At 39.5% G+C, this 67,655-nt stretch overlaps 2 protein-coding genes across 2 annotated transcripts; both read left to right on the forward strand.

The window, feature by feature from the left end:
• The first annotated feature begins 8,709 nt into the window (after positions 1–8,709).
• Positions 8,710–57,800, forward strand: vps53 (VPS53 subunit of GARP complex). The gene is made up of 22 exons (XM_084718152.1): positions 8,710–8,844; positions 9,996–10,076; positions 13,210–13,259; positions 13,356–13,422; positions 23,407–23,493; positions 23,889–24,004; positions 25,399–25,518; positions 29,990–30,068; positions 30,235–30,378; positions 30,486–30,628; positions 31,567–31,708; positions 33,037–33,135; positions 36,012–36,106; positions 37,141–37,383; positions 42,583–42,730; positions 43,043–43,125; positions 43,228–43,306; positions 45,184–45,332; positions 45,433–45,502; positions 45,670–45,807; positions 54,904–55,008; positions 56,437–57,800. The coding sequence occupies exons 1-22, from the start codon at positions 8,758–8,760 to the stop codon at positions 56,605–56,607; spliced, it is 2,496 nt and encodes an 831-aa protein (XP_084574278.1). The 5' UTR covers positions 8,710–8,757; the 3' UTR covers positions 56,608–57,800.
• A 2,144-nt stretch (positions 57,801–59,944) lies between these two features.
• On the forward strand, positions 59,945–63,740 carry rflnb (refilin B). The gene is made up of 3 exons (XM_084718154.1): positions 59,945–60,534; positions 61,580–61,674; positions 63,078–63,740. The coding sequence occupies exons 1-3, from the start codon at positions 60,334–60,336 to the stop codon at positions 63,394–63,396; spliced, it is 615 nt and encodes a 204-aa protein (XP_084574280.1). The 5' UTR covers positions 59,945–60,333; the 3' UTR covers positions 63,397–63,740.
• The last annotated feature ends 3,915 nt before the right edge of the window (positions 63,741–67,655 follow it).

Below are 67,655 nucleotides of genomic sequence, written 5' to 3' on the forward strand. Positions count from 1 at the left end.
ATCTTCATATTGCAGTATGAATGTGATCCTGGTAATAATCGACAAATAAATTAGGATTTTTAAAATAACAGGTTCTTATTTGTGGGAACACCACAGTAAAATTTAGCCTGTGCACTCATTATGTTGGTGATCACAGTCACGTATCTACCTGTATTATAATTAAAAAATGCAGTGCTTCAGGCAATACTTTGGCCAGATTTGTTATGATGAAGATGATGCCTGCACCTGTTGCCACGGTTACATGCTGTTTTGGATAAAGACACTGGGGGAGGACTGGCGGAAAAGGACAGTTGCCAAGGGAGCTATTTGGTAAGAGAGAAGTTTTAATTGATCTACAGTTTTGCCTGTTTTAATGCATCTCCAACACACCTGTTGATTTATGGCAGAGACGGCAGAATAATTTGCCAAAAACGACAAAAAGAAAGAAATAACCAGAGGTGGCAAAAGTACACACAATCTTTATTTGGGTAGAAGTACAGAGACAGAAAAAAAACTTTGGTACAAGTAGAAAGTACTTTTTATTGAAGTAAAAATGAAAAAATACAGGCTCTGAAATACGCTCAAAGAAAAAAGTCACTCTCTGAGGGACATTTCTACTGGCTGTTTCTGTGCAAAGCTAACTGAGGCTTACCTTTTCCCCATGGTCGAGTCTCCCTTTCATGTCCATTTCGTCTCGTTATGACTATTACTTTGCTTTTGTCTTGCTACATTTGTCATGTGTGACATGCACTGATGGATACACCAAGGGATTTTTTATGTGTTATTGTCCCATTCATTCTGTCTTGATGTTGGGAAAGCAGCTGCAATGATAACAATTATTCAAATTAGACTCAGATGCATTAAAATGAAAGTAACAAGCCTGTCTGTTGAAAGTGTAAGGAGAAGAAAGTACAGGTATTTGTGTTAAACTGTAGGGTGTAAAAATAAATAGTTATCAGAAAAATACATACCCAAGTAAATCAGATACTTGGAAACTCTGCTTAAAGGTACTACCATAAACTCAACATATTATGTTGATTTTGGAGGCCCCTCTGGACAAAAGTGGTAGTGTTTCCAACTCAATAACCTCAAAATACATTATTATGTCAAAAATAAAGTTATCTAAAGAAAACTCTCTTTCTTCTTTTTAACTGACAAATATACAACTTACTGTAACTTTGGCTGGGAAAATGTAAACAGGCTCATCTCATCTGATTTCAAGGAGACTCCCAAGTGCCAGGCAGTAAGAATAACTACATCTTCTCACGTAGGGTCTTGTTAATTTAGGCATAGAAGCATCAATATTAACTTGAAACTTTAAACGATACCCCATTTTTACATCTATATTATCAGTGCAGATTGTTAGTTTTAGAAATACGGAAAATCCTGTGTATGTTCTCAAGGGTTGAGATGTGTGATTGCACATGAATCGCACATGTAGTCAATATGCTTTTACTGTACTTTTCAATGAAAACATTCAGCACACAAGACAGTGATGTTTGGCTGTTGCAACAGTCTTTGGAAATCTCGTCAAGCAGAACATCTTGGAACTGGATGTTGAGGGAAATTTTGTTCTGCTTACACTGTTCCTGTGTGTACACTTTTCATCCAGGAGTAGTTAAACCCCTGGATCACACTCGAAGCCACCAACTGCTGTGTCCACTGTGTCCAAATCTTCAGTGCTTTCCCAGTTGCAAATTATCCTGAAAGAGGCTGATTTTGGGAGGAATGCTTTCAACGCAGCCTTTGAAGCAATGTTGGAATGCCGACACGTGTGGCTGTTCTCAGGTCCCATGCAGATCTTATACAGCTCTTTGATATTTTGACCAGATGAACGCCCACGGTGAAAACATGCATTCATAATCAGAAAATAAGACCTCTAGCTTAAAGTTGACATGCAGGTAAATATTAAGGGTCTCCTTCTCAGGACTTTTTTGAAACAACTCATAAGTGCTCTAAATCTTGACCTCTTCAGGACCCTGAAAGACATCGCGTCCATCGCAACAAATAAGCCCAAGACCTTGTGATGACTTCATCCTGACATGCACTAATCCCATCTGCCTTTCTTTTCCTCTCCACAGACTCAAGTATGCTTCGCCGTGCTGAACACTTGCTTTTGCTTGACCTGAAGCCTTGTTTCTTGAACGCTGCCCAGCCAAAAGGAAAGCGGAAAAAAAAAAGCTGTTAGTGACAACAGTTCAGCATAGTCAGCTCGGCCATTAGCCGCAAATGGCTTTTCACAAGCTATCAGAGGCCGGCTGGCTAATTAAGGTCTATCATGACTGCTGTTACCTACTCATTCTGTCGTCCCAGCTTTCTCCAGTCTGATTCGCAATATGTTCGTACCAGTAGTGGAAACTAACTGGACTTTTCCATTTTCTGCTTCTTTATACTTTTGCTCCACTACAATTTAGACACCGTGCTTTTACAGAGGTGGGAGGTAGCAAACTACAAACACTTCATTACAGTATTAAAGTAGAGTTTTCAGGTATTTGTAATTTTCTTTAGTATTTTATTTTACTGACTAACTTTTGTACTTTTGCTCACAACATTTTCTGTACTTTCTACTCCTGTCATTTTCAAAACAGACTTGTTATTTTAGTTTTGGAGGGACACTTCACCCCAAAATCTAAAATAATGATTTTTCTCCTAGTCTGTAGTGTTATTTATCCATCTATATTTTTTGGTGTAAATTGCAGAGTTTTGGAGACAGGTCTTGGATAATTCTCAAATAAAATGGAACTAAATGGCACTTGGCTTGTGGTGCTCAAAGCACCAAAAACAACCTGACACTCCAGATGGTTTGATACACAGAACCATCTGGGAAGTCATCCATAGAAACTGTTTGGAAAAGGGCAGGTACTTTGAAAAAAAAGCACTTGGCAGGTTATTGATTGAGCCAACCGTCTATCAAATCTAATACATCAACCAATCAGATCAAACTTTTGCCGAAGCTAGTCAGGAGAAGATGGAAAACATCTTTTCCATTGACAAAAGCCTTCACTGCCATTCTTTGCTCTTCTTTTAATGAATAAATAATCTCCAGTTCTGATCTGATGCTATCACAGTATCTGTGCTGACCTCTTCTGGATCTGCTATTGTTTGTTTGAGACAAGTCGCTTCCATGGACGCTTCTCACTATCATCACGCCTAAAACCACACCCGAAGCTGCAAGTAGTCCCTCCTGGGACACTGATTGGCTGCGCCACTTTCGGTGCAGCCACAAACAGATTAATTGAAGCCTAGCAAGATAGATTCTGCCTTGCAAGGTAACCAGTGAAATACATTTAAAAGATTCAAAACCAGTTTCTCTTTCCAGAAATCATGACCAGGTTACTCAAGATATTCCACAGACCTTGTCGAGAGGAGCTACAGAAACCACTTTCAGTAAAAAGTCCAAGTAGTTCTGGTAGATTCTACTGCAGAGAGAAAGCAGTTCCTACATGAAACTGCTCACAACAAGGCCTGTGGATTATCTTGACCACCTGGGTCATGATTTTTGGAAAGGGACACTGGTTTTTGAATTTTTAAATATGTATTTTGATTTTAAGGTGAACTGTCCATTGAATGCATTTGAGGGGAATTTATGTTTTTTTTTCCCAGGCTTATCAAAACAAAAATGGATGGGACACTAACACATAGAAAAGATGATTCTTTGGCGTATCTATCTACCACTACACGCACACACATACACGGCAGAAACATCGTAAAAAGACATGAAAAGAAACAAAAGAGGGAGACTCGACCATGGAGAAAAGGTGAGTTTCATTGAACTCTGCACAGAAACAAGCAGAAAATGTCCTTCAGAGGACTACTTTTGTATTTTGAACACATTTCAGAGGCTGTACTTTTTCACTTTTAATTGAATAAAAAAGTTGAATTAGTATTTCTTCTACGTTAGGTGAGAATGTGTATACATAAAAAAAAAACACATGATAAGTTGATAACATACAATGCATCATTGAAGATTAAACCACTGGATTATTTCTATCCTATTGGCTTCTGGCCCCTTACAAAAAAAAATCATCATTCAGGTACTTTGTCACATGCATCAGTTGAATTTCCACCATCCTTTGAACTTCTCTGATAGCTTCATTTATATAATTGTTTGAGGCCCAAAGCAGAAAAATAATCGAATATTTCACAAGAAAGCAAACATGAAGGAAAATTCATGAATACAAATGTGTGTAGGAGAACTGTTTCCTTCTTTTCTACCACAATAATTATCTTTTGACCGCTCAGATTTATCTCATGACCCTTTGGCGAGGGCCTTACCTCTAAGTTGGTATCCAACAGATTTAAAAACCTGACAGCATGCAGAGTAGTTCAAATTAGCTTCACCTCAACCAGCTACACCAGTACACTTATTCTAATGGACTGATGTATACATTTTTAAAAATCCTGTAACACAGAGCAGTGGTTCTCAAACTGGGGGTCAGGACCCCCAAGCGAGTCAAAAGATTAATTTCCAGGGGTCGACTAGATGTTGTGGTATTGTTGCAAGCAGCATGGTATGAAATGCAGGAAGCAGCTTTCAGCGATGCTGGTTCCTTCATGACATTCAACATAAGGGCGGGCTCAAAAACATATAAAATAAAGCTGGTCTCATGTAACGGCCACCAAAAAGATATAAAGAGCAGAATTTGCTTTTTGTAGCATAAAATATAAAACTTAACAAATGAAAATGAGGATCGTATTTTAGACTGGGGAATGGTTTCATTACATCATCTGTATCAGTGATATAATTTGCTTTAAAATAGATTTTATTTCATGTTCTTGTGAGAGTCATAGTGTGCCACAGTATATTCAAGTAGGGGGCTAGAACCCACCCACAGGGTTCTACTGAGAAACATTTTATATTCCAGGGGTTTTATTTAGACCTGACCATGGGGGTTCTACTGAGAAATCTTTTATAACGTAGGGGTTATATGTAGAACCTTCCTGGGGGGGGGGGGGTTCTACCAAAAATCCTATTATATTCCAGGCTTTTTTTTTTATATCTAGAACCCACCCAAGGGTTTCTACTGAGAAAGATTTTTATATTCATAGGGTTTATCTAGAACCCACCACGGAGCTACTAATGAGATCCCGTTTCTATTCAACAGGTTTTATTTAGAACCAACACAAGGCGTTCTATAGAGAACTTTTTATATTACGGTACAAAGAACCCTTGGCAAAAGAGTTCTTCGAGGATCCAAACAATCCTTAAAGAGTTCTTTCTTCCAAAAAGGATTCTTAATGGGAGCAAAGAACCCTTGACAAACCCTTTCTTCAAAAGGGTTATTCACAGGCAAATGGTTCTGGGTAGAACCTCAGCCCTTCGGGAAGAACAATTTTGGAACCCTATTTCTAGGAGTGAACACACGATCATCTCTGGTTTGATATTAGAGCCCATTCTCATATTTCAGTTGTTATTAATGTATTACAACACCTCTGTCATGCTAATGTATGTGCACACATACACACACACACACACACACACACTGCTCGTCTGCAGCGTGTGTGTGACCCCCAGTGAGTTGTGCAACATGATGTGTTTCCTCTGTGGGAGAGATTTATATCAGCCGTCTGACAGCTGCTCTGCCGCACACCAACACAACATCTCTCTTCTCCTCCTGCCCTCTTTCTCTCTTACTCTCATCGCTTTTCTCTCACTCTTTCTGTTGCTTGCATCCTCTTTTACATTTCAGTGCAGAAATGTCAGACAACACTTAGTAGAATTTTAGCAATTCAGCTCAGTCAAAAGCTTTTGCAACTTTGTCCTATGAGTCATAAATTCAGCCATTTCCAGGCTTCCTCGATTATATGTCGCTGCTTTCAGTTATAAAATGAGCCATTGTGAAGACTGTTTAATCCCACAGGTACACTGAGGACCTGTTACTCCGGATCACCTCATCTCTTATTCTCCTCCATTTTCTCTTTCTCTCTGCCCTATTGATTTTCATCCCTATAAATAATATCCAGTTAAATCTAATACTTCCATTCCTGTCTTTTCTGCTCTTTTTTTCCCTCCTTGTTCCTTTATATTTCTACTCTCCTTGCTCTTCTGTTGTCTTCTGCTCCTTCACCACTCCACTGCCTTCCTCCTCTCCTCTTGTCTGTCTCGCCACGCTCGTTCTCTCCTTCTGTCTGGTCTTTTAAATGCTGTTCTAAAAGCTCTCTTATGGGTTTATATGCTTCTCTTTTGAATAAAACATAACAGTGTAATGCTTAGAGGCTGGGGGCTTATGGGAACGTGTGCGTGCGCGTGCATTGCTTCTTTCTGTAGCAGCAGGGGGCACTGCTGCTCCTTACATGATAGCGTGTGCACAGCAACGTGTCACTGTAGTAGGAGGCTGGTTTTGTGATACAATAGGTTTGGTAAAGACAATTTTAATGTATAAAAGCAATGGAATAATGTGTCAGATCAGGACGGAGCATGATGTATTAAGATCAGAGCGGTGCTATGAAGCGATTTAAAGACGCTTGGAAGGCAGACAATGTGGGAAGTGGTTGCAGGCTGTGTAAAATTCAATTAAAACGTTCTGTGAAGGGATTTTCATCACCATGGCTCACGCAGGGCTTTAAAGGATGGAGGTGGGATAAAAAGCGAAAAGTGCATGTTTTCTAAGTGCACTTTATCTATTTGATGTAATTTACCTGTAATTATTATGAAAGTGTATTTAAGGACACACAGCTGCTAATGTAGTCAGACAAAGCGGTGTGGCATTTTAATGCCTTCTCATCAGGTCTTGGTGTCAACTGTTCTTGAGCACATTGGAGATCACGACCCTGTGAAGTTAAATGGAAGCAACAGATATAATAGGCTACCCTTATGTTAGAGGTCCAGTAAGATCATTGGCAGAATATGGCAGCAATGGATTATTCATAAGTATGTTTTCATTGGGCTATAATCACCTGAAAATGTGAATTGTTGGGTTTTACGTTACCTTAGAATGAGTTTTTTTTTTTGTATCCACAGACAGGGTTGGTCATCTTCTATGGAGGAAGTCCTGGTGCAGCACCATGTTTCTACAATACCCCAGGATGGACAAACCAAACACAGATTAAAATAAATAAATCACAGAGATCATAAAGCTTACGTCTGTAGAACATAACAATGACAGCCAGTCCATCAGACAGCAGCCCCCCTATCCATGAATAAGACCCCCCCCCCCAGACTGAACACTAACCCTCCATAGACACCAATAAATTCTACACATTGGTCCTTTTAGTTGGAAAATAAGAATGCGAAGAGGGCACAATAGGTCTTTAAAAAATAATTCTCTGGCACCATGTTACCACTTCTTGTTCTGATTAATGCATGTATTTGTATTCATGAATAAAATACTACTCTTATGTCACAGAACCACGCAGACAGACCTCACTGCACTATATGGAGTCTGATGCCCACCTTCAACAGCTCTTGCTGTACAAATGGTTACCACCCTGTATACAAGTTCTTTTGATCCCTTGTAAAAAAAAACACCATCAAACAAATTAATTTTGCAGTAGTTTAAATAGCTACATCTGAAAGCTTTGAAAAAGCTGGGTTTGCCACTTTCTGCTCTTGGGTGCAGAATGGGGGGTGGGGTTGCAGGCTTTATTTATGTCCCTATCACGTACCTTGCTCTGTGGTTTGAACAACTGTAAATCCCACACTAAGTGTAAACATGCTAAGAATTAAGTAAACCAGTAATTCTCAAAGTGTGAAGCCCCTGCAGGTGGGCCTTGAAAAGTCATGAAAAATTAATAAATAAAATGGTTTAACATTTCTATTTCATAGGTTTGAACTTAACATACAATATTTAGGATTATGTGACCTAGTTTAACAGGTGTTACAGTGTATTTGGTGACCTGTCCCACTAACACTGGAGTGTATCACGTATCTTATATCTTGTCATCGGTATGACTGTGTCAATCAGAGTTGTTTCTAAATGACTGATAGGCACAAAAGGCTTTGGAAGTGGTCCAGTGGACCACCTCAGCAGGCAGCTGCGAAACAGCTACAGTCGCTGCAATGTAATCCTTGAGGGCAACTCTGCCCATCAAAGTATGTCCACTTAAAGTGACAGACTCAGGTTGTCTGACAGCAGTATGGAAGGGATCCCTACAGAGATAGACCTTTTTATTAAGACCTTTTTTGTTTCACCAGAAACAGCCATTGTGTCACTTTCATCAAAGCCCTTTATTCTATTGGTGAATGTGTAACACTAATAATAGAAACAGGAAACCAGTCTGCTTTGAACATCAGCTAATAACAAGCTAGATACATGAAAAAAATTATTCAATTATTCAATTATTCAATGACTCTACTCTCGACTGTTACATTTTGGCAACCAATCAAGAAGCCATTTCTTCTTCAGACAAATATCTGAGTAAAATTTAACTACTGACATGCACTTCTTACAAATTTAAGAAACTCAAAACAACATTCAATTTGGATTAGAACCTATTTAAAACATTAGGTTAAATTAAGAGGTTTTGAATACAGAACTTCCCTGTAAAAAGTTAATAATCCTGCATAGTTTCTTAACCTTACATTCAAAATAAGTGACAAGTTTTTTTCTCCTCAATGATGATCACGTGTTGTTTTGCATTATATATAATTCTCAAAGCCTTTCCAGAGTGTAAAACAATACGGGCAAACAGAACAGATGAGTTTGTTGTCGGTCTTTTCATTTATCTCTGATTTCCCGACAGTCGTGAAAGCACCGTTTCTCCAGCGTCATCAGGTATCCCAGAGTCCTCCTCACCAGGAAGTGTTATGCCGGAGAGGTCTCTGGTTTTGTTTTGACAATGATGGAGGAGGAAGAATTTGAATTTGCTGAGGATTTGGAGGCTATTTTGCATCTGACCCCAGAGGTGCAGCTGGCCATTGAACAGGTAACAGCTTCGCGTGTTTTTACCGCTGTGTTTAAACATTATCGCTGCTAACAGCTAACAGCCGGCCAGCTGTTAGCAGGCTAACCCCTGTGTGACACTGCTGCAGAACGACCGCTAGCAACAAAACAACGATTTCTCCACCAGTATTAACGGCATTTAGCTCACAGAAAAATTTGCCAGTTGGTTTAAAGCTTGGGTAAATGTTAACGTTAATGGGAAATGATGTGTGACGTTCGTTTATGAAGCTGTCTTTGCCTTTTACTCGCCGGTGACTGCCGTCGTGAATGTTAGGATAACGTTATAATGCATTAGGCTACATGTAACTGCATGTACAGCACATGCCAATTGTCAGTAATCATTAGCTAGCTTAATGTTATTTCAGGAAAACATTCATTAATGTTATAAGACTAGTTTGTATGTTGAAGTGACCCCCCCGTTTTGCCTGGGGGCACTTCTGCTATATGACAGGCCAGGAGCCAGTTAATTAAGGGATAGTTCACCCAAAAATGAAAATTGAGTCATTGTGCTCTCACTCTCATGCCGATTGAAGGTTGTTTTTTTAGTCCACGAAACACTTTCACAGTTTCACAGGAAAACAGTGTTGCAGCATCTCCCAAACATTTGAAGTGAATGGTGACCAGTTTTTCAACTGGAAAAAGAAAACATTAAATGCCTCCATACTGCTTGTCTGCTGTAATCAAAGTATCTTAAAGCCTCAACATGTCGTTCACTTGCGCGTGCACACTGTCACACCACACACACCCAGATGAGATGTGTGCACATGCACGTAAATGTGGCTCCAAGCTAAGGATCTACAGTGAAGATTTAGGGCAAGAACATGGTGTAAAGGGCGTCTGTCAAGTCAACTCGGCATGTTGATGATTAATTTAATAGTTGATTAATAATCAACCAATTGATTAATCTTTGCAGCTTTTATATGCAACTTCCCAAGCAAGAGCTAAGGGAGATTACTCAACATTTACTAGTTGGTATAAATAAACAAAAATTCCTAGTGTGAATCTGTTTAATTTAATTGTGAGTTAGAAAATGATAGGCAGTTCTTAAGTTGTATCACTGCAGTACACCGTTAAATATTCATGGCCGTCAGCCATAACTGTCTGACTGAACGTCGTTTGTCTTCTGTGTACCAGGTTTTCCCCAGCCAAGACCCACTGGACAGAGCAGACTTCAATGCTGTGGAATACATCAACACACTGTTCCCCACCGAGCAGGTACAGTGAAGTGACGCAGAAGAAACATCTGCAGTCAGACTGACATGCGTACTGTACCATCTATTTTAGTGTGGCCCAGTTGGTAGTTATATATTACACAAGTGGATTGGCGTTTTTTTTATTATTGTTGGTTGAGAACTGTTTGTGATTTACAGAAAAATCATAGCCTGTTCTATTCAGGTGTCCTAGTAAATCATGCTAGTGAGTGTGCTTACATGTGCACAAGTATCCTGGTAATGGTTCTGGTTTTTGGGGTATCTTGGTTACTGTGCATGTAAATGTCAAATCCTGGTTTCAGAAACCTGCATAAGGCCTTGTCTCAGTTTGAGAAACCTATGCTACCTGATGTTCTGATAGAAACCAGGATACTGTGGCATGAACATGAACACGTTTCTGAACACTGTTGGCACATAACAGTGGTTGACATATTGAGAGATCAAATTATAACTGCTTGCTCACGGATGATCAGAAAAATGGACACCATTAGAATTATGTATACAGAGATATGAATAGCCATGTTTCTCATGTTCTACATAAACATCATGTCCTGAATAAGGTCAAAACCAGAATTCTAGTTTGCATGTTACACACTCGACACAGTTTGTGTCAGGTTTGACAGGTTTTGACTTTGGCAGGTCTGAACAGTTAATTAAAATTTTATGGCCTCTGTGATTTTCAAATCGCATAAGGAGCAAAATGTGTGTCAAAATGCCATTGCAGATAAAATAGTGTCATCCTTGCCAACACATCACATTTTACATGCTGAACAAAACATCTTTATTTGGTACAGATCGCTGCAAAAATCACAGCATAATCACTTTAATCTGTTTTTCAATGAAAAAGACAATAATGGTTTTTAAAATTATCATTCCCTGTGATATGGCAAGCCCTAATCTTTGGTTAGTTGAGAATTATTTGCTGTTTACATAAAAATACTTTCAACTACTTTTCACAGAAGCTGTTTTGATTTGTCACAGTGGGAGAGGCACAGTTGTTAATTATAATGTAATATTAATGATCCTGTTCTATTCGGTTGTCTTAGTAAGTCCTGACAGTATGACTGTGAACCAGCATGCACAATACAAGGACGTTGAAACTAAAACAGCTAAATGGAAATAAGTGATCATTAATGTTATTATTTAAACCTGTATTTTTCTTACTGTGATGTGTCAAAATTTCTTACGTGAAAAAAGGCCTCTTGATCTTCGGTTTATGAAATATCTTTTATACTTCGTAAAGAAGTTTGGAACTTAGATTATAATTTTTGTCTGGATGAAAATGCATTTTGTTTTTATCTGACAGGAGTAATAGAACCTGGGGAGGATGAATGTAATGGATTGGTGTCTAGCTGAAATAAATTTTCAGTTTCTCTAACCTTGCTTAGGCTTTTAAAATCAAGGTAAAACAACTAAACACACACATGGATGAAACAGATTCAGAATAAATCCAACTAAACAGAAAAACGGGCCCTATATAAGTTCATATGCGTATGTCTGTGTGTTTCCAATGGAGAATATCAAAAGGTATTAAAAGACACATATCACATATACGAAGTTGACTCATTTCAATTTCACAGTGAACTAACATGCAGTTCAGCCTTGCACCCGTCATCAGAGCATGAGGGAATCATGCAATCATGCAGTCAATGGGAATCATGTCATTTGTATACATGAGTTAGTGTATGTGTATGTTTGTGTGTACTGCACATGCTGGTAATGCATTGATGTAAAGGTGCTGGTGTGTGTGTGAGTTTCTATTTATATCTGTACGTATGTGTATATGAACAGAATGTGGCAATGTGTGACCGTGTTGCACTATATATAATCTTAAAAAATAATATATAGCACACTTGATCCACATGTTTGAGTCTACTCTCTCTCCATGAGGGGTCACTGTAACCCTATAGTTTATGCCTATACACTTCAGAAGGAGTCTTTGTAGCGTGCATGCATTTTCACCCAGTTGGTTTTGTGAGGAAACACCTGCCTTGTATTTGACATACAGATGTAGTAGAACATATTTGTGTAATTTGAAGCAAAGTCTACATGGTTGGTCACAAAGTTGAGGCCATGTGTAAAACATAAATGAAAACAGAATGCAATTCCTTTTTGACTTCTGTTAAATTGAATACAGTAAAAAGACGGCATATTTAATGTTCAAACTGTTTTTTTGTTTTTTGTAAATTGCACTCTTTTTGAATTTGATGCCTGTAACATATTCCAAAAGTTGTGACAAGAGCAAGTTTGTCGCTGTGATACATCACCTTTTTATTTTAATAACATCAAGCATTTAGGAACTGAGGACACTTATATTTTAAGTTTTGAAAGTGAAATTCTTTCACATTCTTGCTTGATATACGACTTCAGGTGCTCAACAGTCGTACGCTGTGCTTCATAATACGCCACACATTTTCAGTGGGAGGCAGGTCTGGACTGCAGGCAGGTCAGTCTGGAACCCAAACTCTTTTACTATGAAGCCACACTGTTGTAACACATGAACAATGTATCTCGGCATTGTCTTGCTGAAATAATAAGGGACGTCTCTGAAAAAGATGTCATCTGGATGGCAGCATATGTCGCTCTAAAACCTGTTGGTATCTTTCAGCATTAATGTGGCCTTCACAGATATGACAGTTTCCTCATGCCATGGGCTCTAACGCATCTCCATACTATCATCACAGGTGCTGACCTCTGAACTTTGGGGCTTGTAACAATCTGGATGGTCCTTTTCCTCTTTAGCCCAGAGGACACGACACCTGTGATTTCCAAAGACATTTTTCACAATAGACTTTTTGACCTGTTCACTTATTCGATTGGATATAGGTCAGGAAGGATTTCCAAATCATTGCATTCTGTTTTTATTCACATTTTGGGTTTGTGTTTCTGTTCACAGACGAAACAGCAGGTTAAAGTAGCAAAATGATATAATAAAGTGTATTACTCAGAAAACAGTATATGTACTGGGTAATCCATCCATTCTCTCCTGTATACACAGTACTTGTCTTGTTGGCGACCCATAAAGTTGCAAGTGAAAACATAATTTTTCAACTTTAAGTCAAACATTATGATTTTTAGGATGTATAACAAAAATTCTTCATGTTTTCCTTATTTCCTGTCTTTGTATTTCCTGTCAGTCTTTGGCTAATATTGATGACGTGGTAAACAAGATTCGTCTGAAGATTCGGTGAGTTCAAGTCAATGATTTGATTGTACGTTTCTTATTTTTGTTTGTATTTTACCCTCAGTTTGACCAAGTGCCATTTTGTGTCACATTTGACAGGCGCTTGGATGACAACATCAGGACAGTGGTGCGAGGACAGACCAATGTGGGCCAGGATGGCAGACAGGTGAGTTAAACTACATGTCATATAGGAACATACTGCAGTGATTAGACAGCACTGATCTTCTACAAGTTTGTTTTTATGCAGTTAATTTAATTTTCCTTGTGGTAATATGGTGAGGAAAAAAATATTTATTTTATTTTAGTTACATTTTTCATTAAATGTTTAAGTTTTAAAGAAGTCCTTGAATAATATTTCATTATGGTGATGGTGGTAGAGAATGAGTCGATCACGAAAGGCTGATTGATGTAAGACAGAATTAAAATCAGTTGTAGAAACACAGCATGTAGGCCTTGCATGCCCATAATCGTGGAGACTTAAGGGATAGTTTGGATTGGACTGGTTGGCACACCCTCAGTTTGGAGAAGCAGAGAAAAGTAGCAGCACAGAAGATAAGCGATGTACTGCTGTGGACAGGGTCAGCAGCAGAATGCATTGTAGCCTCCTAAAAAAATGTCAACCTAAAAAAATCAGCATCAGTTTAAGTATACACTGTATTTAGAATTATTTCATGGCTTTTCCTTGCCATCAGACAGCCTTTTCCGATGGGAAACCGCAGTTAAATGAGGTAAATATCGCTCTGTCCTCACCAGCCAAACTCCATGGGTGAAATCAGTAATTTTATGTCACAGAACACCAGAGTTGCTGTTCTACTGCTGCCTAGATTTATTAGTTTATTTGTGTCATTGTGTGACTTCAGTAAATCCAAACTGTGCTTTTAAAGCACTGAGGTCACACAATAACACAAACCAGCTAACAGGTCAAGGCAGTAGTAGGCCAGGAGTTGCCATGTTCTGCAAGGTAAAATGACTGATTTTGTTTATGGAGTCTGTTTGATGAGGAGAGGGCTTGCAATGGTGGTTTCCTGTTGGCAAAGGCTATATGATGGCAAGGTAAAGTGGTGTAAATGTACACAGCGTACACTGAAACAAATATTGCTTTTTTTAAATAAACTATTAAATTAATCAGCAACTGTTTTGATGATGGCGTAATTGTTTTGAGTCATTTATTAATTAAAAAAGCTTCCAGCTTCTTAAATGTGACTATTTTCTGGTTTCTTTGCTCCTCTGTGACAGTAAACTGAATATCTTTGGTTTGTGGACAAAACAAGACATTTGAGGACATCATCTTGTGCTTTGGGAACCAGTGATCATCATTTGGACCAAACAATGAATCTATTGATCAAGAAAATAATTGTGAGATTAATCAATAACGAAAATAATCGTTAGTGGCATCCCTGCTTTTTTGAGGAAGATAAAATACACTTTTCTGCTTAGATTCTGTGCTGGTACTCCTCTCTGCTTCTCCAAACTGTGGGTGTGCCCACCAGCATCTACTGTTGGTAATTCACTGACAATTGATAAGTACCTCAAACAGCCCCACATCAAGCAAACCTAACTATTCTTTCTAACAACCACATGTGCAAATTGTACATACACACCACCAGGCCTGTTGTTCCCGTGGTGTTCAAAACAACATCCTTCTCGTGAAGTAAAACGGTGCCACAGTTTTCTCCCAACCCAGAAAAACATGTTCTTCCCGCTCGCCTGCTCTTTCCTCTCTCCACATTGCTTCCATGGAAAAGGACAAGATGACTCAGAACCATTCCCACTGCTCAAACTGCCCCTCTTTACGGAAAACACGTCTGGGAAATAGATTCCCGTATGTAAATACTTAAATTTCTTTTAAACCCGGGCTTTTGAGTCAATGCCTTTTCTTGTGGGAGCATGACGGAAAAGAGCAGCCCCTGCTGATTTAATCCAGCTCCTTGCTCTGTCAAGGAGTTGTGGCTTAAAGGGAACGTGACACCTGATGGGTGAGCCGTGTACGTTCTGACCAGTTGACATGATTAGGTGTGCGTTGTCGTCAGGGTGTCTGGCCTGGTGGCCCTGTCTTTCCCAGTTAGCTACCGTTTGGTAGCGGAAACGCTCTAAATCCCCTCCAGACCAATAACATTATACAGTCACACACAATAATTTTAGTTTGTTTTTCCAACCCCACAGTGCCATTCCAACATTTCCAGAGGGAAAAATCCTTTCTGCAGACGGAAAGATGAAGAGGTGTTCATTTCAAGATGGCGACTGAAACATAAAGACAGCAATAGAATAAAACCAACAAGATCAGCAATTTAGTCAGTTCTGCTGTTCGCTGAACTCACTCACTGAGCTAAATGCAATCCCCGGGTTGAAACCCAAGATGGTTACATTTATGGAGAAGGATGGAGAGTGCAAGATATGAGAGGGGGGAGAGAGAGAGTGGAGGAGGAGGAGGAGGAGGAGGAGGAGGAGGTCTGGGGAATGATTTCCCTTGTTTTTTTTTCAGTGGGGAGTCAGACAGTAATGTGCTGCAGGATTGAGAGTGTGGAAATGTGACTTAGTGGTCAGACCCTGGTCGCTAATAGAGAAGATATTTAGCGTGTTGATGGCTGTGTTACTGGGCAACAAAAAATCATTGTTTGATTCATCATTCATGATAAAGAGAAGGTGAAGTAGTGACTTATCATGTCATGTCCATAGTGTTTTTGCATGGGTAGTTCCAGTGAATGAATACCCAAACACTGAAATTGCTATAGTATAACATTAAAGGGATAGTTTGTATTATTTGAAGTGCAGTCGTGTGAGGTATTTATTGATTGTCAGTGTATTACCTACAGTAGAATGCAGTTGACACACCCCCAGTTAGGAGAAGCAGCAGGAGTACTGGTGTACGTAGGTAAGCAATGTACTGCTGCAGACAGGGTCAGCAGCAAAGTGTATTTGCTGCCTAAAAAAGGCCTAGTCAATATCAGTTCAAGTGTACGATGTATTTACAATATTTTCACCACTTCACTGTACTATCAGAAAGGCTTTTCCAAAGGCAAACCACTGTTATGCAAGCCAAGTATCACTTTCTCCAAACCAACCAGACTCCATTAATAAAGTCAGTCATTTTAATTCGCAGAACACAGGAGTTGCTGGTCTACCACTGCCACAACGAGTTAGTTTGTTTGTGTTATTGTGTGACTTTGGTGAATCTGAAATAACGTTTTAAATCACCAAAGTCACAATACCATGAACAAACTAACTGATCGATTCAGAGGTAGACCACCAATGTTTCCCCTAGCTTTTTTGCTTTTGGGGGGGGGGGTTCCTGGGCTGGAATGAGTGTGGTCCGTCGTTACCGAGCATTTGGGCCTGAATAAACAGTTAACACTGATTTGTGTTCACATTTTTTTTTATTTTAGCAATGGAACTATTCATTAATTTATTTATTTATGCATCTATCCATCCATCCATCCATCAGGCGCAGCGTTATGGGTGGGCCTAACGGGCCTGGGCCCACCCACTTATATAACTGGCCCACCTTAAATGACTGGGAGAACATACATTTTCTTAACTCTTATTTTTAATTATTAAAATCAGCATTTTAATTCACCCTTAAGACAGAAAAGTTTCCATTTGACAAAAAGATGTTACGCTTGCGCACACATGTCACACTATGGTGGTTGTTCATCAGAAATGATGACCAGTGTACTGAGGAAAGCTTATCATTGTTTTATTTGGAACTTAGATTATAAGTATATAATAAGAGGCGGGGCGTCTGTTGGGGGGGCGGGGTGCCCACCCAAGTACACTATAGGGGAAACACTGACCACAAACTCCTGTGTACTGTGAAACAGAATTACTGCTTTTGCCAGTGGAGTCTGGTTGAGCAAAAGAGAGGACAATGTTTGGCTATCTGAGGGCAAGGTAAAGCAGTGGAAATATCGTAGATGTAGTGTACGCTTAAATTGATCATGATTTTTTTCAGGTGGATTTTTTTAAGCGGCTAAAATACAATTTGCTTCTGACCCTGTCCACAGCAGTACATTGCTTAGCTTCCATGCTGGTACTCCTCTTTGTTTCTCTAAACTGGGGGCCTGTCAACCACCATCTCTTCTAGTTGGTCTAAATCATTGACTATCGATAAGCACCTCAAACAACCCCCCTTCAAATAATCCAAACTATCCCTTTAAGACAAATGCATACGCACGCAGCCTCGCAAGCTTACGCTGGTGGCAGTATGATTGACTGTAATACATGGTGTCCAGTGGCAGAGAGACAGACTCAATTATAATGACATGAACTCTGTCATTAACCAAAAACTTACGACAGCGCTCACATGTGGCTCATTTCTGCCCAATCCAGACTAATCCTCCTAACCTGATCTAATGATTTCATGTGGTCAGAGTATAACAGATGCTATTTCCTGAAGTGCTGAAGATTGTGGGAATCTCCAGACCAGTCTGACTGTGTTACACACACACACACACACACACACACACACACACACACACACACACACACACACACACACACACAGACACACAAAATAAATATCTGTATCTGGTTGTAGTCTTCCAGCCCAGAGTTTCCTACCAGTCGTCATGGCAATGCGGATACCACATGCACACCTGCTCCACAGTCAGCTGAGCTCAATATCATAACGCTAATGAAGGGATGTTTTTCATTTATTCTATCTTTCTTTTTCTTTTTTCTTTTTTTTGTAATGGAAATGAAGGACGTAAAAGCACTTTGGCTGGAATCTATTTGTGGAAGTCTGAGTTGGAGAATCTCATTAACGAGACCAAACATTTGTTCTCAGTTACTGCCCGCCATTCACATTCCTGTTAATTGATGGCTGAGCAGTTTTTTTTGTTTTTTTTTTTGTTTTTTTTTTTGCTATAGAGCGCTGCTGTGCGCAGGGGTATAAACACAGACACACACCCTGATAGTTAAGCTGTACTTGCTGCTTGCATGGTTGGCAACCTGGCATTTGGGTTTTTTTTCTTTTGGAGTGTGTGATTTTGTGTGTGTGCACTCTTTATAAGAAACACAGTGTCGGGTGGTCTTCCTATAGAATTGACATTAATGTAAATATTTAATGTTAAGTCAGAAGAGCCTGTTCACAGCTTGTTTTAGTTTCCATGCATTCATCTTCTCAGAGCTCAGTCTTTACTCTTTAAACTTTCTTTCTTCTGTCTCCTAATTTATTGTTTTGCAGCGCTTCTAATGTTCTGTTTTTGTATTTCTTTAAAAGAAATCTGGGTCACACTCTCTCTGCGGATTCTATCAGTGTGTGCCTCAATTATGTTCAGTGACTTGTTCAGTATAGCCTATTAAATCTGCCTTATTACATTATCTGAAAATACAAACTGTGCCAACATTTTGTATTGTTTTCCAGGACTGAAACTGAAGGGAAATTAAACAATCAGGGAGAAGGGAGGTAGCAGCAGCGTAGTTGCATCTTGATTTTTATAACAGTCCGTCAGAAAATGGTGCTTTGTTGTTATTTTGCCAGGTTTAGTTTTTACAAAACATTTTTTTAAACATGTGGAGTGATTCTATAAAAAGCACTTCCTGAGCTATTATTTTCTCTCTTAAGTGGAGCACTCTTCTCACCAAATTGTCTCCCAGAAGTGTTGTCATGAAGTGTTGTGCCCAGGCGGTGTTCCAGCTGTTGAGTTGATCTGATTCATTGTGTTTGGCCCTAAAATCAGCAGGTACTACATAATGTATATCAGAGGAAGGAGTGAAGTGCATCATAAGCATGCTCGAGCTTTAAAAAGAACTCTATAGTGTCGCCCGTGTGTGCCAATGCAGCATGTGCAGCTTATTGCATGTTAGGGATACGCTGGTGTGCATATGCGTGTTTGTGCGAGAGCAGATAACATCTCGGGCACGGAGGCGCCTTCTGGGCAGTGGTCTCTCTGTGCTTTCCTCAAGGCTAAATACAGGAAATGAGCGCTAGGAAGCGAGCCAGATTGACTCAGCTGAGTCTGCATGAGCGACAATTGCAGCCTTGGAGGTTCTGGCCTCCTCTGCATGCACTTTGTTTGCTCAAGAACTCCTCCAGGGAACCTCTTTAAAGATTCAGTGGCACTCCCTTCCTCCTCACTCTCAGATCAAAGAGTAATCACTTAACCTGCTTTCATTTTTTTTTTCCAGTTCATTTATCCAAATACCCCACAAACAAAGGGTTGTTTGAACCAGAGCTGCAGTGATTAATTGATTAGTTGATTGAAAGAAAATTTGTTTGCAACTATTTTTAGTTTAGGGCTGCAACTATTGATTAGTTATTTGGTCTGTAAAATATCAGAAATGTTGATCAGTGTGTCACAGATCGAGCAGCTCTCTTTTCGTCACAATGGTGCGGTAAAACGAACGCAGTACCAGCTGCTGCGATTCTCAGGCTCATCTCACGCTCCATCATCCCCTCACTCTAGAACAAGACCCCGAGATACTCACTTGGGGTAAGGACTCAGTCCCTACACTTAGTAGCCAATCCAATCCAATCCTGCTGAGAACCACAGCTTCAGATTTAGAGGTGCTGATCCTCATCCCAGCCGCTTCACGCTGGGATCTGAACCGATCTAGTGAGTAGTAGAAGTCACAGACCGATGATGCCATCAGAACCACATCATCTGCAAAAAGCAGCTTTGCAATCCTCAATAGTTATTTATTTATTTTAGGGTTACAACTAATGATTATTTTCAGTATCTGATAAAACATGGTGAAAAATATGCAGTGTGGATCAGTTTTCACATGTTGTTTTATCCTCAACCCAAAGATATTCAGGAGTAAAGAAACCAGAAAATATTCACATTTGAGACACTGAAATTGGGACATTTTTTATTAAAAAATTACTCGAAATGATTCATTACCATTGATGTCCATTAATTTAATAATTCATAAATAGGCAATTATTCGATTAATCATTTGTAGCTCTAATTCTGGTAAATGATTAATCGTTTCGGTCATTTTTCAAACAGAAAGGCAAAAGTTCAATGTAAGAAAGCTGCTTTTCTTTGTCATTTATGATAATAAATGATGAGTCTTTGAGTCTTTTTGACATTTTATAGACTAAATGATTAATTGATTATTTGTGTGTGACAGATTAGTCAATAATAAAAAGAATTGTTTTTTTATTACAGTTAAACAGGGTGTTCATACACATATTGACATAGAATATTAAAACAAAAAAGTCAAATGTGGACGTGCATTTAAATATATATGTCTAGATCCACAAATCATGTATAGACATACAGACATATTTTTGTATACAAATAGACAATCCACTGTCATTTTTCAAAAAAGTTTTTAACTCCAGCCTTCATCCTGACTCAAAGTGTCCCACCCTCATTCAAAAATTAAATTCTCTTCCTTTTTTCTATCTACATCCTTTTCAAGAACCCACTGATTCTTCAACAATATTTAGAAAAAGTCAGTGTTCGATGTGATTGAGGTCTTTCCCGTCCTCCTCATCCCTCAAATCTCTGAACAAAACAGTCAAAGGACAACAATAAAAAATGTTCTGTACATAGAAATCCATACCTCAATTTTAATCCAGAACGATGCCACTTCCTTACAGTACCAAAAGAGATGAATATCTGACTCCTCTTCCTCTTCACAAAATCGACACAAGCCACATTTTTTAAGCATATGTCTAGTAGGCAAATAGTTTTAGTCATAATAATTGTTAGTTGTAGCCCTACTTTGATAAAGAAAGCGAGAAGTATGCATTGCAGCTTTTGCTCATCTTGATTGAAGAAGAGTTCCTCCGTTGCTAGAAAGTCTCATGACACAAAGCAGATAAAGTTTTAGAACTTTCAGGTTAAAACAACCCTCAGAGGGTTAAATGTCCACAGGGTTTTGTTGTGGTTTTACGACCTGATCATATGGTGCCATCTTGACATTGAGTGCATGTCCACAACACTGTCACTGTGACTCCACTCAGGAAGGAAAAGTAATCCTGTGCTGTCAGTGCAAGCTGTATTTATGTGTATGTCTTTGCGCGTCTGTGTGTGTGTGTGTCTGCAGTTTTTGCATGTTTGCTCACTCGCTGTTTCGTAGAGGTGCTTGTAAAAGTGGTAAATTCCTTGCACAGCTGGTGCCGGCTGTTAGCATTCCTTGTGTGCATGTGCCTGTGAGAGTGTGTGAGTCTGAGGAGAGTCGAAGTTGTGTCGCAGTGCCGCCACGGTATCGAGCCAAGTGAAGCCAATTACCTTGGCATCAGATGTCGGAGCGCAGTCTCTGTTTAGGAGCATCAAAGAACAGCTGCCACGTCAGATGATGGGGAAATATTAGAATAGCACGTTAACTATCTTACAATTGTAACTGTCTAATGTTATCTAATCCGCTCCGGCTTTATAGGCTGTTAAAACTGCTAATAATCTCTTTAGCCTTTATGGTGACAGCCTTTATGCAGAGATTAGCCTTATGGCTCATGTGTCAGCCTAAGACCTCTCCATGTCAGATCTCCAGATAGCTCGTCAATTAGATGGCCAATTAGTCTGCTTGGCATTGCCCCCGGTCTGGAACAGCGAGTGGGCACAGACTGGATAATTTTTCATGTGGATCAAAGCCAGTGGTGAGTGTGGATTTAAAAAAGAAAAAAAAAAATCCCTGGAAATTTGACCCAGACTTGCACACCACGACTGAGACACAAACACAAAGTATTGTAAGAAGTGCGGCATAGTCTTTATGAGGAAATCTAAAGGGAAGTTGATATTTTATGCATGAGAAGACGATACATTTGGATTAAAAGCAGAATAAAAAATAAATCAGCTGCAGAACAGGGTGTCTATATTCTCTGCTAATTAATTTTTCTCACGATTTGTTTAATTTTTGATATTTCCAAACTTATTTTTAATAAAGATAAAGAGGAAAAATATTGAATTTAACCACTTTATTTATCAAGGCACACAGGTAATAGACTCAATAGACTTAAAAAACTGCCCCTAATTAAGAATTTCCTCATCATCTGCACTTACACGTCAATGGTGCAACTAAACAACACACCTGATTGGCTGTTTTGCTTGTAGCAAATTAATTGTAGGGAAATGAATAGCTGTTTATGAACCAGGGTGTAATTATTGTTAGTAGTGTGCTTTCATGGCTTTTTTTGTTATACGCATTTTAGTGAAACTACTTCAAATTTTATTGAACAATTTTCTTGTTGTTGTTGATACAGTGTTTTTTGTAGGAGGGTAAGAAAATATCACTACTCTTGAGCAGGGGTGGGCAATTATTTTTTATGGGGGGCCACAAGAGAAACTGATCAGGGGGCCATGGGCCAGACACAAATGATATAAGGTCCTAATAATAGTCAAATCTCTAATAAGGGAATGGTCAGAAGTGTTCTATATAGAACATTTTCTCAATTGCTGTGTTGAAATGTGGGCTAGTATTTTGTTTTGTGTCCAAAACTTGATGTTTTACGGCGTACCATGCAGGCTGCATACAAGTTGCAACCAGCAGCAGCAACAGTAGAAAAAGAACAACATGGATGTACAGCACTGAGTGAATAAGGTTATAGTTTAATCTAAAAGATACCGTTCATTACAGCACTGAGCCCTTTCAAAATAAAGAATCAGAATTTAAAAGTTTGAGTCAAAACTCCAAAATACAGCGAAGGCAGGTGCCTTGAAAAAAAAAAAATTTAAATGAAGCAACTGGTGGAACATCTGTACAGTATTGGACAGGATTGGATATAAAAAATATAAATAACTGTCAGAACTCTTCGAATGACAAGCCATTTTTGATACTCGATAGTGCTGAAGCAATTCGGTCAGTGCCACAAAAGTATTGAGGTTCAGTTCCCAGCCCCAGCTGTGGCATCATGACAGTCTTCTCCTTTCTTCTACTCTCTGTATGTGACTGTAAACTCATCCCTGTCTTCCTCACAGAGCTTTAGTCTAATAGCTCAGCTCTGTTTTCAAGTTTTCCTCCACTTTCCCCTGCTGTTTCTGCTTCAGGTGTCATTCTCACGCGTTCAGGGATGGGCTGAGCTGGATTTTGGCCTTTGTAATTCCTCGAGGCCCAAATTTTCAAACCACTTCAGCCAAAAAGATTAGCAGTGTCGCCCACTCCCATGAACACAGAATTACACACATTATCAATGGGTCTTACACAGCAGTTGAAAATGTGTTGTCTTTGTGTGTTTCATGTTGCATTGTTTTGTTTTGGACAGGCTTTGGAAGAGGCCCAGATAGCCATCCAGCAGCTCTTTGGCAAAATCAAAGACATCAAGGACAAAGCAGAGAAGTCTGAACAAATGGTTCGTACACAAACACGCACACGTACACACACACTCACATGCACACACAAAGGTGGCTTGTTGAAGCTCAGCTGGAATATGACCCTAGTGCAGGGGAGATACGACCCGTATCCTCCTTCTGTTACAATGGAGGACAGTGAGGAGGGTTATTTAAAGTCGAGGTAATGCAACTTCCATGTGTCTGTCTGTTACAAGTGTGTGTGAGAGTCAGAGGAAGGCCAGTAGGTTGGGGTGAGTAGAGAAAGGATCAAGCAGACCCTCCCTCAGGAAGCATGTAGGAACAATTATTTCTCAAACCTTTGGGTGTGTGGTTTGCTCATACATTTGTTCACCTTTTCTCGCTTCCTCCTTTGCCATCTGACCAACCCGTCTGACTTGTCCCTCTCCCCGCGCAGGTTAAGGAGATTACAAGGGACATAAAGCAGCTGGACCACGCCAAGCGCCACCTCACCACATCCATCACCACCCTCAACCACCTGCACATGCTGGCAGGGGGTGTTGACTCTTTAGAGTGGGTACAGTCACATTCGGACAAAAAAGAACAGCACAATTTACCCTGAAGCTTATTTGACCAAAAGAAAGCACTTTGAATTGTTTGGAGATTTTGTAGTTGTGAGATGCACGGTTAATTTTAGGATAAAGGATTAGTTGCTGCCAGGTTCTTCCATCAGACGTTATATAACCCACAAACCATCGGCTGAATCACTGCAGTCCGATCTTTTTTCAGTAATGTTGACAAACTCAAAAGACCTGAGGGGTGGAAAAAGCTCTTAATTTTTACTGATGCCACATCTGACTTAACTGCAAAACAACAAGAAAATCCCACAGAATTTCACCCTGTTTCAGATGGATGGACACAAAAGCATACTGTGCAGTCCTCACCAGAGGCTTAATCTTTTTGTCTCTAGCATCCATATCCTTCTGTATCCTATTTATCAAAGAGAGTGGGTGGTTTCCTCGCCTATAGCAGGTTAGGAATGAATTTACACTTGAAAAAGAGATGTAAAGCTAGATTGATATGGATAAACACGTGTGACATATAGGGCCACAACAAATAATTATTTTCATCGCCTATTAATAATTTTTTCATCTGTGAATGTCAAAAAATGGTGGATGTCGATCAGTGTTTCCCAAGGCCCAAGATGATCTCTTCAAATGTCTTGTTTTCTCCACAACCCAAAGATAATCAGTTTACTGTGATAGAAGGGTTAAAAAACACGGCTAGAATCAGAGAATTTTAACATTTTTTAGAAAGAAAATTACTTGGACAGATTAATCAATTATCAAAATAATCAGCAATTAACTTAATAGTCAACAACTAATTGGTTAATTGATTAATTGTTGCAGCTCTTGTGGTGTAATGTAATTGTGGTCATTGACTGTATAAAGATCGACTTTATTATTTTTTTTACACAACACATGATTGGACAAGAGCCATTCCATGAGTGCTGGTATAGAGTACAACAGCACTGGGACTTTTAACTACATGTATCACTCTGCTTTACAGGTGTTCTAATAACCAGTACATTAAAGTGCTCCAAGCACCAAAACAAACATTTTGTTTCATGTAGGAACTACTTTCTTTCTGCAGTATAATCAAGTGGAACTGTTTTAGAATCTACCAGAACTACTTTTTTTTCTACTTGAAAGAAAGTAGTTCTTCCATGAAACTGCTCTTTACAAGGTCTGTGGACTGTCTTGAGTAACTGGGTCATGATTTTTTTTGAAAGAGACGCTGGTTTTCAGTTTCTCAAACATATTTTTTGTCACTTTGAACACCAGAAGCCAAGTGTCATTTAGTCCCATTACATTTGAGAAGGCAGACATTTCTACAGCCAAAATCTCCAAAACTCTGCAACTTTTATTATAATAATAAAAATAATTTGCATATGTTTTGTGTTCCAGAGCCATGACCAGAAAAAGGCAGTATGGTGAGGTGGCCAACCTGCTACAGGGAGTGGTCAATGTGCTTGAACATTTCCACAAGTACATGGGCATCCCCCAGATCAGACAGCTTTCTGAGAGGTAACTGACTTACTCACTCACCACTGATCTGTGCTCCCGTAAGATTATTTTGTTACATATTTTCCTCGCTTTCTGTTGGGTTTAGTGCCTCGCTCGAGCTCACTCTGGCTGTTCAGTGAGCAGCATGGCTGTAAGAGCAGCTCGTTTCCAGTAGCCAGTTCCGAGCTCGATCTCTGGTTACAGCAGAAATATTCCACAGCTCGTCAGCCGAACTGTTGAAAAGTGGTTGCAGTATTTGGCTGGAGGTGTTTTGCGTATTACATCCTGTTTATGCAGATATTCACACACGTACACGCACAGTCCCGCACAGGAAGGAAACCCACTGAATAGTGTCCCATTATGCCAGCATTTCTTCCATTGTGAGAGATTAGAGGCATACTTCTCTGAGGGTGTGTTTGAATCTCCATCTGTATGCTTCCGCTCATGTGTGTGGAAGATGCATTGATTACATTATTCGCCTGAGATTGTTCCTCATGCTTGCAACACGTCTATCAGTCATTGGACAATGGTACATTTAGGAATGTATTTTTTTCTGGAGAGAGTCGTGCCAATATCTGGATGTGGTCTTTTGTTTAAACACACAAGCGCTCACCCAGAGATTTATGCACGCACAGAACAAAGTCCATTGTTACGCTGTTGTTTCCCACAGTTCTGGCTGATTTAATTTCCATTTTTGCTATTATTTTCCAAGAATCAGTTTGGGACACATTAGGCCAAGTTGATGTTCATGTTCAAAGCAGTGCTGACCTGCAAAAAACCAAACCAAAAAAAGCATGACCTTGTGTTCTGTTCTGACTGAGGTGTGGCAGACAGTGTTCATACCAAATAACAGCTGCGTGGAAGAAGTGACTCTGCCGGAGAAACAGATGATAAGAAGAGAGACACGGGGAAGGGGAAGATAGCAGACAGCTGCACGCAAAAGGTTAATAGAAAGTATCGAGATCTAACAAATCTGCCACCACAATACTGTAAATAGCAGAAGAAGACAAAAGACAGCAAACAATGTTTGAGACAAGCGCAGGAAACAGTGGATATAGAGGCAGGATGAAGGTTCAGAGGGGAGTTACAGCCAGGAGGAAAAGCTGTTCAGACATGTTTGCAGCAGCAAGCTAAACTTTTTATATATCATTGTTATCTATACAATCAATTCATATCCATATCTTAAGATAATTTAAAAAAAACTCACATTTCTCTTGACTTCTTTTTCATGTCAGTGAACTGTGAACATTCTCATGAAAAACAATGAGGTGAAACTCAAACAGTTACAGATTAAATATTTATATTTATGTTCATTTTATGTGATGATATTTTTAGTTTACTACTGACTGTTGGTGTTGGTTTTGTGCAATTGTGCAGACATAATTTGAGCATTTGTTTCCAAAGACAATTCGGTAACACTTAAATGGAAAATTGATAGTAGTATAGTTATTTCAATGATAACAAATTTTTTTGCTATATGCAACAACACTCAGAATTTTTATTTTATACACAAACTGATGACCACATATCAAATTATTGCATTACAAATACTTATTAAGCATTATTTATTATAATTAAATTGGTTTTTAACAGTAAAATAACTAATAAGTTTGTTGTCAATTTGTCATTTATTAATGATGATCATTATACAGTGTTACTGACAGTTCATGGCAATTTATTGCACACGTTTAGGTCATGGCAAGCTTATTTTTTTGTTTTATTTTATTTTATTAAAGAAGCAACGCAGAGGCATTTTGGGTTAAATAAAAAATATCATTAAGATATTTTAATATTGCAATAAAAACCCTATCATGGACTTTTTATAGTAGTATTATCAGACTTTGAGTTTTTGTTATTGTTCCATCCCTATATAACAGCATTATTGTTAAAACAGCACATTACTCTGATTGTAAAGGCTGTGTAACAGCATAATTAAATAAGCTGAAACAAATGCATTAAAGCAAATAATTTCATATTCTGAAAAATAAGAGCCAAGTGCACAATTTAGTAGTAAAAACCACAGATGATATTTCTACATCTACAAAATGAAGCACAGTTGAGTTTGAAACAAATGTGAAGATTGTTGTGGGTTACAGGCTAAATACACATTAGATGATCCACCTGACATTTCTGTGGCCCCGCTGTCTTTACTGCAGTGAGAGAAATTAGCCTTTTGTCCTGATGGTACTTTGGAGCGTGACTAAACGGAGCCAGGGCAGCTTTCACCTTTACACAGGATCAACTTTGATTATTTTTTAATAGTCCTTTTCCTCGTCAGCGCTGAATGCTTTTCTCACCGTCTCAGCTACACGGTGACTGTCACAGTTCAGCTGACAGACAATGAGACATAAGGCTCAGCTGTGCTGCGCTGTGGTGTGTGTGTATGTGTGTGTTTACACTTACATGGTTGGACAAAACACAGCCATAGACTGGACGCCTTGTTCTCCAGGGTTTGTATTGTACAGACGCTGGAAATTCTTAAACACTTGAATTTTAATCTAGTGAATGTACGTTTTGAAAAGTGCTTGAAACTGCTTAAAATTGCTGTTGCATTACTTTGACAATAAATGGCTAAGTTCACTTTTTAGCTAAAGAAAAAGTCAGACACTGGCTCAGATAGGTTGCATAGGATCCCAAGACCACTTACAGATAGATGACACATTTTGAAATGTTAAAACTTTGTTGTGTTCTCCTTTAATTTGCCATCTTTTCTTTAAAATGCTCGGTGAGACATGGGGTCCGCTCAGTAGATTGGATCATGACACTTGGGACAAACACCCAGCAGAGACCCTCCACACTGAATTCTGTTGAAGAATTCTGAATGATCAGAGGAAACAAACAATGCCTGCAGGGGCGCCTGGGACTCTCCCCATTACTGCTTAACATTCAGAAACGGGCAGTAAAATTTTGAATAAATTATGAATAAATGAAAAGAACTTTATTTGGAACACTGGAGAAATTAAATTAAAAAAAACAAAGTAGACTAAATTCTTATTTAATTCCAAACAGAGAATACAAATTTGCAGAATATCTCCACTCTGTCAGAGACAGGAAACAGAGATTAATCCTCACCAAATACAGGATGAGTGACCTGGCCATAGGAACAGGACGACATAGGCAGACACGGCTGCCCAGAGAGGAATGCATATGTGTTTACTGCTCAGAAGGACAAATAGAAACAGAGATGGGCTTCATTCTCTTCACTAAGAGACTTCCACTATGGACAAATAAAGAATTAAACCTGACCTGACCTGACCTGAGGAGAAACTGGCTGTTCTCCTGGGTGAAGGGACGACGTCTCCTCAGGCAGATAAATATGTATCTGCCTTCCACAGCCTGAGGGACTCACAACCAGTATGAGTTAAACTGTAATATATACACATATGTAAAGAGCTTGCACATTTGCAGCTCTAGTTTATGTATAAAAATATGCAATTTACCACAGCTGTAAGCTTGAAAACCTGTTGTGAAAGTGCTTGAATTTGATTTTGTAAAATGTGTAGGAACCCTGGGTCTCAGTCTGATAAAACAGCTGTCAGCTCTGCTCCAGACTGACCAGACGGAGGCGGAGTGCTGAGTATTTAGCCGGCAGTGAAGGCTACTAGTTGAGTTGGCATTCATCTGTGATACTATCTCCCCACCCTGTCCTGTTTATTCTGGACCCTTGTCATGTCTTTGGTTGCTGTCCTGGGTTAACCCGGCCCGGATGCCTGCAGGCGAAACACAGACTCTCTGAGGACTCTACAAACCTCATTATGTAGACGCTTCTCAGTCACGTCTTTGTTGTCGCTTTACCGGCCAGAACCAAGTGCGCTGACATTCACAGAAAGCCGTGCACACAAAGACACCTGCACACTTGTGTACTTATACTGGGCTTATAATAATTGGGGGAATAATTGGTCGTGACAGGTGTTTTGGAGTTTTTGAAATACTTTACACTAGCAAACTCATAATGGTTGCTCTGACACTTTAAAAACATCACTGGCCTCGAGGTTTTCCAGCATGTAACTTTAGGGCATTGCTGCACTTTGGGCCCACCCAGCCACGTTGTTCAGCTTTTAGTCCTTTAAAGTCTTTTTATGCTTTTATTTATTTATATATGTATTTATTAGTATTATTTTTAATTGCTATTGCCTGCACCGGGATCTGACTGCCTCTTTTTGTTCCCTTTCATGTATAACATGTTCTGGAATGACAAGAAAGTAACCTTATCCTTATCCTTAAATAGCAAGCTGTTTGCTTTAAAATGCTTTGAGTGTCTTTCCCTGCGATTCTTGGACAATAATCAAACAAGGTATCTTTTAACTGGCCGTGAGGCATAAAAAAAGTCTTTGCCAGAGTTGCCATTGAGCCAAAAAATATTTAAGCCTTAGAGGAGGCTGAGATCTGTTTTTGGAGGCTTCCACATGAAATTGTCATTATTCCAATATGACATTTGTCAGATTGAGAAAACGCTGGATAATTTAGCGTAATTGTTTTGTGTCCCATCCAGAGTAAAGGCAGCACAGAGCGAGTTGGGGACTCAGATCCTGGCAGATTTTGAAGAAGCCTTCCCCTCTCAGGGCTCTAAGGTAAATATCTTGTATTTATTTATGGTTTATTTAATAGGGACAGACAAGCCGAAAACAAATATCTGATGCAAGTTATCAGTGTTTATACAGAATGATAATGCTATGTTTTACAGTGTTTAATGTTCTAGTCTTGTTGTACAAAACCTTTATTCCGCAATCCATGCAGAGACCAGGAGGCCCCAGCAACGTGCTTAGAGACGCCTGTCTGGTGGCCAACGTGCTGGACCCGCGCATCAAACAGGAGATCATCAAAAAGTTCATCAGGCAGCACCTCTCAGAGTACCTGGTGTTGTTCCAGGAAAACCAGGATGTGAGAATGACTTTGAATTCCATAATGTACAAGATCGCATCTAATCCCAGTAAACACCTACTTGGAAAAGGGTGGTATTAAAAACTATCCCAACTCTTGTTGCTCAGGTTGCGTGGTTAGACAAGATCGATCGCCGCTACGCCTGGATCAAACGGCAGCTCGTAGACTATGAGGAGAAATACGGACGCATGTTTCCTGAGGAGTGGTGCATGACAGAGCGTATCGCTGTGGAGTTCTGCCATATCACCAGGTATGTTTTCACTTCAGTTTAGTTTCAGTTAGTTCCCAGAATGATTTTGCTTGTTTCAGTGTATGTTTTTCTTTAAAAAAAAAGGTTAGTTTTAGTTTTCTTTTTTGTTATAATATAGGGGGTATTTGTCATAGGCAAGGTATGAGAAGTTAAGAATAGGTTTTGCTACAAACACATTTTGCGAAGGCAATTGACTCTTGCAGACGTCCTAGTCTAAATAAAATATACACTCATGCCTCCTCATGCTTGTTGTGTTGACAGATTTGACCAAATTGACTAAAACTAAAGACATTTCCTGTGCTGCTGTTAATTTTACAAATACAAAATATTGTTTTTTACACCTAGTTTTAGTTTTTAGTTAACTATAATAACTTTGCCACAGATCCATCTTTGTTCAAACATTGCAAATGTAGCTTTAGCCTGTTGAGTGGATATTTTATGCTGCCTCTCTGTCCACAAGAAAACAAAAAAAAAGAAAGAAAGAAAAAGAGGTAATTAAATTAAACGGGCAGAAATTGAGAAATTGGTTGTGGGACTCATTAGGTTCATGAAGTGAACCACACTGGCGTGGCGTGCCTGGCGTGAGTCTGTCATTTGATGCAACTTTCAGTGCAATTGACGTAGGTGGCCCACATGAGCGGTGACCTAGTGTCCCCACTTCTCAGTCTTTTTCCCCTCAGCTACAGAGAAGAAACAGTGGCGCACTGTGTGTGTGTGTGTTACTCCCAGCTGCAACTGACAATAAAACAACATCTGGCAAAAATTGTAATAGTGTCAGTAGAAAAAAGCCTGGCAAGACATGTTTTTGCTAAAAGGACAGATGTAAGACTACAGTTATGTACTAACAAGGATCACTGGGAACTGTCTGGGATGTCAGGGTGTAGAAATTGGAGGTAATATACTCAACATCCATTTTTTTTTGTGTGTGTGTGTCTCAGGGCGGAGCTCGCCAAAGTGATGCGAACACGGGCCAAGGAGATCGAGGTGAAACTGCTTCTGTTTGCCATTCAGAGGACCACAAACTTTGAGGGTCTTCTGGCCAAACGCTTCACAGGATGCACCCTGACTGATGTACCTGGAGTGAGAAACGCACACACAGAGACACACACAAAACCTGCAGGTCTAGTCACTGTTGACTCCAGCTGCTACAAATTATTCAGGCTGAAAGTGTCCAAAAACACAGAAAATATGTGCACGCTCACACACAGCACGACTCTTGAAACCCTTTAATCCAGGTCACGTTGGTGTGTGGAGGTGGAAGCGATACACAGAGAATGGGCAGATTATGGTTGTTGTTTTGTGAGCGCACAACTAGGCCAAGCTCGTTCAGGACTGATAATATTTGGGCCAGAAAGAGGCCTTTTTGTCTTCAGGTCAGTTTACACCCATGCCTGTTGGGTTCTGTAATTCAATCAGGGATTTGGTTGAGTGGAATATTATAATTGGAGGTGCAGTGTCATCAGAGTCTCCCATGATGTGCTCCACATAAACATGGAAGAAAGGAATGAAACCTGGACTTTAATTTGAAATAATAATGTAATAGTTACAGTAGAGGTGGCAAAAGTACACACGGTTTTCTCAAGTAGGAGTACAGATACTTGTGTAAAAAAGACCCCATCTGAAGGACACTTCTACCTCCTCTCTGTTTGTTTCAGCCTCTTATGTCTTATGCCACTTTCATCTTGTTACATCTTATTACGTCTTTTATGTTGTTTTTTATCTCTTATGGCTTTTTCCATCTTGTTACGTTATATTTTGGTCTTGTTATGTCTTTTTCGTCTTGTTAAGCCATATTTTTTGTATCATTACGTAATTTTTCATCTCTTTCATTTCATGTTTTTTTCTTCGTTGTGTTTGTTTCTTTGTTTTTTGTCTTGCTACATCTCTTTTCATCTTACATTATTTTTTGGGGTGCTTTTTGTCTTGGTACTGCGTTTTTTTTTTGTCTTACATCACATTTTGGTCTTGTTATGTCTTTTTTGTCTTATTACATATTTTTTTTCCATTACATCTTTCCGTCTTATGTGTTTTTTGTTTTGTTATACCGTTTTCATCTTGTTACAACTTTCTATTGGCCTTGCTGTCTTTTTCAGCGTTAGTTCTTTTTCTTCTTGTTACATCATTTTTTTTAGCTTCTTTGTCTATTACGTTGCTTTTTGTATTGTCAGTAGTTAGTTTTTTGTCTTTTTACGTTAGATATTTGTATTAAAATGTAAGTAAAAGCAAAAATTTGTCAGAGGAATAAATTCTCAATTAAAGTACAGATACCTGAAAAATCTACTTAAGTACACTAACAAAGTATTTGTACTTAGTTACTTCCCACTTCTGAATTACAAAAACACTTCTGTTAGTATTGTTTCTATTGCTCAATTATTGCATGCCAACACATTTTATCTGTGTTTTTGTAGCAAAAGAGGCCAGAGAGCCCTCTAGACCCCACTAACCCGTTCCTGGAGGATGAGCCAGGCGAGGACGTGGGCACGGAGAAGGATGAGGATCTGGCTAAGGTCAGTTGACCTATAATTACCTCCATCTGATCTGTTGTGCAACATAAAGGGACTGTTAGATGTTGTTTCTCTGATGTGGAGCTTTATTTAGGCCAAAACATTTCTTAAGTTTCCTGTTTAAAAGGAACATGACTCATTTGCTCATGGCAATGCATTGACAAGTGGAAAAGAAGTATTATTAATGAATTATTTAAATGTTCTCCCGTGTAGTGCCTCAGCTTAAAACGATGTGGCTTTAGTTTAAACACAACAATCTTATGATCTTATTGTCTTGACTGCACCACCTCTTAATTATAACCTTAAAGGGATAGATTGCATATATAAGGTACTTGTCCATAGTCAGTGTATTACCCTCAGTAGATGATGGTCAGCATGCCTCTATTTGAAGAAGAAGGACAAGTACAGGTACAGGAAGCTAACCAATGCACTCCTGTGGACAGGGTCTGTAGCAAAATGTATTTAGTCACCTAAAAAAAAGGCCCAGCACAAAAAATCTGTATCAGTCTAAGTGCATGCTATATTCAGAATATTTAACCACTTTGCCATCAGGCCAATAGGAAACTACTGTTATATAAAAGCCAAATATCACTCTATCCAAAGCAACCAGACTCCTTTGGCAAAAACAGGAACTTTGCCTTGCAGACCACAGGAGTTCCTTGTATACTGCTGTCTTGATAGCTTCGGCGGCTTAATTATTTTATTTATTTATTTTTATTTGTTTATATGCAGGGACAGTACACAGCTCCTTAACTTTACCAGTTAGCTGTTAGCTGTGAGTTAGCTGTGTGTAAAAACAGAAGTACAAGACACAATATACTCATGACACAACCTCTGTAGCAACAACAATTCACTGAAGTTTCACAATAATAAAACCAAACCAACCAATCGAGGCATTGGTAGAACAGCAACTCCTGTCTTCTGCGAGGTAAAAATACTGTTTTTGCCAAAGGATTCTGGTTGAGAGTGACATTTGGCTTATATAACAAAGGTTTCCAGTCAGGAAATGTTATCTGATAGCTAGGTAAAGTGGCAAAATTATTCTAAATACGGTGCACACTTATGATATTGATCTTCTTAGATGGACCTTTTTCTGTTAGCTAAATTATATTTTGCTGCTGACCCTGCTTCTTCAAACTGGGGCCATGCAGACCATTCTGTAGATAATACACTGACTTTAGATACAACCCCACTTCAGAGACTTCAGACTATCCCTTTAGAAAGGAATAGATTGGCCAAGAAATGATCAATCTGTTGCTTGAGTGGTGAGTGGGTAATTAGTCCAATACAATCCATTTTCTACACCTGAGTAAACCTACTCCACTCTAATATAACAGCCCTGTAACGAGGTTAGAAGTACCTCTGAGTGTAGCACAAGTTCAACAGCGCCACAAACTACAGCCTCCAAAATGACCATAAAGTTGCATCCACACCTCTTTAAAGCAGTTTCAACAAAAACGGAACATAACAACCTTCTTGAATGTAGGATTTATTGCAGGGCTGTTGTATTAGGCTGCATCAGTTATAGTGAGAGCTAATAAAGTATCAGCTGAATGTATTTTATGCATGGAAAGCTAATGGCTTGAGTTTCTAAGATGTTACACAAGGAACTGTATCAAATACTGAATCTTTGAACTGTTCCTGTCTTCATTGTTTTGACCTTCACCTTTGCCTTCTGAGTTGAACTCAGAGGAGATACACTCAGAGAAATAAGGGTTCCAAAAGGATTCTTCCTGAAGGGCTGAAGTCTACTTCTGAAGAACCCCTTTTGAAAAAGAAGAAGTCTTTTTAAGACTAGGGGTTCCAGACAGAAGAATCACTGTCATCCAAAGAATTGTTTTTGGGACCATCTGGATGGGTTCTAGATAAAACACTTGAAATTTAAAAGGATCCTTTGTAGAACCCCTGTGTGGGGTCTCCATAAAATATTTAAATATAAATGAATTACTTGAAGAAGTCTTTAGTCAGGGGTTCATTGTACCATAATATCCAGGGGTTCTCAGTAGAACTGCCTGGGCGGGTTCTAGATAAAGCTCCTGAAATTTAAAAGGGTCCTTTGTAGAACCTCTGGGTAAGTTCTAGGTAAAACCATTGAAATATAAAAGGGTTCTTGGTAGAACCCCCATGGATGGGTTCTTGTTAGCACCCTTAGAAGGCGAAAAGATGGTACACAGAACCCCAGAGAGGGTTGCTGAATTCCTTGAAGAACTCCTTAGTCAAGAGCTCATTGTACCATAATATAAAGAGGTTCACAGTAGAACCCCCTGTGTAGGTTCTAGATAAACACTTGGAATATAAAAGGGTTCTTGGTAGAACACCCTGGGTTGGTTCTTGTTAGCACCCTCTAAAGGTGGGAATATTCTGAAAAGAATCCTAGAGAGAGTTGTTGCATTCCTTGAAGAACTCTTTAATCAAGTGGTCTCTGTACCCTAATATAGAGGGTTCTCAGTAGAACCCCATGGGTAGATTCAAGACAAAACACTAGAACCCCCTTGGAATATAAAAACCATTGGAATATATACAGCTTCTTGGTAGAACCCCCTGGTAGGTTTGTTTTTAGCACCCTTTAAAGATTCTGGATAGAACCTTCAGAGAGGGTTCTGGGTAGAACCATTACACCATAGAAGGGTTTTCCTATAGAACCTCTCATAGGGGGATCAAGGTGAAACCTTTCACAGAGGGTTCTAGGTTTAACCATTTATGTTGAAAGGATTCCAAATGGAGCCTTTCTAAAAAGTTCTACCAGGAGCCAAAGATGGTTCTCCTATGGGGACAAGCCAAAGAAAACTTTGTGGTTCTAGAAAGCACCTTTATTTTGAGGAGTGTACAACTAAAACCTGTTATTTCACCGATTCCTCATTTTTCCTCCATTGTTTTAGCCCAGGAAGCCGAAAGCTCCGGACAACCCTTTCCATGGCATCGTCTCCAAGTGCTTTGAACCTCATCTATACGTCTACATCGAGTCCCAGGACAAGTGAGCAACACACTCTCTCGTGTAAACCACACAGGGCAGAACTGGGTCGTGGTACACAAACCCACAATCGGGGAGCAGCAGGTTGTGTGTAAAGCTGGCACATGCATCCTGTTTCCACTGCCCACTCATCAATCAGATCCCCCACCTCCCATTCTACTTCACTGCCTCTTCTGTCTTTCCATCCCTTGTTCCTGTACATGCCTCTGTCTCCACTGTGGCAGAAATGTTTCCCATTAGCTGCACGACCACAGACCCAGAGAGAAAGAGAGAGGGAGGCTGAAGAAGTGCTGCCGCAGCAGATCTGCCTATTTTCATTCCCACCTCTTTATGTTTTTTTTTTCCTTTTTGGGGTCTCTCTCTTTCTGTTTCTTTCCTCCTTTCATAATCTCAGTCTCTTGTTTCTTTCTTTATTTTTCCCCTTGTTCTTTATAGTCTTTCTTTCTGTTTTCTCCCACCGTCCTTCACTTCCACCTCCATCAGTCCCTCCCCCCGGTCCCAGTCACAGTTCTGGGACTGCTGTGCTTGCATGCGGCCCCTGGCTCTTGGCTTTCTAGAGCGTTAAATGCTGCTTGTCCGTCCAAGGGAGCAGCATTGACCTATTCTGCAGCTACAACCTCATTTCAGTCCAGTCCAAAAAGCTTGAAACAGGCAGCGGCCAGATCAGCTTGTCCCCAGTGGGACAGAGCAGGAGAGAACAGTGGCCTGCTTGTTTTGTCCTTGGCTTTAGTTCCAAGATTCAGTCGGATTGGGCCACACCAACCGACTGTGGACCTGTTGACTGTAGTGCTGAGGATTTTGATATGCTTGGAATAGTCTCTCCTGTTTATTCATCTGGCTCTCTGTCTGTGTGCCTGTTATTCTATCCCTTTATTTATTTATTGCGGTCAGGAACCAATCATATGTTTTTACTCTTTAAATGTTTTTATTTGATTCATTTAATTCCTTTTATGTGCGTCTAATCCAGCCACACGTGTGTGTGTATGTGTGTGTGTGAACCTGTGTGGGTTTGGCTGTACATTTTCGGGCATCTGCAGGAACCTCGGCGAACTGATTGACCGGTTTGTGGCTGACTTCCGAGCACAAGGCCCACCCAAGGCGGGCACGGAGGAGGGCGGAGCGGTGCTGCCCAGCTGCGCCGACCTCTTTGTCTATTACAAGAAATGCATGGTGCAGTGCTCCCAGCTGAGCACCGGAGAACCAATGATCGCCCTCACGACCATCTTCCAGAAATTCCTGAGAGAGTACGCCTGGAAGATCCTCTCTGGAAACTTGCCTAAGTAAGACATTTGACACAAATCTAGAGCTAACTTTGGTTTTCTCTGAGTAAACTTCATCTCATGGTGGAATTAAAACAAATAGTTTAAAAATAAACGGTGAGCGCTAGCATGACATTGTTACAAAGTGCTGCATCAACACTAACTTTCCCTTTTTAATGACATTGTCAAATGAAACAGCATCAATATTAAAGCACTTCCATATTGGCTTCAGTAGTCTATATTATGGTAGTTGGTGAAGCCAATATGGAAGTGGCTTTAACCGTCCTGTGAGGGCCAGTAGATTCTGGCTCAAAGACAACCTGACTGATTTGAAGTGGCAGAGGAAAACCATCAATTTCTCTTGAAAGTCATTTAATTTTTTCCCTCAAAATTAGAGTCATAGTAAGAAAATGGCTCCCTTCTAGTCTGTGGCCTTTTCTGTATTATTCTAACAGAAGAAGATTGAGAAGTATAAGTCCTTTAAACTTGATTTTTTTCACTCGATGCCGTGCCTTGCGTCTTTCGTGACGGAGTGTTTTATTTTCGACACGCATTCTAGTTGGCTCATGCTGGGTCATCACATCACTTTTTGGATAAGCTAGCAAAACTATAACCTGAAAAGTTGTTCATTTTGGCCTGGCAGCTGTGAGTCCTCTGCAGCAGGCGTAGGTTCGACTCCCGCTTTATGGCCCCTTGCTGCACATCATCCCCCCACTCTCTCTCCCCCCTCTTTCTTGCCATATCTTCAGCTGTCCTATAAATTAAAGCGATGACTTTTCAGTTTTTTTTCTGTTCATCAATTCATATAGATGTACTTTTTATAGAGCCCGACTGATACTGGATTTTTGGGGACAATGCTAATACTGATATTAGGGAGTAAAAAAAAAAATCTAATATTGATATGTATTGACCAATATTCTATACTTACTGTATACTGTAATTTTCTTGGATTCTGTTTTTATTTTGCTGTTGTGAAGCAGTTTGGAACTATCTTTAAAGTTATAAAAGTAAAATTGATTTACCTAAATATTTATATAAAATCTAAATAAAATAATCAAATAAAATTTCTAATAATTATAAATAATTAGCAATAAAAAAAACACAAATCCACTATAAAACTAAAAGAGCAAATAAAAACAATATCCATTATGTTCTGTTTTTGAAAAAGTTCAACCAAATTCTATATCGGTCTGGCTTTTATCTTTTACTCCTTCTACAGCTGGCATGGCTGCAACTGCGGCTAGATTCCCTTCATATTTTCAAATGACTTTTACCTGACTGCTGTTAAATTCTTAGGATTAACATCATCAGGTTATATTGGAAATATGTACACTAAATCATGCTGAGGTATATTGGCATTTAAATGAACTAAATTATGTCCTACAACAAAAATCTGCTAGGTTGGGGAGTCTGTATTCTGATAGCAATGGAAGTTAGTCTCTTCCAGCACACATGGTCCTCCAAAGCAGACTATTAATTTCATTGAACACTGGTGTGAAACCAATTATATAATTTACAGGAAAATACCAAGTATGAGTATATTCTATGTGCCTTCAGACATGACATGCATTAAATTAACTGATCTTATATTGTACGCATGTACTCAGAGTGCAGGCTGAGACGGTCACCGCTACAGTAGATCCCACAAAACCACGTCCCTTCAGACAAAATACCAGCTTTAGGGAATCCTGTGTAAGTCTGGTAATAATCAGTTATATCTGTCTATATCTAGTAAAGGCATAGTCTGCAAAATTTTCCTAAATAAGCACTTTATAGTAACATATAAACATATTCCCTCTAAATCATCACTTATGATTAACTAAAAGTATGTCTTTGTCAGGGTGGAAATAACTAATTACAGATACTCAAATTGCACTAATTTAAAGTTTTTCGGGTACTTTTATGGGTATATTTTCAAGTTACTTTTACACTATGTAATCAACATAGTTACTTTTAAAGGCATAACTGAGTACTGAGTACAACTTGGAAGTAATATCTAAACCTTTTATCTGTAACTTTGTAGTCATAATGCTATCTGATCGCCAACAGGCTAGTGAAAACAGTGACATATGGCCAAAAAAAAACCAAAAGTGCTACAACAACCCAAATTTGAAAAGGTGACCCTAACCATGACTGTCTCATAATGTTTCTCTTTACTCTGTTTGGCAGTAGTATGCAGCCCCTTGCCAATGCAGTGTTCAGGTTTTTAAAGTCGCAAACCAACCAACTGTAACTTTGCATTCTGTGTCTGTTTTCCTCTGCTGAGAGCTGCAGAACAAGTTTGACACACTGCGACTGAGGATTGCTACGCATGTATTCAAACAATATCCAGCACTGTGCATAGTTGTGGGCATGTATATTTATGCTTCAGAGTGTAACTGCTGTGAAACAATAAGAACATAATATTTTATTTATCTTATTCACTGCTTTAACCATGAATTGATCCTAATAACTTGTGTGTGTGTGTGTGTGTGTGTGTGTGTGTGTGTGTGTGTGTGTGTGTGTGTATTCCACTGAGCAGTAGACCACCATTGTTTTCCAAAAACTATTAGAAACACATTCAGCCACAGCACTGCACTGGGTGGCATTTTCCTTTATTACAATGAAAACGTTCTCTGTATGTTTGAGTCAATCTCACAGCCCTCACTCGCTATTATTTCAATAATTTCTATCCATGAGAGTCATTCCATTTTCTGGGCAGTAACACAAACAGATTTATTTGGGATTAACTTTTCACAAACAAGCATGTCACACCCATATTTGTTCATTCTTTTGGTATGGTGATGGAGCTGCTCAGGAGTTTTAAGTTTGAAGCTTAATGTCTTCAGTCCTCACTGTGTTTGATGGATTAGGATGGCATGCTATGAGGGATCTGGAGCTGGTTATGTTGTGGCAAAGCCTAATATGCTACCAGCAAAAACATCTCTGGCTCATTGGCCACATTAGAACTCATCACTGGGGCTGTGGTGTGTACACACACACACACACACACACACACACACACACACACACACACACACACACACACACACACACACACACACACACACACACACAGCCGTACTCTGTTTCAGCATGCTAATTACACACTTACGCTCACTGCCTAATGTATACCATACACTGAGCTGTATACAAACACCGTTCAAAGATGCGCTCAGATGCTTTGCAAGTGCGCACACTTACAGACACATGCAGACACGGCCGTCCAGTGTGGTGTGCTGTGAATTGGTTTTTGTGAGGTTTTGAAGGGACCCCTCGAAAGGAGCTTGAACTATGTTGTGGTTTTACCCACATGTCTCTGTTATGACGTTTATTAATGGCTGGGTCGCCGTTGAAGCCTCACTGGCGCAGCATCCCGACACTTGCGTCTGCTCGTAGTTATGCCCGTTGAGTCTCAGATCTTAAAAATGGCCTCCCTCACCTGTGGTTTAAAAAAAAAAACCAACGTGTTCCATAAAGAGTTTTTCTTGAAGCTCTGTAAGAAAGGAGGTCCGCTTAAGCCAGTTGTAGGAAAAACCAACACAGGCCATCTTTAGGTGCGTCTGTAATTCATTTTATTTGATTTATAAGGACAATGCGCATTAATCAACATTTCTGTAGGAGGACCACAGCTGAAAATTAGCCAGCTGGCTAACACTGGCTATTTTTTTAGCTGTGGTCTTCGGGAAGATGTTTTGAAATAAAATGATCGAATTCACATAATACTACCACACCATAAAGACAGCCATCAGGCATCTGTTGAAACACAGAACACAAGTCATGCGAAGAAACAAGAAACAACAGAACATCAATACAATATCTCAGCAACGACCAACAAGAAACACCCTTTCTGCATAAATAGTCATGCAAGCAACACAAAGCAACATTTCTATTTGACCAAATAACTTACTGCAAGAACACACACACAAGCACAACACTGGATTGGCTGGTTATGGGTACATTTTGATACCAAGGCAAAGGACTAATTTGCTGAGAAAAACTGTTATTTACAGAACCATCATAAATTGGAACAATTTACCCCCTAATATTCACATAAAAAAACAAATTAACCTTTAAAAATTACATGCAGAAGTATTTTTGGCATGCAGATGACAGACAGTATAATTTGTGCTGGTTTTCAATGTTGTGTTTTGCTTCATATGAGCTGCATAATTCTGTTGATAAACTGTTTAAAGATGCAGCCTTAATTTAGTAAAATGGTGATCTACACAAACACACAAGCCATGCAACACAGAGTTGTAGGACCAGGTTGTTAATAAAATGATTACATATACGCCTAAGCTATACAAAGCTGATTGCCTCGCAACAAGCAGAAGACACATGACAACTTAGCATCAGGTTAGCCAATAATAACAATAATATTAAGAAGAGAGATGTTTTATGTAGATTAGAAATGTTCATGTCTGACTTGATTCTTTATAGGAAGGTGTGACAGGTCTTAATGTTTTTCTGTTCCAGTTTAGTGTTCCACCCTGTAACTCAAAGGCATCCAGTGGTTCCCAAACTTTTTCTGGCATGTCATGATCCAAATGTGAACACAAATATTTAAATCACACGAGACTGAAACCGGCTATCACTCAGAATTTGACAGATGTATTTTCATAAGAAGTAACGCTATACAACAGCTAAATCCTGTTGGTAGACTCAGATGTCAGCTTTGTTCCTCTTTATGTTAACCCCTCTGTCTGTTTCTTTGCTGCTGTGTTTCTCTCTCTCCTGTTATATTTTTATTTCATTATTTTAAGCAGTGGAGGGACGACACAGTGACATTGCCAAAGGCATGGACAGTACAATAAATTGTGTCCTCTGTAAGCCCCAGCCAAGCCCCCATCTCACCCTATCTTGCATGACAGCACATAAAATCTGCAAAAAAAAAACATAGCCTAAGATAGATGTGTAATGTAGTAAAAATAAATACATAGATTTAATTATAAATTAGATTATCAGTTACACATAATACATACTTACCTACATTGAGAATATCGGTAGCATTAAGTCTGCGGGCAAAAATTATAGAAATTAAAAACAAAACAAAATGAAAAAAGAAAAGATATATAGATATAAAAAGAAGGTGGAGGGAAAAAGGGGGGAGGGGAAAAGTTATTATGGTTGTGTATGACCAACTGAAAAACTCAGACGTATGTGTAAGCCGCAGTGTAAGCTCTCAGCCTGTACCTCATCCCATACTGATATTTACATCACGTTTATCTGTCTGTCCAGGTCCAGCAGTAACAGCGGGGGTCTCACCATCAGCAGTCTGCTGAAGGAGAAAGAAGGCTCAGAGGCCGCAAAGTTCACCGTGGACGAGCTCTGCTTGATCTGCAGCATCCTCAGCACTGCAGAATACTGCCTGGCTACCACACAACAGGCACGCACACGCACACACACACACACACACACACACACAAATAAGCACACAAGGAGCATAAGAGATGGTTATCATGTAGCAGTTACAGGATGTTTGACCTGTGTTTCATCAGTGTTTTAAGGAACTCACAGTGACAGTTATGATTACAACACAACCTGAAGGAGGTTTTTTTTTTTTTGCAAGACACGTTGCACAATTTCATGTCAATATTTAAAAAAAACAGACCAACACATTTCAGAAGATGCGCTTAAAGTAATGAAGCTTATTATGTGTTTTATGTTTGTGTTGTTGTTGTTGTTTGTATTGTTCCAGTTGGAAGAGAAGCTGAAGGAGAAAGTAGATAAAGTCCTGGTGGAGAGAATTAATTTAACTGGCGAGATGGATACATTCAGCACGTAAGTGAGCAATTTTTGCTCTTTAGGAAAAAAGAACCTACCTTCTATTGTGTGAAAAGAGTGTTTTAATGGTGTCTGTTGTGTGCTTTCATGTTTTTTCAGTGTGATCTCAAACAGCATCCAGCTACTTGTTCAAGATCTTGATGCTGCCTGTGACCCTGCTCTCACTGCTATGAGCAAGGTTGGACACAAACACATAAACAAATGTTCCAATACAATTGTCTTTTAAAAATAGTTTAAAGATAACACACAAATTCTGGTGGTTTTATAAATGTCTCTTTCTCACTAGTCACGTAGCTGCCAACATATAAGTTTCAAAATACAGGTGATTTTTTTTTTTGGCAGTGAAGGAGGGTGGATAGCAAATAAATAAACCCCTCTGTGCCTGATATGTTGGCGCACATCATTTTTCCCACTTTGCCCTAAATAAGTATTGTGTGGCCACTGTTGTCAACTACCCTGACAACAGCCTACCTGCGACAGAGTTCCCCCAAAAAGCAAAGCATTGTTGGTATGCCGGGTACTCAGCATTATCAGCCCTTTCGTGATGACTTATTTTGTGATGACCTGTGGGATGCCTGTTTTTTCTCCTATGCCCACCCTTAGAGATGCACCATTCGACTGATCTGGATCGGCTAGAACCGTCCGGTTTTCTGTGTCACCAGGCCTGACGGATGACCAGCCGGTCAGCGCCACTTATCCGATTCTGTGCCGGTCATATTCGCACACAGTCTCTGCGCAATGGTCATGTCATGCGCACAGCACACACAACAACAACACAACACTGACCGTAATGTCACAGCCACCACAGCGCTGATCACAGCCGCACACGCTCAGCACGCACTCAGACACATGCTGGCATGAAGTCAGTGTTAGTGACAGACTCCAAGAACAGGATAAAGAGAAGACAGACACTCTTCAACAAGACAGAACAGCTGACGGTGTCGCCAAACAGCGGTAAAGTTTCTATCTCTTCAGGCTGATGTTAGCCAGCAGCAGACTGCTGTTCACAGACTCACAGTTAAAATCTCACCTTCTGTTCTGGCTGAAGAATAAACAACCTGTGTTGATGTGTCCCCTAAAACATTTTCTCATCCAGACTCGTTTAACTTCTCCTTCTGTTTTTCTCACTGCAAAGTTTTACTACAGCACACTAGTGGGCCGCATCGGTCTCTGGTTTGTTTACGTCTGCTTCCACATGAGATCATGTTAAATTGTATCCCATGAAATCTTGCAAGATCGTGTTCCCTCTAGTACATAATGTTAATATAGTAATATAATAAGGCCTGGCTGTAATCTGGAACACTTTTGGAGAAAATACCAAAGTTATTTAATAGTCAGTGTTTTATTATGAATGTCCAATTTAGTTTTACAAGAAAAGTTGCAGAAATGTTTCCTGTCAATTATCCAATTTTTCTTAGAAAGACTGAAAATCAGAATCGGACAAAATTGGAATCAGCAGGTCAAACCCTTAAAAAAAATAGGAAATCGGAATCGGTCAAGAAAATTGGAATGTGCAAAGCTAAATCTGTGCGTGTGCACATGTGCAGCAACCACCTCTTATCCCTACCACCGTGATCAAAACTGCTTTCCCTCCACCACCTGCCCCTCACTGAAATGAATGACAGGAGACGTCGAATGAACCACTCAGCGGTGTGGAAATCTGTGGGTTGAATTTGTATGTAGCATGTCGATTGTGTCTGTAGATTGCATTTGAATTCAGTGTTATTGTGACTAAAATGTGGAAACTTGGGTGACGTTGGACAAACAGCCAAAAAACACGAATCTGTCTATGACAGTTATTCATAATGAAGTTTGAGGTCCGTGAAAATTATGGGAGTTTCCCAGGATAAACAACAAAATGGGAGGGTGCTCGGAGTTGACCTTGAAATACAGGAGAAACACGAGAAAAACGTGTTGGCAGGTCTGCAGTCATCATCAGAAACTTAAAGATTTCCACAGAAGCCTGATGAAGTAGTATAATATTTTGACAGTACTTGTCTGTAGCCTCAGATGCTGAAGCTCCTCCCCCCCTTTCTGTCTCTCCCTCTCTCTCAGATGCCTTGGCAGAGTGTTGAGCATGTGGGTGACCAGAGTCCTTATGTGACGTCGATCATCATGCACATAAAGCAAAATGTGCCGATCATCAGAGACAATCTGGCCTCAACACGCAAATACTTCACACAATTCTGCATCAAGTTCACAAAGTACAATACATACACACATATTCATACACACACATAATTCCTCTATCCATGATTGATGAATAAACGTTCCTAAAGTTGATGTATTTCTTTCTTTCCTCAGTTCTTTCATTCCCAAATTTATCAACCACCTGTTCAGGTGTAAACCTATCAGCATGGTGGGAGCTGAACAAGTAAGTTTAATTTATGTTAATCTGGTCTGAAGCTGCATTGTGACTCATCATCTTAAGCACATTTTAAGCTTTACATGTCTGGGTGCTATTACATGATTTCATTTCACTTTCATCCTGAATAACTGCTCTCATATGTCTAAGTTTCTGTCTTGTGTCTGCTCTGCCAGCTCCTCCTCGACACTCACTCCCTGAAGACGGTTTTGCTGGATCTGCCCTCTATAGGCTCCCAGGTTCTCCGCAAGGCACCTGCCAGCTACACTAAGATAGTGGTGAAAGGCATGACGCGTGCAGAGATGATCCTTAAGGTGAGGAGGGGGGGTGCATTCATTAACATGAAGTAGATCCCAGTGCAGCAGATTCAGATACTTAAGCAGGATTGATACGGGTGCTGGAAATCCTTGAAAACACTACATTTTAATGTCGTATTTTTTTTTAGAAAAAGTGCTCTGATTTTGGATAAAGTGCCTGAAACTGCTTGAAAATGCATTTGCTTTTCTTTCATGATAAATCTCTACCTGGCTGATTAGTTTGCTTTTGAGAAGAGGAAATAAAATAATTGTTTCAGTAGGATGCATGCTTGGAATTTTATAATTTCAGGTGCAAGGCCATTTGGCCTTTGGTGTTGTCAGTTTTTTGAGGGAACGAAGGCCAAACACCAGGACAGCAAGGTCATCAAAGAAAAGTGTTTTAAGTTCACAGAAATAATGAATTTACCTTCAGGGTTAAGGGTGATTGTGTTTGAAATGGATGAATGAAATAAATTTTATTTGAAATAAGCCTAAATAATAAGTAAAACCATTTATTTCACAAAATAATTTAGTACTATTTACAAATTACCAGTATTTATACAAACTCCTGAGTCAGAAGTTCATACACACTTAGCCCTGGACTAGTCAGAGTCACTGGACTTCTGTTTGAAGACGGGGGAGTCAAGGGGATTTAACTTATTAATAGTAATGTTACAAACATTATGCTATAATACTTTTTTTTTTTTTTTTTTTTAAAGGTTATTTTTTTTGGCATTTTTTTGCCTTTATTGACAGTGACAGCTGAAGGTATGACAGGAAAGGGGGGTGAAGAGACAGGGGACGACACGCAGCAAATGAGCCGCAGGCGGGACTCGAACCAGCGGCCGCTGCAGAGCACTAACAGCCTCAATACATGGTGCGCACACCCTACCGACTAAGCTATAGGGGCGCCCATGCTATAATACTTTTGAAGCCACTGGGTCAGCTAAGTCAGTGTAGTGTTATACAAGCAATGCTTAACATTATATGTTGAGTTTCTTGTCGTATTTGTTCACTAATTTATCAGACTGTAGTAATAAATAGCATTTTTTTTCAGTGGTTCAGGAACAGACTAGAAATTGAATCCACAACTGGTTATTTGTGCAGCGTTTCACTTGATTTTACCAAGTAAGAACACAGAAGCTAAACAAAAGACACTGGTGTCTAAAAAGCATATAACAGGAAAGAGGCAGAGGAGAAAATGGCTAAATCAGCATGGGCGGTGTGGGCGGGGCATCAAGGCCACTGTGTCCTCAGGGCAGATCATTTTTTGAGGCACAGAAGGCCAAACTGGGGGAAGGGGGGTCACGGCAACCATGGTCTTCATCGCCTTTCATTTCCTGTTAGGATGCCACATCTACTTACAGACTTGAAACATGAAACTTGTTTTCTTTTAATTTGTAAGTCTTCTATAGATTATGCTGTCATGAAACATAATTTTGGATGTTAATTGCACAGTAACATCTGATTTAATGTGATGAAGAAGTGAAATAATTTTGACTATAAATGTAAATTCATAATTTACCACAGCTGTAAGGTGCTGGAAAAGCTGAAAAAATGAATGAATGAAAAGTGCCTGAATTTAACTTCAGAAAAGCTATAGGAACCCTGCTTTTGTCTGTGCAGCTTTCAGGTGCGTGTGAATAATAAGTGCAGGCTCTAACTTTCCTCAGATGAATGTCGGAAAAACACTCAACCTTGCTCTTAAGGCCAGTATAGATGAATTTAAACAGTTTAGCTCTCATGTATAAACTCAGGATGAGCTCCTGCATCTTTAACTGATGGATTTTAATGGGAACCTGAGTTCAATTCTAAATACAAAATAGTTCTAGTTAAACACATTATCAGAGTGGCTCAATCTTTATGGGACACTTGAGATTTTATGACAATTAACTTGGGTGGCTAAATTCATGCTGGTCATTTTTACAACCAAAGCTTCAGCTCCTGACCTTTAAAGGTTTGAAACCTTTTTCTCTAAGTGCAGTCTGAACGACTTTTCTTTATCTCTTGTTTGCCCTTGAACAGATTTAATGTTGAAACTCTGACATATTCAGTTAAACATTGGCTTTGGTGTTCACCCTAACATATGACCAAGAATAGTCTGGCACAACCTGCAGCTAACTGCTTTTTTCCACTGATCGAGGCTCCATCGTCAGAGGCAACAATAGTCTGAACAAACATTTCTCCTTTTGAGCATTTGCGGTTTGACTGGCGAGCCAGAATTAAAATGTTTGTTTTGAGTCACTCAAGCAGATTATCTACTTAGAGTTTATTTTGGGTCAGAATAACCCTTTAATTGTGTCTTCAACCCCACTCACAATAGCACTTTATGAGCATGTTTCCATAAAATAACCCACCTCGCATGAGGTAGGGAGGGAATAGGAACGGAGCTCATGCGCTAATGAGTGAGAGTCAGGCCAACACGAGACACACGCACATATTGTTTAAACGCAGTATGTGGTTGAGCCCGTGGAAAGGTGTGAGCGAGTAAATAAGTAAATGCACGCAGCCATGAGTCTACTCACGAAAACACACTCTCACACGTGCAGTGCCACGTGGTTTGTGTTGGATTTCTGTTTTCAGCGAGGTAGGGCAACCCCCGGAAAGTTAAAGAGTCCGGTCTTCATTTGGAGACCCCTCAGTCGACTGAGATTCACCAAGTCGAGCAGTCAGTTTGAAGTACAGTAACGGGATAAAACAGATAGAAGAGGGGAGAATCACAAACAAAAATCTGAAAAATCTTTGTGACCACATGCGCTGGTGATTAATTGATGGAGAGGGTGAAACGACTGGTTGCTGAATAAGTTTCAGCTCTTGCTTTTTTAGCTGTGTCATTGTACACAGAACAATGCAACAGAGTGAAAGGCTGTAAACTTTACAAACCAAAACTCAGAATCACCACAAACAAAACTATCCGTGATGGAAGTGGAGGAGAGTGATAAAACCAGAGCGCAGGTGATGCGCTACCAGCCGCTTCACCAGAGCGCACAGCGGAGAGCGCAAGCCAGCTGACGCTCGTATTTTTGTGCTTGTTTTTGCCACCGACAGGCGTAGATTATTATTCTGAGTGTCAGTATGAAAAGGGTCGCTATAGTGAGAGACCTTGTTTTGAGAAACAGCTGTTTTACTGCTCTAGGCAAATCACCAGACTCCCTTTGGAAAAACTGTAATTTCAACATCATCGTCAGCTTCATTCAAACTCAACAGAAACAAAATAAAGCTCACCAAAAACATCTTGGTTTGTCTTTTTGCTTTTTCAAAAATCACCAGCTCTGGTTTGGTCACGATAAATCCTTAATTTATAGCGTGGGAGGTGAGGCTCCACAGTGCGCTGATTTTATACCTGAACAAAAGGACAACGCACACTTTTACTTGCGCTGACTGTGAAAATCTGATGATGAAGAAAGACCTTAAAACACACATATTATTGGTTAAACATACTCATATAGGCTGATACAGGGATTTAGTTTAATAGATTTAGATGCACTGAACTGAAATAAAATAATACATCTTCAATTATTCGTATTTCACAGCCAAATCTGATCTGACTGAAAAAAGTCTCAGTCGACGACAGCCCTACATTGAGGAAAGCAAACACTGAGCCAGTTGCCTCAGCATTACCTTATGTGACCCTAGAGGACACTGGTATGTGGCTGCCACAGATTAACCCCACCCTAATTAACTGTCCCTGGGGTGAACAGAAATGCACACACACAGTATACGCCTGCCTGTCCCTTGATTTCCCTTTGCACTCCCGGGAGGCCGTCGTTCCTTCCTGAAGTCATCGTGGTTGGACTGTCTTGATGTTGATAGCAGTTAATTTGAGCCTCTCTAATCTTTAAAAACAGGATGAGTGGAAGACGGCAAATATTTTCAATTGATGGTATTATATTGTAACACCCTGTCTTCGACTCAGGTCTTAAGGCACACTAACTCTGTTTCATCTCCGACATCTAAAAAAAAGCCCATCTCAGTATTTCAATTTGATCGCCTCCTGATTGTTTTCTACTGGGATGCACGCTGTTCCATATGGACTGTCTTTGTTCCCGGGAAAAATGCCCTGAATGTATATATACATGAATTTCCACTCATCTGTCACACATTAAAAGAGCTTTCACATTATAGAATTATAGAATGCATTCGCATCAGCCCACCACTGTCTGCTTTTTTTTGTTTCTGAATTGGTGTGCCAGCGGGCCCCCTCAGCTGGAATGTGATCTATACGTCTCTCACAGACAGAGCTGACACTGCATGAAGGCCCTTCAAGAGATTCTCACGCATTACTGTGACAGCAGAAGACACAATAATCATTGTGGGGGCTAGAAATCTGATACAGCAAGGAATACCAAAAGAAAGCCCCTGATAACAGACATCCTATAGAAGAGAATTCTTAGTAATAAGTAGAAAGAGAGACCAATGATCCAAAAGTTAAGAGTAATAATGATGCACAAGATGAAGGCATAAAAAGGAGGGGATGTGGAGAGGTTATGGTTGCTTATGCTCTTTCGCTCTTGTCCGTGGAAAAAATTCTTCTCGAAAACTCTGTGTTTTAGTATCAGTGCAGCGTTCACAAACCTTTATTTTGGACACATCCCCGTCGGACTGAGTAAAGACCTTGCTGGCAGCAAGCAAAAAGGCAAATTGCAAAACACTGGCTTCAGAAAAACTCTTTAACTCGTTAATATCATTACATCTTCTAGATTACCTCCTCCATACAACTTCAAAAAGAATTGGGCGAAAAATGGTGGGAAAAATGATGTGCTTATAAAGCCCAGTCAGGTTTGGCAACATTGCCAAGTAGGTCAGAAATCTGCTTGCCTAAAGTCAGTTTTTACTTGCCGCAGTACAAATTGTCTTATTTATTAGTGGTTATCATATTACAACAAAGACTAAAGCTAATCGTGATGTCTTTTCAAGGGCGGCAACGTCTATAAAATGCTAAAGTGTGAAAATAGTTCAAGTTGATGTCTTCAAATGTCTTGTTTTGTCAGTCCAAACCCTGAAGATGTTCAGTTTAATATGATAATAAATGTGGAAAAGCAGGAAATCCACACATTTGAGAGGCTTTTTGCATTAAAAATTACTTAAACTATGAATCACCCATCATTAATTTAACTGGACAAGTGAGAGCCTTATTGTTGAGCCCTGCAGATAGACAAAACTTGTACAATTATTGTGTCTTGAGTGATATGTGGTTTGAAAATAGGCAATTTTGCCTCACAGGTCATGCAGACACCTCATATTTCTTTCCTTTTTTGTTTTCTGTTCATCTGTTTTAATATTTAATTATTCTTGTTTGGCTTACTCTAGTTAAAATGTAAAAAACGTTCATCAATAAAAAGTTAAAAAACCTGAAGGTATAAAAGCATGAGTTTGCTGGATAACATCCCTCTAAAAAGCTATTTTCATACAAAGACTTGTGTTCTGTGGCTGTTTTTGGCCTTGAAAAGAGAAAGCCCACATGAGTAAAGAGGAGCTTTTGTACCGCGGCCAGCGTTTTAGCCATCAACTTTGTGCAGCATCAAGGTCCCTCACAGGTAATTGCTTCCACCTTGAGCTGAGACTGACGCTTCTGAAAGACAAACCCATCTAAAGAAGGTCAATACAAGAATCCCTCTGTCTCGCCTCAACAATAGTTTTAAATTACACTCCGAGATGGCGGGACTTGAAATTAAATCTGACTCACCCCCACCAAGAAACTGCAATTCATTGTAACAACTGAAGGTTGTGTCATCTTGTGCTGTGGTTCAAGAGTTGATTTAATGATCTCACACTAATCAAAAGTATCCCATTGATGTTACAAATAGATAGAATAGAAGGAGCCGTGACCTTAAGCAGAAATCATTTTTCTTCTCATGGGAGCAGTGAAACAAGCTGTAAGCATAACATTGACATATTATCACCTTATAAAGTTGTGCAGTTGCCCACTTACACATTTAGCACACATGGACATAACATTTATTTGCAGTTTGTGTTGTTGGCTCCTGAGGGAAATGTCTGGCTCTTGTGCTGCCAAATTCTCCGCAGTGTTGAGCAGCTAGTTTCTAAGTTTGTCTCTCTGCTGTCTGGCGCTGAGCAGGTAGTGAACGGGGGATTTATCAGAGCTTGTTTTCTAGAGAGAGATGGGTAATACTGAAGCAAAACAACAGAGGTGCCTCTTGAGAAAATGAACTCACTGGTGTACTTTTGCAATACTAAAAATAAAACTCTAATGCGATTCCTTGCACATGTTGGTGATATTATCCTGACAATCCCACATTGCACTGGGCAGAGGCATATTACACTGCTGAAAACAATATAACACTGTCTTGTATAGCATACACTACATCCTGTTTCAACATTTAACTTCTAAACCAGACTTCTAAACTCTGAGAAAGATTAGATCACGGGGAATTAGTTAAATACATCCATCTCAAAACCCGATTTGAGATTTCAGCTGAGACTGTCCTTTATCTCAAATGCACAAAAGTCACCCTCAAGAGTCAAGGGGTGGTCGCAGTTACAGCGGTGGAAACATGGCATTTGTATTGTAAATTGTTACGGTAACAGATTGCTTATTGTAAATGTAACAAAATAACAGAGTTGAATTGCGTGTTACATTACTTGTTACAACAAAAAACTAATCTGAGTGCTCTAACGAGTTGCTGCCAGTGACCCCTTTTCACATTACATCATTTAATCTGTTGTTTGTTTGTTTTTTGTGATCAGCTTTTTATTGTTGTTGTTGTTTTATTGATATAATCATACAAGAGAAAAACCAACAAAAATAAAAATACAAAATACCTGTGGTGATACCCCTTATCTATCCTCATCACCATCCCCATAGGTCTCCATACATACCAATACCATCACTTGCTATGCTGAACCAGCTCTAGAGCCATGCACTCTTGCCATTAATAGTCCCATTTTAATGATCTCACTAGATTAGAGATGTACCGATCCACTTTTTGTTAGTTCTAATCAATTAGATTCACTATCTCAAAATTTTGGCATTTTGAGATACTGATACTACACCGCTCTTTTTTTCTCAGTACTAGTAGTGGTGGTGAGATTACATGAGGCTGACACTGAATTTCAGTCTGGAAAGCTTGCGTAGTTTGTATAATGTAACTTGTGTAATGGTGTCCTTCAAGCATCATGGGATGCTGTAGGATTCTGGCTTGTGACAGTCACATGTGGCTGAGAGATGACCCTCATTTGCACAATTTCCCATGATGCACTGCTGACAGTTCAAGTTTGCTATTGTATGTTCCACAGTGCAAATGTTACTGCTCGTTTGTGTTTCTAATGTGTTTGTTAAGACCATGGTAGTTTATGGAGGCAATTGTCATTTTTACGCTGGGTTATTGTTGGACCTTGAGTGAGGTAGCTGGTACATTTCGTCCCTCTAGCTGTATTGGACCACAGTCATTTGTAATGTGTTTACTCTACATTACTTTACATTCTAATGCAGAGTAGCACTGAATAATGCTATTCAACTCCTGATTCGCAGTACTTAGCATAGTATTCACAAATAGAAAACACGTGTTGTGTGGACTTCAGACTGGAATGCGGATCAGTTTTGCGATTGCCCCCTGGTTCTGATATTGATTGATCCCATTTCTACAATAAATGTGTAAATCCATTCGTTAAGCTAGCATCTTTTTGGCAGCACTGATGCCTGTTAGGAGAATACGTTTATTCATACGTTACTTTTAATGAGGTGATATCATCAGGTGCAAAAAAAAATCTTATGTATTTCATTCCCAGTACAGTTTAATCCATTCTTAATATTGATTAGTGCAGCTTTAAACTGATGCAATATGAACTTTAAAATTAACTGGCACTTTACTTCACAGTATTTTTTGTCTGCCTGTTTTCTTTTTTTAACTTTTCTGAGATCCCAGCTCTTAAATCTTAATGTAGCTGTCAAAGTATCTACTTTGGGTATTAAAGATTAATATATTTGGGTTGTCTGTTTTTTTGAGCTCAGTTATGTTCAAAGGCTCTGTCTGTCTGAGACGGCCTCTCCTGGCCGCTCCGATGCCTGTGAGACGTGGCTGTTTTCCACGCTCTTCCAGCCCAGCCCACCATAGCTCCAGCTCTCGCTCTCTCTCTCTCTCTCTCTCCCCCACCTCTGAAGTTCTCTTCTGGGGAGAATTTAAAAGGCAGACCCCTCCTCCCCCACCCTCTCCCCCCGCTTCCCACTACCCTTGTTCAGCCTGAATGTTTCCCCCCCCTCACTCTGTTGCTCTCGCTCTCCCTTTTTATGCCCGTTTTCATTCTTAAACTCTCCCCTCCTCCCCCCAACTCTTTTCTTTCCCCTTTTTTACAAGGTCCCTACAGGCCTTTCCCTTGGCCTGGCTCCAGGACAGTTGCTAAGTAAATCACTCAGTCAGCAGGACGAGTAAGAAAGCAAAGAATTCCTCACGATCCTGAACCTTTCATGCCTGCTCTTCACTCTCTTTCCTCCACTCTCTCAGCTCACCTTCTCATATATATTTAGTAAAAAGCAAAGCATAAAACCTGAAAAGACAGATGGGTTTTTTATTTTATTTTTGAAGTTAGGGAAAGGAGAAACATTTTGCGAGGTGATCCCTGCGTGCATGTGTATGCATGAGACGGGAGGTGGGGGTCTGTCAGCCATGTGTTGGTCCGCTTGCTTTGAAGCGTCTGCAAGAAATGCTATCCGATCCACGTTTTCCACCCAGCCTCTATTGTTGAGGAAAAAAAGAAATAATCCAGAGAAGACTTGTGCCCCATTAAACATTTTCTGTCTGCTCTTGACTTATGCTGAGTTTTTGCCCAGACTCATTATACCCCAAAAATAATTACCGGTGAAGCTAATTCTTGCCCCCTCATGCATGGAGTAATTGGTGTGTAAAGGGAATAAAAAAAGAGTGAGGAGTGTTCTCCTAAATATAGAACCATAGTCTTGACTTTGTTTGCAGCTACAACTGCGTGGTTTTGTCAATTCCAGCCCTCCCCCCCCCCCCCACCCCCCACCTCCCTTCTCTCATTTGGGCCATAGCAGCCCCATGTGGGATCATTTAAAGATCTCTTGGGTCGTCCCATGATGGTTAACAGGGAATGAGGGAGGGCTGAAACCGACATTAAACTCTGCTTTTTCCGCAGGTGGTGATGGCCCCACATGAACCACCGGTGGTGTTCGTTGATAACTACATCAAGCTCCTGGCTGATGGCAATCCTGAGACCTTCCAGAAGATTCTGGACATGAAGGTCAGTTGGTTCAACTCAACCAGTAATCTAAAGGCGTAGTTCAAAATTTTTAGAGTTAGATGAGAAGATTGATGCCACTCTCAGATCTGTAGCTTCAAAATGGAGGTGGAGCTAGCAGCCAGTTGGCTTAGCTTGGTTTATCAGAGGGAACCAACTAGGCTGGCTCTGTTCAAAGGAAATAAAATCTACCCACCAGCTCCTCCAAAGCTCACTAATTAACATCAGATTCCCCCATAAAGCCACAAGTTTTGGGTTTTTTGTACAGATAAAACAAATGAGATATACGTTTGAAAATAGTTAGCTTAAGAGGTACTGGTAGGTGGATTTAGTCACTTCACTAGGGCTGCACCGTTAACCGTAATATTATCAAAATCACAAAATGTGCAATATCCAAATAAATGTGTGAGAAAACAGCATTATAATGAGGTACTGTAGCGATGTATAGATGTCCTGGCCTGAAAATGAAAATGATATATATATATATATATATATAAATAGAGATGATTAATTGATGTTGCTGGTGGACCTTTAAAAGTAATGTTAGCAAAACGCTAGCTAACTAACTACAAAATCTATATCTATTGTTAGCTAACTAGTTACATCTGATAGCTAAATGCTAGCCAACTAACTGACTAATCTGTATCAATCATTAGCTAGCTAGTTACATCTACTACCCAATGTTAGCAAAATGATAGCTAACTAACTAGAAAATCTTTATCTATTGTTAGCTAACTAGTTACATCTGATAGCTAAATGCTAGCCAGCTAATTAGCTAATCTGTATCAGTCATTAGCTAGCTAGTTACATCTACTACCCAATATTGGCAAAATGCTAGCTAACTAGCCAGCTAATCTACATTAATAATTAGCTAGCTAGTTACATCTACTACCTAATGTTAGCAAAATGATAGCTAACTAACTAGAAAATCTTTATCTATTGTTAGCTAACTAGTTACATCTGATAGCTAAATGCTAGCCAGCTAATTAGCTAATCTATATCAGTCATTAGCTAGCTAGTTACATCTACTACCCAATATTGGCAAAATGCTAGCTAACTAGCTAGTTAATCTACATCAATCATTAGCTATTTTGCTAACATTACTCTAGATGTCACAACACAGATGAGCCTAGCACAAAGCGTAGCTTGCTCAACTGTTATTTGAGAAGAAAGCAAAGTGGCAGATCTTAGGAAGGGTCAGTTGTTTCCCTCTGCTTTTAGTGTTTATGCTGTAAAATAACTGGCTGCTCCAGATTTTTACTGACCCTGCAGATCTGAGGGTGGCATTCATCCTCTCATCTGACTTTCATCAAGACAGCAAGTAAGAGTATCTCCCAAACTGTCAAACCATTCCTTTTGTTTTAAAACTTTGTGATTTCCCCTGTGTCCGTGTGTGTGTGTGTGTGTGTGTGTGTGTGTGTGTGTGTGTAGGGTCTGAAGCGCAGTGAACAGAGCAGCATGCTGGAGCTCTTCAGGCAGAGGCTACCGACTCCACCCTCGGGGGCCGACGGCGGCCCCTCTCTGTCCTTCAGTGCCCCCACCCCTGAACAGGAGTCCTCCCGCATCCGCAAACTAGAGAAACTCATCAAGAAGAGACTGTGAACACACATGCACACACACACACTGAAATCCCATCTTGAAAATGAAAGAGGCTGCAAGATGGGATGCTCTTCACCTCTCTTGCAGGTTATTCATCTCAAAGACCTCATTATGCTCCGCTTGGTAATGGTGGAGAATTAGAGAAAGAGTAAAAAGTGGACTGAATTTTCTGACTGACAGTAATATGAAGCCAAGCTGACGCTGGATTATGAAGAAACTTCCTCATCTGCTACTTGCTGTTGTTACACATGCCATTTACTTCTGTAATTTCCCACCTTTTTCTTTTCGTGACACTAATGTCTGAGCTTTGTAACATTAGTACATCGTTGCACAGTGTCTTTGCTCTCAGAAGACCTGAATGTAGTGCTTTTAACTCACGTCTGGCTGCCTCTCGGTGGATGATTACAGACGGCGTGATGATAATTCAGGTTGATGTTTGAACAAAATGTATTTTAAGGACAGACATGGTTTTCCTCAGCCATTTTAATTCCTAGTAGGTCTGGGTTTAAATTTTCTGTGCATCTCTGCCATCCATTACGGTAGACATGCGTCATAGGTGTTGGGATCATCTGCGTGAACGGTGGCCTAAAATGAATCTCTGATTGGTTGAGAGTCCCCGAGTCTTGGACAACGAGGGTCTTTGGATTTCTTTCATCTTCAGTCAGACATGAGGCCGTCTTTGTCTTGGCATTTAAAATCCCTCTAGGTTGACTTGGAAATTAGAACCAGCGAGCCGAAGTCTTTTAGCTGGGGCTGCTGCCGAGGAAAAAGGGGGTGCATGCACGCATTCCAAAATATTCTTTGATAATTTAATCCTCTGTTTATGGAAGCTCATTTCCAACAGTAAAGGAAAAATATATCCTCGGTGCAAGTCATAATTATGATTTACAAAGTTGAATTTATGGGATAAAAAGTTAGAATTGTGAGTTAAAAAGTTGAATTATGAAATAATAAAGAAAAAGACCAAGAAAATCAATTATGAGATAAAAAGTCATAATTATGACAAAGTCATAATTATGACATTTATGAGGTTTTATTTAATAATTTTGACTTTTTAATCTTAAACCGACCAACTTTCTTTCCGACTTTCTATCTCATAAGTTTTTATCTCGTGATTTAGACTCTTTATCTCCTATCCTATCTCATAATTTCGACTTTTTATCTCTCACAAACTGTGACTTTATATCTCATAATTATGTTTTTTAAATCTCTATTTCGATTTTCTATCTCATAAACAGTCACTTTACATCTCATAATTATGTCTTACCATGGGGATTTTTTTTTTCTTTTACCAGCTGATCTGGGCTTCCGTATCTGTCTCATTTTTATTGACATTAAAAGAAGGTTTTAGGAAAATTGCAAACTTCTTCTATATAGTCTGGAAAAGAATGTCTTTTGTCAAAAAAAAAATTGCACTGAGACAAAATATGTTTCTCAATAGTTTGACAAATGATCTCTGGGTCTCTGTTCCTTCACGTATCCCCACTGATGTCAAATACAGAACATCTCAGTCTGTGGAAGAAAAAGAAAACTTATTTGAAGTCAGTTCAGCGTCTGGTCAGTGATTTTGATGCCTCTCAGTTTAACAAGTCCTTGTAGATCAAATATAAGTGCATTGGTGTACACATTCCTGCCTTCAGGTACAAATGTTGTTTGTATTGTCTGGATTGTATGCTACAGAGGCAATTGTTGAACACTATTAAAACATTGCCACAAATGTATTTCCCTTGTGCTTCATTAGATGGGTGTGTCCTGTTTGAATTTGCACAAAACCAAGAAACAGAGATGATACATCAAAAAGTATCTTGTTACAAATTACACTTACTTAATAAAAATAGAATACAAAATACAGAAATGAGGGGTGGCCCTGTAGCTCATTTGGTAGAGCGTCCGCCTCATGTATGGAAGCTGTCAGCTCTTTGCAGCGACCGCCGGCTCAACTCCCACCTGCGGCCCTTTGCTGCGTGGCGTCCCCTCTCTCTCTTTACCTGCTTTGCTGTCTGCTCTTCAGCTGTCCTGTCCAATAAAGGCAAAAGTAATGCAAGTAATTTGTCATTTGAAAATACAAAAATACATTTTCATACCAACTGATACCACTCTTTAGGCATTTAGTAGCCTCAGTATGGGCCTGACCTTAATTCCATTTTACTTAAAAGATTACTTCTGCCAATTTCCCCACATCATAGATGATAAAGTGGCCAATCAGGATATCTTGGAGTTGGGAGGCTGTGAATTCAAAATTGCATGCTGGGTGGACTGACTGAGTAAAGGGTTGCAGATATGGCCCAACTGATACTGGAGTTTTGAAACCGATGCCGATATTAAGGAGTAAACAAATTCTGATATCACTATATTGGACAATATTCTTTTTACAGAATATAATGTACAGAATTCAAAATATGTACATAAACACATTTTTTTGCATTGATCCCTCAAATGAGTTCACACTGATCACAAAGATATGTAATGGAGGCAGGATGGTTAACAGTTAAACAAGAAACTTTAAATGATATCGGGACACTGAAACAGCAAACTTTAACCTTTATTTTCAATAATTATGAATAACTATAATTTAAAAAACACAAATAGAAGAAAATATATGTATATATTAACCTTAATTAAGAAAAGGATCAAATATACATAAAATGCTGCCTATAAAGCTAACAAATAAAGAAAAAGTTTTCATATAGGCGCACACCAGACATCATGTGTGATGATAACGATGTACTGATATAGATCAATATAGCTTGATCAATATTGGGCTGATAATATTGGTTCTGCTCCAGTTAGAGTTATTCACTTGCATTAAGACTGTAATTAGGCTAATTGTGATACAGTTTTTTCCACATTTGAAATTCAGGGTTTTTTTTCTTATAATTTAAGAATAAAATGACAATTTTTGTTGTACATTAAATTTTCAGTGTGTAAAACTGTACTGCGAAATGCATTATTTTCAACAGGTATTGCTAACATTGGCTAACCTGGCTAACGCAAGCCCCGACTTGTTTACTTAATTTTCTTTGAATTTCCACCTTATTTACTGGAATGCAGCCAGCTCGGGTCTCATTCCCAGCTCAGACTTAAGTCTTCTAAGGTTAATGGAATGCAGCAAATGTTTTTTTATGCCCAACGAAATATACATTTCAAAACACTCAAAAGAAATTAAATACATTTAATTGAAATATTGCCCACTTCTGCCAGGAAAATCAGCATCCTATCGTTTTTTTTTTCACCAAGGTTGAATGAGGGGTTGGAAAGGTTCCCATGACCAGCTCCGTCTCTGGTTGCCGCTTATCCTCCATCCAATCAGGAGGCTGCAAATGCTTCAAAAGGCGTTTCCTGCCCTGATGTTTGTGGATGAGAAGAAGGCCCCTTTGAGGGAGAAGAAGTTTGAAGAGGAGCCGCGGGCAGCAGCGGGACTCACATCTCTTTCTCTCTGCTCAGCTCCAAAGTGGACAAACTTTCTCCATTACCGTGGAGTTCGGGCACACTTTGATATTCTTTTGAGAGTCAAAGTAAAGGATATGCTTTAGTTTTCTCGTTGTGAACTGGTGGTAATAAAGTGTGAGTACGGTGGGGGGGCTGAATCACCGCCCGGTTGATGATATTTCCAGCGGGCAGGCGTGCATCCTGTCCGGGGAGAGGTTAGCGGGTAACACCGTGGCGAAGTGCAATCTGGGAGCGCTTCTCTTTCACAACTCGCTGGAGTTTTGCAACTTTTAACCCGCAATGGTTGGCAGGTTGAACTTGCCAAATGTTTGTGAAGGAGACCCGCTGGATATGATGAGCTGCAGGGCTGATAGAGGACTTGACAGCCCGGACTCCGGCTTGCCCCCGAGCCCGAGCCCCAGCGCCTGGCTGCTGCCTGCGTGTGCGGAGAAAACCGGGGCCGTGAGCCCGGTGTCTGAGGACGAGGGAAGGGGCTCCCTGGTAGGTAACTTCCTGACTGCATGTTATTTAAGCCAAAAGAAAAAAAAAGAGCTCTCTTTGGAGAAAGGTAGACGACCACAAATTGCAGCTGAACATTTCTTGCATTCCATTACTTGCAATTTGATATGGAAGACTTGGCATACTGCGAGGAATTTAGTATTCCACGCATGGAAGCCTGATGGTTTCCACAAATGTATGAGTAAATGTTAGAGGCTGGTTTGTCCTTGCACTGGAATAGATGTTGCCACTGCACACGAGAAGTTAACTCTGAAATTGTTGCTGTCTGCTGGTCACACCGTGCCCATTTTCCCTATGAGTCAATTTTAGTTAAAAGTCCACCAAATGTTTGTGAAAGTTCTTCATAGGACTGCAATTATTAAATTAAACTCGAACTATTTTGGCATTCGATTACTCATTTTGAGTTATTTTTTTAAAAAATGTCTAAATTATCTGCCTGTTTCTCAAAAGTAAATATTGTCTGGTTTCTTTACTCCTCTTATGACAGTAAACTGAATATCTTTGGGTTTTGGACATCATTCAGCTTTTGACAACCTGATCAACATTTTTTTTGACATTTTATGGACCAAATCACTCTTCGACTCATATAATTAATGATGAAAATAATTGTCAATTGTAGCCCTAGATTAGTCGGTTAAAATAATTAGTTTGCAATTTTGAAAATCAGTTATTCATTTCAATCATGCAAAAGCAAAAATACCAAACATTTTTTTGCTCCAGCTTCAATTTGCTGATTTCTTTGTCATTTATGACAGTAAAGGAAAAGTCTTTGGGTTATGGACTGTTGGTTGGACAAAATAAGCACTTTGAAGATGTTCCTTTGGGCAATTGATTAACATTTTGGACATTTTTTTGACATTTTAAAGACTAAAAGATTAATTGACAATGAAAATAATCATTAGTTGCTGCCCTAATTCTTCTTACTTCCCGGCATGAACTTGCTTGCATGTTCTTGCCAACTAAAAGAAAGTGGGTCACCTCAGGACTGAATTGACAGTATTTGCTCCTTGTGTGTTCTGTGTTGCAGGTTCCAGTTGTACCCACTGGATCGTTCCAGCAGCTACAGCCCTCGTCCTATGGGGAAGGCATAGCGCTTGATCCATTACCGCCAAAGGAGATAAGGTGGGTTGGCTTTGATGTGACCTCTGTGCAGCGTTTTACCTGCTGGAGGGATATGCATTAAGAAATGGCAGGAGGACATGCAGGCTGTGGCATTTTTGCTTTAATATGTCTCAAAACATCCAGCAACTGCAGAGTGTGTACGTAAGTAAACAAGAGAACAGTGGACCTTTTTTTGCTCCTGTTTTTCATGAAGTGGAGTAAAAAAATCTAGGACCTCCTCTGCGCACACAAGGTTTATTTCTCTCAAATTTTGTTCACAAATTTGTTAAAAATCCATGTCAGTGAGCACTTCTCCTTTGCCAAGACAATACATCCCGACAAGTGTGGCATGTAGAGATTCTGTTTTAACAGCAGGATTATTGCACAGATATGCCTTGGACTGGTCACAATAAAAAGACACTAAAATGTGGTGTTTTATTTTGAAAAAAAAAAAAAGATTTATAAGGCACTGAACTTTGTCTATTTCACATAGGACTAACATTCATTTCCCCAGGATGGCAAAGCTATGACCTGCCTGTTTCTGCTTTTGATTGGCTAGTGCTCACTGTCTTTGTTAGTTGAGTTAGTTAGGTTTAGGTTTAGTCATTTGTAGGGGCAGGGTAAGAATATCATATCAGTTATGCCAATCAGAGGCAGAGTAGGGCAGGTCATGACTTTGCCCTCCTGAGAAAAATATTTTAACAAATTTGTAAACAAAATTTGACAGAAATAAACTTTTTGTGTGCATAGAAGATGTCTTAGCCCCTGTCTTGGACCACAAGCGAGTCAGACATGTCAAGTGTAACTTTTTTTGACAATATGTGCCTAAACTTGAGGCTGGTACCCAGTAAAGAAGGCACCGAAAATGTATTTTATCCACATTTTGTATCCTAGAGGCAGAGCTTTGTGTGCTCCGTAACTTGAGATCAGGTCACTGCTTCAGTTTAATCCCACAGACTCTCCTGTCACTTTACCCAGCAACTGATGAGCAAGACACAGGGGCTTTTTCTACAGTGTTTTCATGGGCAAGCTGTACATTTACTGCCACCAGACAACTTTACTGCCAAACTTTAATCCCTTTGCTCTGATCGCCACAGTCTTTTTTTTTTTTTTTTTTTTTTTTTTTTCTTTCTCTTTTGCTCATCCACACCCACTGTGTGCGTGCACACTGCTGTGGCTATGGATTGTGTGCAGACTGCACAGAAATTTTGTTTGCTTATTTATTGCTGGACGCTTTGAAATGCGTGGACAACACAGAGCCTGTATAGACCGATGCTTCAGGGTGGTGTGAGCGCTGAAGTGATGTTGGCAGTCTAAACAAGGAGTTAGATGTTTTACTTCAACTCAATAGAAAATGGGAACAAAATTGTTGAGCATAGATCATTTGCACCAAATTAAAAAATTCCACTTTCCCTCCTCCACAGATACACCTCCTCCGTGCACTACGACTCGGACCGCCACTTCATCCAGGCCGTGGCCCTGCAGCCCTTGGGCCAGGGCCTCGAACACTGCAGGCAGACCATCATGGCCGTGCCCCACAGCACCTGGCGCCACTACAAGACACAGCTGGATTTCCAGCCTCGCCATCGGCCGCAGCAGTTCAAGAGCACGACCATCATCTACCCCAAGAAAACCAGCGCCGTCTACACCACAGAGCTGAGCTACGACTGCCACCGGCTATCCCGACGGTTCCTCTCCAGCGTGGAGCTGGAGGCGGCTGGCCGCAGAGAGATACCTCAGTGAGGGTGAAAGGGAGGGGACAGGCGGCTGTGGACACATGAGGGTGGTTATTCCCACGGCCCCTATACTGTAGCTCCCCCGAGGCTGGCTGCCATCGACCTGCTGCGTTTTACACTTGTGTAGCCTGTTATCCTTTAAAGGGAAAGTTCAATCAAAAATACCTATTTTTTCCCTCATACCTTTAGTGATACTTATCCATCTAGATGATGTGAAGTTTTGGAGATATCAGCCATGGATGTTCTGCCTTCTCTCAAATATAATGGGACTACATGGCACTCGGCTTGTGTTGCTCAAAGCACTAAAAAGTGTTTGGCAAATTCAACAGCAGTGTCTCGTTTCAGAAATTATGACCCTTAATCAGCTGGATCAGACAGTTGGGAGCAGTTTCATGTAGGTCATTATTTACTGGAACTACTTTCTGTCTGCAGTAGAATCTACCAGAACTATGTTCTTTCTATGGCAGAATATACCAGAACAACTTTCTTTTTATGGGAGAATCAACCGTAAATACTTTCTTTCTACTAGAAGAAGAGTAGTTCTTACATGAAACTGCTCACAACAAGGGTTGTGGATTATTCTGAGTAACCACACCATGATTTCTGAAAAGAGACACTGCTGTTGAGTTTTTCAAATGTATTTTTTGGCTCTTTGATCACCACAAGCCAAGTGCCATTTACTCCCATTTTATTGGAGAGAAGGCAGACATCTCCACTGCTGATATCCCCAAAACTCTGTCCACTTATACAAAAACAATCTAGATGCATAAACAGCACTACAGGCCAAGAGAAAAATATGTTTTTTTGATTTCAAAGTGAACCCTCCCTCAAGTGCCCTTCCCAAGCTGTGGACAGGAAGCATCTGTGCTGCGATGTTACAGATATCAGAGATGAAAAGACATGGACAAAGTGTCCTTGTTTCGATGTGTTTGTATCCCTGCCAGTGGATGATCTATGCGTATCAGGAGCGGACATTTCATTAAATGCTTCGTTTTGTAGCTTGCAGGGTTCCCAGAGGCATGCTCGTGTTTGATTTATTTTTTATCAGCTGTAGAATGGACTCATATGGACAAAGACGAGAAGACGGTCACTGTCCTCGTCACATCACACATCAAGTTGGTCAAGTATGCAGAGTGATTGGTTTTGAATTTAATCCTAGAGAGGAGTGGTGTTAGAACTGTACGTGCAACTCGTACGTAAGGGAGACGAAAGGCAATTTAACGTGGCGCTGGAGTTTTGATGCATGCTAAGAAATCACTAACTTATCCACACTGTATAGAGGTTGTAGTGAAAATACACTTAACACGTGTTTTGTTTCCTCACAGGGTATTTGTGCACAAGCTAAGCTCTCCTCCAGCCTTCTCTCTGGCCACTGTTGTTCATGGCTGCGACTCCTGATGTACTATGTAAATGCCGGTAGATTAAGGGAACTTGCGTAAGCTTAAACAGACTGAGTAAGTAAGTAGTATAGATGGATCGTGTGTGTTTGTGTGTGTGTGGAGTTTACTGAGAAGTGGATAGTACTTTTCATATCACTCACTGGCTTACTAGTGAAAATAACAAGCTGCATTCCACTGCTATCACTTTCTTTGGCTCAACTTGGATTGAAATTGTATTTATTCTGTTGATGTTTTTAGATTTTATCAGCTGATTAACGGGTCTCTCCACAGTCACGGCAAGGGATGTTTTTGTGATGCCCTCTGTGTCTTATTGATATATCTGTTGATGCTTTTATTAGTCACTTATTCAGTGCCAGTTTGAAATAAAGTGTTCATTAGTTCAAAGAAAGTGTGTTTGATGAGGATGTTATCCTTTTTTTTTTTTTTTTTTTTTTTTTTTTAGGTGGGAGCAGAGGTATTTTTTTTTTTTTTTTGACACAGAAAATAACCAGATTTGATCATAAGAATGGCATGTGACCATGTGATGTGATGTGATTTTCTGCCCAAAAAAAGAACCTCTTGACTTGTTTTTATAAAAGCTGTTAGAGCTGCAGTCGATTTAGAATCCGTTATTAAATTAATCTGCAGCTGTGCTTGATGAATGACCATCAGTTTTTAAGAAACAAAACAGTAAACATTTTCTGTTTTCAACTTCTTAAATGTGAATATTTTCAGGTTTCTTTAGTTCTTCTGTGAGAGCAAACTGAATATATTTGGGCTGTCCAATCCAATCCAACTTTATTTGTAAAGCACTTTATAAGCAACCACAGTGGACCAAAGTGCTGTACAGAAATAAAATACAAGAACAGATTAAAAAACATAAAACAACTATACAATTTAAAGCAATAGAAAAATAAAATTAAACAAATATACATGTGTGTATACATATATATATATATATATATATATATATATATATGTGTGTCTGTGTGTGTGTGTGTGTGTGTGTATGTATATATATATATATATATATATATATATATACACACACACACATATACATATATATATATATATATATATATATGTATATACATATATATATATACACACATACATATATATACACGCACATACATACAATACATTGTGGACAAAACAAGACATTTGGGAAACACCGATTGAAATGTTTCACTATTTTCTGACATGTTTTAAAGACTAAACATCTAATCAATTAATTGAGAAAATAATGGAAATAATCACTAGTTGCAGCACAAGATGCTTTGAGTGTGACAAAGCAAATGCCCCAGAGCATGATGTATTCAGACCTCAGCAAATCACACTGCATAAATGGATGTGTGATCAATCTGTTCAGGTGGGAAAGTAATATGTACTTGAGGATGAATTGTCCCTTTGAAGACCAGAACTGTGCTGTTTTACTGCCCTCTTTTGGCCAGAGAAGGGAAGTACTACAAGGACCTTACTTTCATTCCAAAGCAGGATTGATTATGTGCTTCAAATCACATTTTTATCATCATGAATCTTGATTTTGATTTTTAAAAATTACAGACATAATTGGTGCATACTACACTGAGAGTATGATACATTGCAAATGCAGCCCCAAATTCAGAAGATATATTGGAGAATTGTTCTAGCAGTCACTTTAAATGATTATAGTGACAAACTGATGAAGAAATTCTATATTTATTCCATAAATGAGATGAAACACTACATCTAACTCATGACCTCTCTCCAATCTTATGACCACTGAGTTTTACTAAATTTGCTTGTGGGTATGTAAAAAAAAAAATACTGCTTTTCCCATTATTTAGTGTTTCTTGAGTGTTTTAGTGCCAGAGGGGTTTCCTCAGAAGATACCTCCACCATCTGTCAGCAGCCCTGACCTGATGAGAGTAGAGGAACAGTAGGTATTTGCTAACCTCTTGCATCGTCTCATCTGACCCATCACTTCTGTTTGTCCTTTTGGTGTTGCAGCCCTGCAGCTCTGTTGCAACAATGGAGCTGCTTTTCACATCCTGTCAAGTGTTGAGTTTATCAGTAAGAAAGGACAGATTTATGTAAGATAAAAAGATAAGGAAGTACTTTATTTATCCCAAGGGAAATTAATGTGCAGTAGTAGGAAAAGAGTGCAAAGATAAAATAAGAATGAAAGATTATCATTTACAATGCCAGAAAAGTGAAAGTTTAACAGCTATAAATATGAATATGAATGGTAAGGTGACCATTCATACCAATTAAAAAAAAGTAACAGCTTAATGGTCACAGATATCTATTAGAAGTGGCTGTGTCTGTGTCCAGAGAAAAAGAGGAGCATTTAAAAAATAATAATAATAAAGCTGAAATGGAAATATTGATGACAAATTAACTTCCAACTGAACAATTGTCATTTATTTTATTCCCTCCAACTTGTCTTCTATTCATATGTTGACTATGTATGTGTCATATATAGTTATCTGCAGGATAAATGTTGAAGATAACTGTAATCTGTGCTTGAAGTAAAAAAAATAATTAGTGTATTTTTTGCTGAAAACAAACCAGTAGTGGACAAAAATTTAATGGGCACTGAAACATGTACCGGTGCTAAAAAGGAATCCACTGAAAAATAAAACAGACATTAAATATAATTTAATTTTTGTATTTTTTGTATTTTGATGTGTTTTCTTTTTTCATCATGCTGTCTTTTTTAATCGACAGGTTCTTTAAAGAGTAGTGTCACTTTGCCCCACGGTCCCTGAATGCAGCATTGCATGAATGGACGTGACGTAGACATACAGCTGCAACTTCCACACTATTTTCTAAGTTTTTCTTTTTTATTTTTCTTAGAAAATATACATTACCTTGTATAATCTGGCCCATTTAAATTGGC

The sequence above is a fragment of the Lutjanus erythropterus genome, chromosome 4 (assembly GCF_056507025.1).
Source record: "Lutjanus erythropterus isolate fLutEry1 chromosome 4, fLutEry1.hap2, whole genome shotgun sequence".
Lineage (NCBI taxonomy): Eukaryota > Metazoa > Chordata > Actinopteri > Lutjaniformes > Lutjanidae > Lutjanus > Lutjanus erythropterus.

Bases quoted from the DNA above. Each gene is read 5' to 3' on its own strand.
- rflnb (XM_084718154.1), top strand. From the start codon at position 60,334: ATGGTTGGCAGGTTGAACTTGCCAAATGTTTGTGAAGGAGACCCGCTG. The intron at 60,535-61,579 runs GTAGGTAACTTC...TCTGTGTTGCAG, and splicing joins ACGAGGGAAGGGGCTCCCTG to GTTCCAGTTGTACCCACTGG. The intron at 61,675-63,077 runs GTGGGTTGGCTT...CCTCCTCCACAG, and splicing joins TTACCGCCAAAGGAGATAAG to ATACACCTCCTCCGTGCACT.
- vps53 (XM_084718152.1), top strand. From the start codon at position 8,758: ATGATGGAGGAGGAAGAATTTGAATTTGCTGAGGATTTGGAGGCTATT. The intron at 30,629-31,566 runs GTATGTTTTCAC...TGTGTGTCTCAG, and splicing joins GAGTTCTGCCATATCACCAG to GGCGGAGCTCGCCAAAGTGA. The intron at 31,709-33,036 runs GTGAGAAACGCA...GTGTTTTTGTAG, and splicing joins CCCTGACTGATGTACCTGGA to CAAAAGAGGCCAGAGAGCCC.